Genomic DNA, 72,089 nt, shown 5'->3' with positions numbered 1-72,089 from the left:
GCTTGGGCTAGCCTGCTAAAATAGCACTGCGGCGATGGCAGCATGGGCAGCAACGTGGGCTAGCCTGTGGAGGACAAGCTCGCTTGATCCTCTCAGTTCATGCTCAAATGGCAAGCCATTGTCACTGTCGCTGTGGCCAAGCAGCTATTTTTAGCTCACTAGCTCAAGCAGAGCTAGCGAGAGCCTGTCTGCCTATGCTGGAAAAAACATTCCCATTATAGTTGCAATTGTGGGAGGGATAGCTCAGTGGTTTAAACATTGGCCTGCTAAACCCAGGGTTGTGAGGTCAATCCTTGAGGGGGCCATTTAGGGATCTGGGGCAAAAATTGGGGATTGGTCCTGCTTTGAGCAGGGGGTTGGACTAGATGATCTCCTGAGATCCCTTCCAACCCTGATATTCTATGATTCTTATGACATACCTTCAGGGTATTTCTGCAGGGTGTACCTGTGTCCTGGCTTATGCACATTCATGTGTTAGCCAAACCCACCTTAGAGGGTCCATTTGGCAGAGCTGCACATGCCTTATGCCCAGTGTACCTGGCACTGCAATTACATGTCTTTGGCACCAGGAAGTTTTGGGGGTGGTGGAGGTGTAAGGCCCAGGAAAACCTAAATGTTCTAGGGAACAGGGGAGAGAATTCAATAAATATCACTGGGTTGCCTTGGGTTGTGGTCTGGCTTGCATAAAATTGGAAATCAGATGGGCTATTCTGTCTCTCTCATGGGAGAGAGAGCAGTTTTGTTTGTCTCTCCCTGCCCCCCACCCCACAGTTAGGACTGGACATGTTCCAAGACATTCTAAACTCCAAAGTTACAATTCAAGTTCACCCAGCATTCAGGACCAGCGACCTGAAGCTTCCAGCATTTTCAGCTGGCCCTGCTCAACTTCAGGAGCTATTTCTCTCTGGGCTTGGACTGTTCTGGTTGGTCTTAGACTCTGCTTCCTCCAATCAGTTTCACCTGACCTGCCAGGATTAAAGTAAAGCAATTATCCCTTGTCTTTTCTGCCTAATGCGTGGTTAGGGTAACCCCACAGAGCACCAGACCACCCTGCTGCAATAAGCTCTCTTCTGAGTCACTGACCCAAATGAGCTATGGATTAAACCTTGAGAGCCTGATTTTCAGAGATGTGAGGCAGCTGTGACTCTCATTGATTTCATACTAGCGCTTTGGGTGTCTAGCACCTCTGCAAATCAGGCCTCTAATGCCCAAATATGGTGTTAAGCCGATTTGTGTGACTGGAAGATGTGTATAATGTAAAATTCAAGTCCTGACCATCTGTGGTCATTACAAATGCTAAGGTGCTGTTTGCAGTTAATTACATTGTCCTGGACAAATTTCAGTTGAAGATATGCCCTGAGGAGTGGGCCATGGTCTGCTGATGACCTGTTACATGAGGCCAAGAAGGCCCAAGCTGAATAAAGGAAAGACAGAGTGGTCTGGTTCTGCAGCTGAAACAGTTATGAACTTGTAACCATGGGGAAAACACAGTTGTGGCTTTTGAAGGACTGACACCTACCTGAGCCCAAGGTTGCTGTTGGGTGACCTCAGATAAGCTTTTTAGCATGTGTGTGGGTTATTGTTTTTAATATGTTTTCTCTGTAATGTTTTTACCTTAAGAATAAATGTGCTTCCTTAGAAAGACCTGTGTAGTAACTTATAACTGCAGACCATTAAGGCCTGTTCATGGCCTCTGGAGAGAAAGTAAAGTGCAGATGCTGGCCAGCTTAGGCAGTCTGGCTTGCTGGGAATATCACAGTGTAGACAGGAAACTGCACAGCTTGGAAAACTGCAGGGTCAGGAAGGAGAGAGACACAGGTTTCTTCCCAACAAAGGTGACGCCTGAGGAGTGAGGACCTTAGAGTGGGGTGCCCTGGAAGGAGCACAGCATACAGGTGCAATTGTCCTGAACTCTAAGACCTTGTCTGGTGACACAAAGGTCTTCTGTAAAATCTTCTTGATCCAAATTGCTCTAACCCTGAACTGAGATGCAAAAATATTTTGATTAACTCACTTTGAGGTTAGCAGGCTAGAGAGTCACCTGAGAAAATTTAAATGGAATTGGACACTTTGCCAGACAATTGCAATACTAGCCCTCTCACCTCTCCACACCATCAGATATACACAAACCCACATTTGAATGGGTATTTATATTTGCTTTTTTAATTTGCCTCTTTTTGCACCCACAGTGTTTGGGTTTTCTGTTAGTTTTTTGGTATGACATTACTCAAAACTGGGTAATTTTTCAAGGCAAATAATGTAAGCTCTTTGGGATAGGGCCTGCCATTATTAAGTTTGTGCAGTCTCTATTAACATAGTGCCCTACCTGCTTGTGGTCTCCAGGCACTACTGCAGTATAAATATTTATCAATTATTATTATTATTATCCTAAATGTGAAAAAAGATCTGGATATAAATGTTGTGGGGAAAAAATGAACAGTTACTAATCCCACCTAAAGTCCACACAAAGATCTCTTACACTGGGATCCCTGAACAGTCAACTTTTGGCACCATAATTCCCATCTACAGCCTGAGCACCTAACGTCATTATGTTTTCTGGCCAAGGGACAATGGATCCGTTCTTTACTCACACTGGTTTCCCACTGAAAAGCTGATATCTCACTATTTAAAGGCTACAGTATTTAGTACATTTCTCAGGACACCTGGCCTTTAGGCATTATGGGTATTGGCCGGCCTTCATCCAATCCGAACATAGCGGTCTATTTATTTCAGGTTATCCCATTATGCGTGCTGGTCCTGTAATATTATCAGGGTCAGAGAAACCTGTGACATGGTTTGGGATTCACACACATTATGACGGTGCTGCTCTGCAGCACTGTGAATTCACAGCGATATGATCAACTAAGAGAAAAGAAGCCATGATGGAACAGTCTCTTATTTAAACGCAATTAGCATTGCAACTAGCAAACGGTGATAATATTTACAACAAAGCGTGTAGAAAATAGTATAATGAACCTCTCATCTCCGGATTTCAAAGCATTTTACATATTTCAGTTACAGATGAGCAACAAACCTTTGAGGTTGAGCTCAGCGTGAGTTTTGCCTAATAAGAAAGTCAGGAGTGGACCCTGAGATCATTAATAACTGCAAATGAAACACTATTAAGTGCACACAACTCTGATCAAGCTTGTCCCACCGTGAAAGTCTCCTGTATAAAATGCAATTAAAACTATGGGAAACAACCCATGTCTCTTAAGACAAGGCACATGTCCGCACTACTCAATGGGGCTGAGTACAATAGATTCACTGATGGATAGCCCAGTCGACAAATGGTGATTCCTCACAAATCATGATGAGGAATAGACTTTCAGTACTAGTTCATAAATTCAAGGCAAGCACCCTTTTTGTTATAAGGCCCAAGCAGACAGACAGCATTAGGCATGCAAACATGCAACCATCCACATGCAGTAGTTAATGTGTTAGCATTTTAACAAATTGAGCCACTTCACTGCCTATTTATCAGTTCTAGCTTGTCATAAATATAAACGGAAGGGTAAACACCTTTAAAATCCCTCCTGGCCAGAGAAAAAATCCTTTCACCTGAAAAGGGTTAAGAAGCTAGGATAACCTCGCTGCCACTTGACCACAATGACAAATGAGGAGACAAGATACTTTCAAAGCTAGAGGGAGGGAGAAACAAAGTGTCTGTCTGTGTGATGCTTTTGCCGGGGACAGAACAGGAATGGAATCTTAGAACTTAGTAAGTAATCTAGCTAGATATGCGTTAGATTATGATTTCTTTAAATGGCTGAGAAATTAGACTGTGCTGAATAGAATGAATATTCTTGTCTTTGTGTCTTTCTTGTAACTTAAGGTTTTGCCTAGAGGGATTCTCTATGTTTTCGCAAAAAGAAAAGGAGTACTTGTGGCACCTTAGAGACTAACAAATTTATTAGAGCATAAGCTTTCGTGAGCTACAGCTCACTTCATCGGATGCATTTGGTGGAAAAAACAGAGGGGAGATTTATATACATACATAGAGAACATGAAACAATGGATTTATCATACACACTGTAAGGAGGGTGATCACTTAAGATAAGCCATCACCAGCAGCGGGGGGGGGAAAGGAGGAAAACCTTTCATGGTAACAAGCAAGGTAGGCTAATTCCAGCAGTTAGCAAGAATATTTGAGGAACAGTGGGAGGTGGGGTGGGGGGAGAAATAACATGGGGAAATAGTTTTACTTTGTGTAATGACTCATCCATTCCCAGTCTCTATTCAAGCCTAAGTTAATTGTATCCAGTTTGCAAATTAATTCCAATTCAGCAGTCTCTCTTTGGAGTCTGTTTTTGAAGCTTTTTTGAAGGATAGCTACTCTTAGGTCTGTAATCAAGTGACCAGAGAGATTGAAGTGTTCTCCAACTGGTTTTTGAATGTTATAATTCTTGACGTCTGATTTGTGTCCATTCATTCTTTTATGTAGAGACTGTCCAGTTTGGCCAATGTACATGGCAGAAGGGCATTGCTGGCAGATGATGGCATATATCACATTGGTAGATGCGCAGGTGAACGAGCCTCTGATAGTGTGGCTGATGTGATTAGGCCCTATGATGGTATCCCCTGAATAGATATGTGGACAGAGTTGGCAACGGGCTTTGTTGCAAGGATAGGTTCCTGGCTTAGTGGTTCTGTTGTGTGGTGTGTGGTTGCTGGTGAGTATTTGCTTCAGATTGGGGGGCTGTCTGTAAGCAAGGACTGGCCTGTCTCCCAAGATCTGTGAGAGTCATGGGTCGTCCTTCAGGATAGGTTGTAGATCCTTGATGATGCGTTGGAGAGGTTTTAGTTGGGGGCTGAAGGTGATGGCTAGTGGCGTTCTGTTCTTTTCTTTGTTGGGCCTATCCTGTAGTAGGTGACTTCTGGGTACTCTTCTGGCTCTGTCAATCTGTTTCTTCACTTCAGCAGGTGGGTATTGTAGTTGTAAAATGCATGATAGAGATCTTGTAGGTGTTTGTCTCTGTCTGAGGGGTTGGAGCAAATGCGGTTATATCGAAGAGCTTGGCTGTAGACAATGGATCGTGTGGTGTGATCTGGATGAAAGCTAGAGGCATGTAGGTAGGAAAAGCGGACAGTAGGTTTCCGATATAGGGTGGTGTTTATGTGACCATCGCTTATTAGGACCGTAGTGTCCAGGAAGTGGATCTCTTGTGTGGACTGGTCCAGGCTGAGGTTGATGGTGGGATGAACATTGTTGAAATCATGGTGAAATTCCTCAAGAGCTTCTTTTCCATTGGTCCAGATGATGAAGATGTCATCAATGTAGCGCAAGTAGAGTAGGGGCATTAGGGGACGAGAGCTGAGGAAGCGTTGTTCTAAGTCAGCCATAAAAATGTTGGCATACTGTGGGGCCATGCGGGTACCCATCGCAGTGCCGCTGATTTGAAGGTATACATTGTCCCCAAATGTGAAATAGTTATGGGTGAGGACAAAGTCACAAAGTTCAGCCACCAGGTTAGTCGTGACAGTATCGGGGATACTGTTCCTGACGGCTTGTAGTCCATCTTTGTGTGGAATGTTGGTGTAGAGGCTTCTACATCCATAGTGGCTAGGATGGTGTTTTTAGGAAGATCACCAATGGACTGTAGTTTCCTCAGGAAGTCAGTGGTGTCTCGAAGATAGCTGGGAGTGCTGGTAACGAAGGGTCTGAGGAGAGAATCTACATAGCCAGACAATCCTGCTGTCAGGGTGCCAGTGCCTGAGATGATGGGGCGTCCAGGATTTCCAGTTTTATGGATCTTGGGTAGCAGATAGAATACCCCAGGTCGGGGTTCTAGGGGTGTGTCTGTGCGGATTTGTTCTTGTGCTTTTTCAGGGAGTTTCTTGAGCAAATGCTGTAGTTTCTTTTGGTAACTCTCAGTGGGATCAGAGGGTAATAGCTTGTAGAAAGTGGTGTTGGAGAGCTGCCTAATAGCCTCCTTTTCATACTCCGACCTATTCATGATGACGACAGCACCTCCTTTGTCAGCCTTTTTGATTATGATGTCAGAGTTGTTTCTGAGGCTGTGGATGTCATTGTGTTCTGCACGGCTGAGGTTATGGGGCAAGTGATGTTGTTTTTCCACAATTTCAGCCCGTGCACGTCGGCGGAAGCACTCTGTGTAGAAGTCCAGTCTGTTGTTTTGACCTTCAGGAGGAGTCCACCCAGAATCCTTCTTTTTGTAGTGTTGGTAGGAAGGTCTCTGTGGGTTAATATGTTGGTCAGAGGTGTGTTGGAAATATTCCTTGAGTCGGAGACGTCGAAAATAGGATTCTAGGTCACCACAGAACTATATCATGTTCGTGGGGGTGGAGGGGCAAAAGGAGAGGCCCCGAGATAGGACAGATTCTTCTGCTGGGCTAAGAGTATAGTTGGATAGATTAACAATATTGCTGGGTGGGTTACGGGAACCATTGTTGTGGCCCCTTGTGGCATGTAGTAGTTTATATAGCTTAGTGTCCTTTTTCTTTTGATGTTTTGAATCTAATTACCCTGTAAGGTATTTACCATCCTGATTTTACAGAGGTGATTCTTTTTACCTTTTCTTATATTAAAATTCTGCTTGTAAGAAATTAAATGCTTTTTTCATTGTTCTTAAGATCCAAGGGTTTGGGTCTGTGGTCACCTATGCAGATTGGTGAGAATTTTTATCAAGCCTTCCCCACGCAGGAGGGTGCAAGGTTTTGGTGAGGATTTTGGGGGGAAAGACGTTTCCAAACAACACTTTCTCAAAAATAAACCCAGACGTTTGGTGGCGGTAGTGGAAGTCCAAGGGCAAAGGGTAAAATAGTTTGTACCTTGGGGAAGTTTTAACCTAAGCTGATAAAAGTAAGCTTAGGAGGTTTTCATGCAGGTCCCCACATCTGTACCTTAGAGTTCAGAGTGGGGAAGGAACCCTGACATAGCTATTTAGAAATGTTGCTACCATATGTTGTCCATTGAAATGAATGCTAAACACAGCATTTATAAATGGTAATTTATGACTCATAAACGTCCCTGCTATTAGAGTCATTTTGACACTGTGAAGGGAGTTGACAACAGTTTCTGCACTCCATGTTTTGTTTTTTCACTCCCTTCATTTTAGGGATATTGTTGATAGTAAAGCTTTCACGTCCCATAGATGATGTTATTTAGAAGGCTGCGTGTACCAGAGAGAGATTTATTTTTGTACTTTCTCCACAGTGCAAGTTGCTTTCAGTGTGTGTGAGGGTGACTTGAAGGACTAGATTTTCAAAGAGTACGCAAAACCTTAGAATTGTTTTCAGTTTCACCAGGAATTTCTGAAAACTTTTATGCATCTAAGGATGAAATTCACTCCCGCATAGAGGGCCAACAATGGCATATGTACCACTTATGTCCCATGCAAGCCAAGGTTTGAAGTCTTCAGTGAGATTTAAATGATTTATGGGCCTTACACTAGTCCTCTGCACAAGGATTAATTTAATCAGTAACTGTATCGTTCAAACATACACTTTGGAAATTTAGCCCAGATGCTTTTCAGTAAATGACATTTAGTAAGGATCAGGCTTTCAAAGTGTTGGAAGATGCTCACATCTCATGCATATGTACACATACTCTGAGACCCCAAACATTAGGTATTTGTTCAGCAAAAGTAGTATGCATACTACATGCTACATACCTAACTGTCCACATGCAGAACACAGACACAGTGATTATTTGCACACATAAGTCTGACACATAGATTTGTAGATTCCAAGGCCAGAAAGATTGTGATTCTCTAGTCTGAGATTCTGTATAACATGGGCCATAGAACTACCCTAAAATAATTCCTAGAGCAGATCTTTTAGAAACAAAACATCCAATCTCGATTTAAACATGGCCAATGATGGATAATCCACCATGACTCTTGGTAAAGTGTTACAATTGTTAATTACCCTCACTGTTAAAAGCGGAACCTTATTGCCAGTCTGATTTTGTCTAGCTTCTACTGCCAGCCCTTGGATCGTGTTCTACCTTTTTCTGCTAGATTGAAGGTCCCATTATCAAATATTTGTTCCCCAAATAAATGTGCACAGTTGCATCTCCTACCTTTGAAAATCCCTCCATAAATGAGTAAGTGGCCCATCTTGATTATCACTACAAAAGGTTCCCCCCACCCCCGCTCTCCTGCTGGTAATAGCTCACCTTAAGTGATCACTCTTGTTACAGTGTGTACGGTAACACCTATGTTTCATGTTCTCTATGTATATAAATCTCCCCACTGTATTTTCCACTGAATGCATCCGATGAAGTGAGCTGTAGCTCACGAAAGCTTATACTCACATAAATTTGTTAATCTCTAAGGTGCCACAAGTACTCCTTTTCTTTTTGCGGATACAGACTAACACGGCTGCTACTCTGAAATATATCCCTGGAGTTACATTAGGGCAAGTCCCTAACGTAGCCACTATGCAGTGGTGTAAACTAGGGTAAATCAGAGGGGTAAGTGACAATGTTACAAGACTCATCTTACACTGATGCAGCACATCTACACTGAGGGTATGAACCACATTCAGTCCAGAAACATCCAAACAGGGTGTAATTAGGAACATTACTTCTGCCTTAACACTTTTGAAACTACTGCTTGGTGCTTAGATATAAAACCGTATCCTAAGAGCAATCCATTTAATCTTGGTTTATCATTTTGGTTCACAATACATTTTGCTTCCTCTCCCTGTAAGGATGCAAGGTGGGGAGGATGGTCTCATGGGGAAAGCACTGCTCAGGTGGTGTGATGGGGACAGAATCTGGCCAGAAGTGGAGATCCAACATGTCTCTCCTCACTACTGTAGGACACATTAGTGATCCTACACCTAAAGCGACTCCAATTCTTCAGGGGCTGGGGACAATGTAGACAAGCCATCAAGATCAGGCAGTCAAAACTGGCTCCCAAATGCCCCCTTCTCTCCTGTACTTACCACAACTCAACTATAGCTCAACCACAAAGGAGTATCTTTGGATATTGTGATGTGAGTCTAAGATGCTACAATAACGAAAGTTGAACAGATGTCACCATCACAGAGGCAGATTGAGGCAGAGGCAATGATGTTTCATAGTCTCATAGACTTTAAGGTCAGAAGGGACCAGCGTTATCATCTAATCTAACCTCCTGCATGTTACAGGCCACAGAACCTCACCAACTCCTGTCATAGATGCCTAACCTTCTGGTTGAGTTACTGAAGTCCTCAAATCATGGTTTAAAGACTTCAAGTTAAAGAGAATTCATCATTTACTTTAGTTTAAACCTGAAAGTGACCCAGGCCACATCCTGCAGAGGAAGGTGAACCCCCCGCCCCGGGGCTCAGCCAATCTGACCTGGGGGGAAATTCCTTCCTGACCCCAAATATAGCAATCAGTTAGACCCTGGGTATGTGGGCAAGACCCACCAGGTAGATACCTGGGAAAGAATTCTCTGTTCCAACTCAGAGCCCTCCCCATCTAGTGTTCTGTCTCCAGCATCTGGGGATCTTTGCTACTGGCAGTTGCCAATGGGCCACATGCCATTGTAGGCAATCTCATATATCCCCTGAATAAATTTATCAAGCTAATTCTTGAAGACAGTTAGGTTTTTTGTGCCCACTGCTCCCCTTGGAAGGCTGTTCCAGAAATTTGCTCCGCTGATAGTTAGAAACCTTTGTCTAATTTTGAGCCTAAACTTGTTGATGGCCAGTTTATAGCCATTTGTTCTTGTGTCCACATTTGTGCTTAACTTAAATGACTCCTCTCCCTTCCTGGTATTTATCCCTCTGATGTATTTATGGAGAGTAATCATATCTTCTTTTGATTAGGCTTCATTATAAACCTTAACATTGTAAAATGCTTAGATAACACTGACAACTGATGGCACAGAGAAATAGACAAGGAACTAAACCAAAATTGGAAGATACGTTATTGTTATTGCAGGTGTCACAGGCTCACGCACTTAGAAAATCCTACTAGGTACCTATCTGCATTTTTAGGCACTTAAATACCTTTGGAATGATGTCCCTCCGCACTGTGCTGAATCACAGCCTATAACTCATGACAAGTTTCTGACTATCAATCCGGCATGCAAGCTATACCATATCTTTCTGGTTCAAGCAGAGATTTCTTTCCCCCCTAGTCTATGAGAAGAATATATTTGTGGTAGAGATTCTAGAATATCTGCCCCTCTAGTGTCTTAACTCTTTTCTTTCTGAGTGGTCTACTGATCATTCTCTCTTTGCAATTCTCTTGCTTCCTTATACAGCTTTTTACCTTTTAGCTCTGTATTGTATTCTCCAGTTTCCTACCCTTCTGGTAAACCATGCACAATCTCTAATCTCATTTTGTATTCATCTCCTTTTATAATAAACCACCCACACTCACAGGCAAATTTTGGCTTGAGTTAGGGCCAGCTTTCTGATGTCTCCAGCTTTGCTTTCTAGGTTCTTTCTACAAAAAGAAAAGGAGTACTTGTGGCACCTTAGAGACTAACAAATTTATTTGAGCATAAGCTTTTGTGAGCTGTCTCACGAAAGCTTATGCTCAAATAAATGTGTTAGTCTCTAAGGTGCCACAAGTACTTCTTTTCTTTTTGTGGATACAGACTAACATGGCTGCTACTCTGAAATTTGTCATTATGCTAGTTGCTTTCTGGCTGTGTACATGTGAGCACCTACTAAGTGGTCCTGTAAAACATATTTAAACAGCAAATGTAATGCAGCTGGTATCCAGCACCCTTTTCTAGATTTCATTGTTGAGTGGATTGTTAATTAAAATATTATACAGCCTATAGGCCAGTAAATCATATGATCCGTTACAAAGCATTACCTGGCCCATGGGCAATATAACATCATCACTGTTGCAAGGTGCAGAATAATAAAGCCAGGGACATACACTAACAGTTTGGAATAGCTAAACTCATCTGATTCATTTTAAGGAATAGCAAGGGCAGACAAGTAAACCCAACCATCTGTGTTGCAAAGACACAGAACACTGGAATATTTTTCCCTAATCATCACATTGCTATATCAACACCTGTGTTAACTTCAAACTCTCCCCATAACAAATGTGCTCCAATTGCATTCCTTCTTAGACAGTGTGGCTTATGCTTTCATTCTCCCCTGTTGATATGAGCTGGGTGGTTGTTGTTGTTGTTGGAAATGCTTTGACATCTAATTCTCCATTTCTTAACATTCTTCACAGTGACCTTATCCAATCAAAAATAACAGGTACTGGCACACACTCTTATGATTTGGTCTGGAAACATGCACAATTATGTGCTTGTCATTTGTGATTTGTAATTGATGGTGCTTAAATACATGCATATAGTTTCCTAATACAGTAAACAAACTGTTCTAACTGTCAATGCCCTATTACAGAATATGCAGAGCGCATGAAAGAGTATTTTAAGTGTCTTTTGGCTGAATATTAAACCATGGTACTTGATTTTGTGCCAGGCTAACTCCTCCCCTCCAAAATAAAAAACTCACACAACAGCCACATATAGTAAGTACAAACTGTCATAAAGCAGGGTTGGACATTTTTCTACTCATTTTATTTCTCCTAGTTTTATGCTCTGGAAATGACATTTAGTCACTAATGAAACTAAGTATTGAAATGAAAATTACTGTGGCTGCCACTGAAAGGTCAACATTTGCCAACACCAGTAGTATCTTAGCAACAACACACATTTTCTACTATTCTAATGATGGAGGGAAATTGATCTTTCACATACCTCTGTCTAGTGGCTTTTGACTTTTTAACAGAATCCACTGTACAAGGTTATGTTTTTGTTCCAAATTAGTCCTGTTGTTACCACAGTCCACCATAAGTAAATTTTTCCTTTATCCTCCTCTTCCTCCTCCTCCTCAATAAATCGACTCCTCATGGACAGATCCTCCACTGGTGTGAATTGTCATGGCTCCATTGAAGCCAGTGGAGCTATACTGATTCAAACCAGCTGAGGATCTGGTCTCCAATTTGTATATTTCCAACCTATGACTTTAATAATATAATGAAAAGAGCTGTTTTATAGAGCTGTGCAAAAAAATTTCAATAAAACACAAAATCACATATAACTCACTTATTTCTCTTTTCATTACCATCTTGGTCCGAGTTCAACAAATCATTCATAAGGACCTGTAGCTATACAGATACAAAAAAAAAGATATCCAATATCATGGTATCTGAGCATGATGGATTTATCCTGACAACCCTCTCAGGAAGGAAAGTATTTTCCTTAGAGCTGGTCAAAATTTTTCAAATTAAACTTTTTTTTTCTTCTTCAGAATATGTGATTTTATCAAAATGGACATTTTTGGCAGGAAAAAATTCATTTTGATGCATTTTTTTTACTTTTCAAAGCAATAATTTGAAGCAAAATTGAAACATTTTGTTTCAAACTGTCAGTTTAAATGTTTTGTTTCGAAATGTTCATCTGAAACTAAGCATTTAGTTTCTAATTGATAATTCAATTTAAAATAGCGCTGTAATATCATTTTATGTCAAAATGTCAATTCAAAGTGCATTTTTTCAGATCAACTTTTTGTTTCTACATTAACAAAATATTGAAATCTTTTATTTCAATTAAGAGTGTTAAAATTCTTTGTTTTCCAAATGAAATTTTAATGAACGTTGTGTTCCATAGAAATTTCCAATATTTCAATATTTCTTTCTGATTCAAGGTGAAAATGAATGGTACAATATTGGAGTTTCCCCCGGGATGGAAATTCCATTCTCCAAACAGCTCTAAATATTATTATTTTTAATCATCTCAATTTAGCAGATGATGAATTGGACAAAAAGAGGTATCGGAGCCTTACTTTCTGAAGTGTCAGCAAACAGATCTATAATTATAGCCATCAGGAGCTGTCCGTGCTCAGACTATCAGGCTCTAAAATTCTCAGATTCAGAAGGATTCCCTCAAGCTCTCTGTTGAGGGATTTTTTGCTTTGTTTTGTTTTCTGTTTTTTGCAAGAGGTGACAAACCATATCTAGATTACAATCTTCTGCTTCAGGCATTATCCTGGTAAAATCCTGTAACCAAATAACTACACATTTGGCTACACAATGCATCTAATAAGCATAACAGCTGGGCAGAAAATGAGTTTTCTAGGCTGCGTTTAAAAAAAAAAAGATATATTGAAAAAATTTCCTTCCAGAATCAGGATGAGAAGTTGAAATCTCAACATTTGTCATGAATTCAAAAACTGGGGAAAAAAAATCAAAACTCAGTTTAGCTCAACCAGATGTTTGGGTTTAATAATTTGAAATGTTTCATTTAGATTCCAACCACTTTTTAAAGATAGTTTAAAGTTTGAAACAAAAAGTCATTTGTAACCAAAAAATGCTGACATTTATCATTTCAGTAAAATATGTATTTGGACAATTTCAACCTTCTTTGAGTTGAAAAATTGGTTGAAGCCAATCTTTTCCTGAAAATAGTTGGGTTTAGATAAATCAACATTTTTCAATGAAAAAATGTTTCATCAAAAAATTCCCAACCAGCTCTAATATGTCACTTAAGTGGTTCCTTGTGAATATAACCCTGCACATGCACAGAGCTGTGTGATCTCAATGGTGCCCTGCATAGACTCAAAAGTCTGCTCACATGGAAATGCTGGCTGGTTCGGAACCTAAATAGAACTGTGGGTGATGCATGCTCAGCCCTGCATTTTAAGACATTCAGATGCTTGTAATCTAGTTTTGCAATTTTGATTTAGTCAAAACTAATTGTAGAGGGGAAAATGAGCATGAGATATCACAGCCCAGGATGTACAATGCCGTGTAAACCAGAGGGGACAAGAATTCTGCTAATTCTATGGGCTTTGTAAAAATTACACACACAAGCACCCACACCTTTTAAAATATTTGTGACAGAAATGACTATTTTATGGGAACAGAAATCAGTTATTTAGCTGATTATGGGCTGATAAAAAGATCATGAAAACATCCAAATAATGACTTAGATGGTTATAATATTATTAAAAGTTTATAACCCACTTGCTAATTAGCATCAGTAATGAAAATTAATGTGACTACATGAACTTAAAATTTTTACCCTTTAATGAGGAAATGAACAGTGGCATGAAATAATAATAATAATAATTAGTGTCATGTATATTTTAGTAGACAAATAGCAAATCCATGGCTGTTGCAAGAGAAGGAAGTACCATTAATCAACCTATGTTTAGCATGCAGTGGTGCTGAGTTAACTTTCAAGTTACATACATCACGATGAATAATGCTTGGTGACATTAACAAGTCACACAGACATGGAATGTGGTCTGGAGATAGGGAAAAGGTGTGTGTGGGGGGAAGTGAGACATTGACTGATGGTTCAGTGATTAGGGCACTAGCTTGAAATCTGGGCTCAATTCTGTGCTCCACCTCCGACTACCTATGTCACCTGAAGCAAACTACTTAGTGTCTCTCTGTGCCTCAACTCTTCATCTATAAAACGGAGATGACAGCACTTCCCTACCTCACAAGGGTGTTATGAAGATAAATACATTAATGACTACAAGAGGTGCTAAGATGCTACTGTAATGGAGCCATATGAATATATACACTGGAGAGGCTAAAGTAGTTAACTTATTTTTTCACTCTGTATGTTACACACTGCTATGTTTGTGTAACTTGCATACTCCTTACAAATCATTCCTAAATGCACTCCTGGTAGTCAGGATTACTCAGTTCTATTCTTGACTCTTCCCTCGTGTGATGTGCAAATCACTTAACCTCCTCTACCTCAGTTTAGTCACAAGTACAATGAGTTTTATAATCTCTCTCGGGGGAAATGGTGAGGATTAAATAATTCAGGAATGGTTGTTTGAAAAGCACTTTTCACTCCTTGGCATACTGGTGCCATGCATATGCCAGGTCTAATTATTACGTAACCTGTCCTACTGTTTCCATATTTCTTACTAGATAACTTGGAATTTACCTCTGTTAAGTGTTAACTTGGCCTTACACAGTCCAACAAAATCTGAATTCAAACAAGTATCTTTCAGAATTGTTTCATGTGGATTCTGTGCTCTGATTTACTGCGGTTCTTTCAGTTCTACATGCTGTATACAATTGTTCCGGTCCCCTTATCACAGATGACAGCTCTTCAGAGAGTGCAGCATATAGCAAACAAGTTCTAAACTATTTCAGTGTCTCTTCATTTTCTCCCCATCTTCTCTACATGCTGACACATTTAAAGATAAGATTTAAAATATTGATCGTTGACATTTATGACACTGCACACCTCGACTTCATCATATTTTGGTGACTTACTACAAGTAAAATAAATATGCCAATGTGACCCTAGGCACCCCTGCATTCACACCCTTCACACTACTGCAAAGCTATTGGTACAAAATATGCCTTGTGAGCTATCATTTGAAAACTAACAACACTCTGGTCAATAATATTGTGAAATGTAGGTGACAATGCTGGGTGGGTGTAATGGGGTCTACAAATCCCATACTGAACATAGTTGTGGAGGGATAGTATTTCCTGTTTACAAGCAAGCAGCTTGATCCTAACCCCACATAGCTGCCACTCATGGAGGCAGGCACCCACAACTACAATCAACAGAGGAAATAAGACCGGCTGTAAAGGGGAGAGTACAGAGAAGGAAAGGGAGGCAAAAAGGCCTGGAATAGCAAAGGGGTAACAGCCCCGCACCAGACTGCCTGGAAGAAAACAGCCCGGAGACTAAAAGAGACTGCAAAACTAAAAGTAAAGGGCTGACTGATTTAATTGGAAATGGGTGTTCAGGAACTGACTTCACTAAGAGCAAGCTAAGCAGGGTTGGTCAGGAGAAGCTGAGAGTGTGCATATTAAGAGATGGTGATAGTGTGGAATTATGAAAAAAGAAAAGGAGTACTAGTGGCACCTTGGAGACTAACAAATTTATTTGAGCATAAGCTTTCGTGAGTTACAGCTCACTTCATTGAATGCATTTTAAAGTGAGCTGTAGCTCACGAAAGCTTATGCTCAAATAAATTTGTTAGTCTCTAAGGTGCCACAAGTACTCTTTTTCTTTTTGCGAATACAGACTAACACGGCTGCTACTCTGAAACCTGTCATTGTGGAATTATGGATGCTCACAGATATTATGCTTTAAAGTCTGACTAAAACGTGTTTAAACCAGGCATGTCGGGGAGAGTTGATAAACAGGTTTTCTCAAGACAAAGGAAAGAGACCAGCACCTCAAACCAAGTATGGACAAATTCAGTGGACTATTCATCTGTATCAGATGTTGCAGAAACAGAACATTTACTTTGTAAAATTCCAGCAGAAAGCACCATATTGGAACAAAACCAGGAACACCTTAATCAAGATGGAGTTGGACCCTGGAAGAGATGGGAGACTGAACCCTCCTTGAAACAAAGGCAGACGTTAAGGTATAAGGACACAGAAAGACTTCAGACCATCCTTCACCCGAGGAGACAAGTAAAACCAGCAGCGTGGACACTATGGGGATCCTGGTGAAAAGTTAGCCAGCTATTGATTGGCAAGGCAGATTGGTGAGGAAACTATCCTGAAAAAAAGACAATAGTTTGTTAAGTTAGGTCTTAGCCACTAGAAAGCATATTTTTGGTTTTTGTTTGTAACCACTTCTATCTTTATTCCTTCTGCTAAGCATCATTTAACTTACATCCTTTTGTTCATAAACTTGTTTTATGGTTTACTATAAACCAAACAGTGCTGTGTTTGAAGGGATGGGTGTGTTTACCACAGTTAAGTTAATTAGCTGTGATGTACTGACTCTTTAATGGAGCAGAAAGAAAAGAAGTACTTGTGGCAGCTTAGAGACTAACAAATTTATTTGAGCATAAGCTTTCATGAGTTACAGCTCACTTCATTGGATGAAGTGTATCTTCATCTTTTTGCGGATACAGACTAACATGGCTGCTACTCTGAAACCTGTCATTTAACGGAGCAGCTAACTTAATACCCTCTGTGAAGGAACAGTGATAGGGGCTGTAAGAGCCTTGGGGTCAGGATTTCATCAATTGTTACTTGCTAGGCAAGGTTTGGGTTGGGAGATCCTGGAGGAGTTTGCTGGTGAGGAAGACAGATTGGTGTGGCAGGGAGCTGACATGCAGTCTAAACTGAGGCAGAGAGGTAACATAGTGGCTCACAGCTTCTGGTGTCTGCTGTGTGCATTGCACTATTACAAAGGGCACATCATGTGGGAATGGACTTCTATGATACAAGAAGGCCCTCTGTTCCTTCTTCCACACCAACTCCTACACACTAAGTGTCCTTCCTGAGTTAGTTTGCAAGGCCACCGTCCTGCTTGTATTCAAATACTTTTCTGAAGACCCATTTCTACAATGAGGCTTACAGAAAGTAGCTACTGATAAGGGCAAAGATGAGAAGTCACTAGGGATAGTCTAGACCAGGCGTGAGCAAACTTTTTGGCCCGGGGGCCACATTGGAGTGCAAAACTGTATGGAGGACTGGGTAGGGAAGGCTGTGCCCCCCAAACAGCCTGGCCCCTGCCCCCTCCCACTTCCCGCCCCCTGACTGCCCCCCCTCAAAACCTCTGACTCATCCAACCCCCCCTTCTCCTTGTCCCCTGACCACCCCCTCCCACGATCCCCCTCCCCAAACCAACTCCCCCGGGATCCCACCCCCTATCTAATCCCCCCTTCTCCCTGTCCCCTCACTGCCCCCGGCCCCTATCCACTCCCCTGCCCCCCAACAGGCCTCCCCGGGACTCTAACACCGTACCCAACCCCCCCCATTCCCCAACCCCTAACTGTCCATCCCATCCAACTGCTCCCTGCATGTTTGTAAAGCTCCCTGCTCCCTATCTCCTGGCTGCCCCTGGGGACCCCCTACCCAACCCCCACACCACCGCGCACACATATGCCTCACTGCCACCCTCTTACCATGCCACTCAGAACAGCAGGAGCTCACAACCCCACTGCCCACGAGGTGCGCTGAGGCTGCGGGGGAGGAGGGACAGCGGGGGAGGGTCCGGGGGCTAGCCTCCCCGGCCAGGAGCTCAAGGGCCGGGCAGGATGGTCCCACGGGCCCGATGTGGCCCACGGGCTGTAGTTTACCCACCTATGATCTAGCCTATGCTTCCTTTCTCAGTTTTTCTTATGGAAGAGTTCACCCTATGTTTTTAAGGTGTTATTCATCCAATCAGAGAGCACTACAATGGGACTTAAATGATTGACCACGCACCACAAATAAATGATGCAAAGGGCAGAGCTGAAGCAACTAGTGTATGATCAGCCCATATGTGGACCCACATAAAGCACTTGACAATTCTGAATTCATTGAATTTCATCCCTGTGGAGAAGGGGGGCCGGGGAGAACACCATATCAGCCCCCCCACCCCTCTGCGGTAGTATTTAATTTCAGAAAGGGTAACTACAGAAAAATGAAAAAGTTAGTTAATCAGAAATGAAAAGGTACAGTGCCAAAAATGAAATCCCTGCAAGCTGCATAGAAACTTTTTAAAGACATAGAAGCTCAACTTAAATGTATACCTCAAATTAAAAAGAAACACAGTAAGAGGACCAAACAAGTGTCACCATGTCTAAACAACAAAGTAAAAAGCATTAGAGGCAAAAAGGCATCCTTTAAAAAGTGGAAGTTAAATCCTATTGAGGAACATAGAAAAGAGGATGAACTTTGGCAAGTGGTGTGTAAAAATATAATTAGGAAGGCCAAAAAAGAATTTGAAGAAGTTAGCCAAAGATTCCTAAAGTAACAGCAACATTTTTTTTAAAGTACATCCAAAACAGGAAGCCTTCTACACAACCAGTAGGGCCACTGGATGATTGAGATGCTAAAGGAACACTCAAGGAAGATAAGGTCATTGCAGAGAAACTAACAGAATTCTTTGCATTATTCTTCACAGTTGAGGATGTGAGGCAGATTCCCAGACCTGAGCTATTCTTTTTAGGTGACAAATCAGAGGAAATATCTCAGATCGAGGTATCAGTAGAAGAGGTTGTGAAACAAATTCAGAAATTAAACAGCAATAAGTCACCAGGGTCAGATGATATTCACCTAAGATTTCTGAAGGAACTTAAATGTGAAATTGCAGAACTACTAACTGTGGTATGAACTTGTGATTTAAATCAGCTTCTGTGCCAAATGACTGGAGGATAGCTAATGTGATGACAATTTTTAAAAAAAGGCTCCAGAGTTGATCCCCGCAATTACAGGCTGGTATGCCTAACTTCAGTACCAAGCAAATTGATAGAAACTATACTAAAGAGTAGAGTTATCAGACATAGATACACACAATGCATTGGGGCATAGTCAACATGTTTTTTGTAAAGGGAAATCATGCCTCACCAATCTACTATAACTCTTTGAGGGGGTCAACAAGTATGTAGACAAGGGTGATCCAGTGGATATGATGCACTTAGATTTTCAGAAAGTCTTTGACAAGGTCCCTCAGCAAAGGCTCTTAAGCAAAGTAAGCTGTCACAAGATAACAGCGAAGGTCCTCTCATGGATCAGTATCAGGTTAAATGATAGGAAACAAAAGGTAGAAATAAATGGTCAGATTTCAGAAATGAGAGAGGTAAATAGTGGTGTCCCCCAGGGATCTGTACTGGGACCAGTCCTAGTCAACATATTCATAAATGATCTGGGAAAAAGAGGTAAACTGTGGGGTGGCAAAATTTGCAGATGATACAAAACTACTCAAGATTGTTATGTCTCAGGCAGACTGCGAACAGCTACAAAAGTATCTCTCCAAACTGGGTGACCGGGAAACAAAATGGCAGCTGAAATTTAATGTTGATAAATGCAAAGTAATGCATATTCGAAAACATAATCACAACTATACATATAAAATGACGGGCTCTAAATTAAGATCAAGAGAGAGATCTAGGAGTCATTGTGGATAGTTCTCTGAAAACATCCACTCAATGTGCAGCGGCAGTCAAAAGTGAACAGAATGTTGGGAATCATTAAGAAAGGGATAGATAATAAAGAAAATAGCATATTGCCTCTGAATAAATCCATGGTCTGCCCATATTTTGAATAATGCGTGCAGATCTGGTCGACCCATCTCAAAAAAATATATTGGAATTGGAAAAGGTACAGAAAAGGGCAACAAAAATGAATAGGGGTATGAAACAGCTTCCATATGAGGAGAGATGAAGAAGACTTGGACTTTTCATCTTCTAAAAGAGATGACTAAGGGGGGGATATGATAGAGGTCCATAAAATCATGACTGGTGTGGAGAAAGTAAGAAAGTGTTATTTACTTCTTTTCATAACACAAGAACTAGGGGCCCCCAAATGAAATTAATAGGTAGCAGGTTTAAAACATACAAAAGGAAAAATTTCTTCACGCAACTCACAGTCATCCTGTGGAACTCCTTGCCAGAGGATGTTGTGAAGGCCAAGACTATAACAGGTTTCAAAAAAGAAGTAGGTAAGTTTATGGAGGATAGGTCCATCAATGGCTGTTAGCCAGGATGGACAGGGATACAAAACCATGGTCTGAAGTGTCTCTAGCCTCTGTGTGCCAGAAGCAACAGGGTATGGGTCACTTGATGATTACCTCTTTTGCTGATTCCCTATGAAGCACCTGGCATTGGTCACTGTCTGAAGACAGGTTTCAGAGTAGCAGCCGTGTTAGTCTGTATTCGCAAAAAGAAAAGGAGTACTTGTGGCACCTTAGAGACTAACAAATTTATTTGAGCATAAGCTTTCGTGAGCTACAGCTCACTTCATCAGATGCATTTGGTGGAAAATACAGAGGGGAAATTTATATACACACACACAGAACATGAAACAATGGGTTTTATCATACACACAGTAAGGGGAGTGATCACTTAAGATGAGCCATCACCAACAGCGAGGGGGGGAAAGGAGGAAAACCTTTCATGGTGACAAGCAAGGTATGCCATTTCCAGCAGTTAACAAGAACATCTGAAGAACAGTGCGGGGTGGGGTGGGGGGGAGAAGTAACATGGGGAAATAGTTTTACTTTGTGTAATGACTCATCCATTCCCAGTCTCTATTCAAGCCTAAGTTAATTGTATCCAGTTTGCAAATTAATTCTAATTCAGCAGTTTCTCGTTGGAGTCTGTTTTTGAAGTTTTTTTGTTGAAGGATAGCCACCCTCAGGTCTGTAATCGAGTGACCAGAGAGATTGAAGTGTTCTCCAACTGGTTTTTAAATGTTATAATTCTTGATGTCTGATTTGTGTCCATTCATTCTTTTACGTAGAGACTGTCCAGTTTGACCAATGTATATGGCAGAGGGGCATTGCTGGCACATGATGGCATATATCACACTGGTAGATGTGCAGGTGAACGAGCCTCTGATAGTGTGGCTGATGTGATTAGGCCCTATGATTGTATCCCCTGAATAGATATGTGGACAGAGTTGGCAACGGGCTTTGTTGCAAGGATAGGTTCCTGGCTTAGTGGTTCTGTTGTGTGGTGTGTGGTTGCTGGTGAGTATTTGCTTCAGATTGGGGGGCTGTCTGTAAGCAAGGACTGGCCTGTCTTCCAAGATCTGTGAGAGTGATGGGTCGTCCTTCAGGATAGGTTGTAGATCCTTGATGATGCGTTGGAGAGGTTTTAGTTGGGGGCTGAAGGTGATGGCTAGTGGCGTTCTGTTCTTTTCTTTGTTGGGCCTGTCCTGTAGTAGATGACTTCTGGGTACTCTTCTGGCTCTGTCAATCTGTTTCTTCACTTCAGCAGGTGGGTATTGTAGTTGTAGGAATGCATGATAGAGATCTTGTAGGTGTTTGTCTCTGTCTGAGGGGTTGAAGCAAATGCGCTTATATCGTAGAGCTTGGCTGTAGATAATGGATCGTGTGGTATGATCTGGATGAAAGCTAGAGGCATGTAGGTAGGAATAGCGGTCAGTAGATTTCCGATATACGGTGGTGTTTATGTGACCATCGCTTATTAGCACCGTAATGTCCAGGAAGTGGATCTCTTGTGTGGACTGGTCCAGGCTGAGGTTGATGGTGGGATGGAAATTGTTGAAATCATGGTGGAATTCCTCAAGGGCTTACAGTGTGTATGATAAAACCCATTGTTTCATGTTCTCTGTGTGTGTATATAAATCTCCCCTCTGTATTTTCCACCAAATGCATCCGATGAAGTGAGCTGTAGCTCATGAAAGCTTATGCTCAAATAAATTTGTTAGTCTCTAAGGTGCCACAAGTACTCCTTTTCTTTTTGTCTGAAGACAGAACACTGGGCTAGATGTGCCATTGGTCTGACCCAGAATGGCTGTTCTTATGTTCTTTTGTTCATAAAAAAATCCTCAAAAAAAAATTCTGTTCATGGACAGTTTCTGAACAGAAAAAAAAAAGAATGCCATTCACCAGGAAAACTGCTCATTATAAAGGCAAGAGTTATCCCAATTATAAAACTAGTGGTTTTTAAACATCCACTTGTACTTAGCACAGCCATAGGGGTTTTCATCAGCAATCACACCAAAGTGCAATATGGTTTGTTTTCTATTCTACCCTACCTACCTTCCCTATTTCTATTTTACCTGCCTGAATTTTTTTTAAATGGTTACAGCACTCTCAATTTCTTCTCCTAAATTTGTTGTGCAGAGCTGTTATGGACCATTAAACTACTATTCCCTTCCACCCCTGAGCTGCATCTGTGTGGCAAATCAACTGATCCTTTCATACAGTTTGCTTCAGCATGGTAGGCACTATATTGTTGTAAATTATTAAGTCATCTGCACTCTCCTGAAATTATTCCATGTGGAGTATATCCAGGATATGATATGATGAAATCACAATTCACATGTAAATTGGATTTCTGCTGATGTAAATCCAAGATCCACAGCAAATTCAGGAAGAGAAAAAGAGCCATGGGCTTTATTCTTTGGCTAAATTCTTCATTAATGAATAGTCCCAGCTCAAGTGCTGGTCACTAGTGGTTTATAAAGCTCCAGAGATAATGTTTTGCTTTAGTAGGAGTCATAACCAAGTATTCTAGACAAATTGCATCATTTATATTCTACATATGTAAATCTCGCCCTGCAATATATATGTCTCAGTCACCTATAGCTATACGGGGCCTGGTTCTCAGCTGGTGTAAATCAGTGTAGCTTTATTGACTTGAATGGAATTCCTCCCATTGACAGCAGCTGAGACTCTAGCCCCTAGATTACTGTACAGACAGCTGTATGGATATATTCATGCTTTATTTTTGTTCCTTGTAAAAACCTGTTTGTGCAAGTTGCCTTTAACTTCCTCTGAGTTATTTTAAAAGCGCAACATTAATTTAAAATGCAAATTGTGATAATTAAATTTGACCTTATACACTATCAGATGTGATGGGAATTTCCCTTCTTGATTTTCTTTCTTAAATTGGAAATGAACCAGATCAAAAATGAGGGGAATTTCAAAGTCAAAACAAATACCACTCATAGCTAAGACTTTTTCTATAGCAGCAAGCGGGGGAATATACATAGATGTTAACTGCAAACTATACAACATCTTTAAATTTGTATGTAAAACTGGCAATAGTTCATCTTTGCTTTAAGAAAAAAAACCAAATCAAAGTCACCCCCACAGATTTTATTTTCTTTCTTTAATAATGGATACTTTCAGATACCTCCTAAGGTCCTATTCCCCCTGTCATGTTTAAAGGGTTTATTGTTTCCAGAAAAGCTTTTGCTGCTCCCTCTGGAGACTGAGCTGATCTAAGGTAATATTAATTCTGTGCCTCTCTCTTGTCGGAACTCAACTTCAAACGGAATAAATTAGATGAAAGCTGAAAGAGAGGTTATGCAAGCTGTCATCCTCCATTGTGTTGGAGGCATCAACGATGCTCAGAACAAATTAGGTGTCACTCTACTAAATCGCAGTCAAGAAAGGCAAATCAGTTTATAGAAGACTTATTTGGGCTCCTGGAAAGCTCTTGCATTCAGATCACAGTTAATCTTCCTTTTCTTTCTGTAATTTTAAAAACCCTCATTTTTTTTAAACAAAGATGAATCAGAATTTCCTGTCGATGACTCATAACATTCCCCATACAATTCACACTGATTAGTTCAGTCTAATTTCTTTAAAAAACACCAGAGGTCTGGCTCATTCCGAAAAGACAAAAGAAAAATGAATACATCTGTGTTACTCGCGTTTGTAATTTTGTGATCGTGGAACGGAGAGGTGGGGGTGGAGTGCAATGGAAACAGCACATCTCAGGAATAAAAGAATATCTCTAGAGGATGTCAAGTGTGAATCTTTTCAAGTTTCCAAATCTTTATTGATTTCACTAGTTCTTCATTAAGTCACTCTCTCCCTTAAGAATAGGAATTGCCATTAATTTGGTTGATGTTTCACCTCTGGGATTTGATTTGGAATTTTTCTCCAGTAAAGGGAGAGAAGGATGGATAGATTTTTACATTTTAGGCTGCAAAAGTAGATTTTCATTTTAATCTAAAGAGAAACATGATCAGACCTTCATGGATGAAGTTTCCTTCATCCATAGACTCTTCCAAGAAGAAATTGACCTGCTATTTCAAAGAACCCAAAGTAAAAGGCTTTAGTATGATTAATACACAGAAGTAACTAATGAGAATTATGGAACAGTATAGTGAGAATGTGCACATCAGAAGCAAGTAATCAGAAATATTTTGGCCTGAATTTTTGGTGATGCTGAGCGCCCAAATGAGTCAATTGTTTTCTCTTGCCACAGAGGGCAGGACGAGAGGCAATGGGTTCAAACTACAGATTTAGATTAAATCTCAGAAAAAGCTTCCTAACTGCAGGAACAGTAGGACAATGGAACAAACTGCCCAGAGAAATTGAGGAAGCTCCTTCACTTGAGGTTTACAAAAAGAGGCTGGAGAGTCATTTGTCTTGGATGCTTTAGACAAAACAAATCCTGAATCTTTTCAGGGGGGTGGACTAGATGACCCTTGGGGTCCTTTCTAAACCTTGATTCTATGATTCTAAGGTTTATGGAGATATGAGTGCCCAGCATGTCTGAAATCCAGCCCATAGCTGTCTCAAGCACCCCAATTTGGAACCACTTCAGAATTAGAAAATTTATGTCATAAGAATAAAATGTTGAAATGTGTGTAAGTGACTTATGGATCTAGTCCCATTTTCAAAAGTAGCATAGACACTTAGGAGGAGAAGTATGAGAACAACAGGTTTTTCAGTTCACAGACAGTTCTGAAAAATAAAATTAACCTAAACCTAATCAACCTAAAACCAAACATTTTTGAAATTTCTGACAAACTGAAAGTGGTAAAAATTGTTTCAGGTCAAGTTTCATATAGATTTCAGGATCTTTTAAAAATGCATTTTTTAAAATGAAAACTGAAGCAAATTTTGAAACAAGAAGCCATTTTGATCCCAAAAATAAAGGTGTCATTTTGAAGATGTCAAAACAAAAATGTTTAGACTTCTGTGGATTTTTTTTTCAAAATGAACAAGTCAGTGAAATAGACATGCATTTGTGTAAAATTTGGGTGGAAAGTCCCACTGAATGGCAGTGAAACTTAGTGTTCTTACTGTCAATGAAACTTCAAATATTACCCTAATTAAGTTGTGTGAGATTAGAGGAGGAATCTATATTAGACCTAGGGTTAGAATTCTATAATTCTTGGCTCCTGCTCTAATACTCAGACCACAAGAACTTATCACACTCTCCCATCAGAATGTAATGGATCAGAGCTAGATGAGTTGTGATTATTGCTATTGATTGTCTTACTACACCTATGAATTATACCCATTTGATGCATTCTTGGATTAAAAACTGGCTAAAGGTGGGCAAGAGGTAAGAAACAAAGAGAAGAAATAAATAGTTATCATGGCAAAAGGTAAATAACAGGCTGACTCACTTCATGGTTTTGTATTAGTGTTTAATGTTAATGGTCTAGAAAGAAAGATGAACACTGAGGTAGCAAAATCACACATAACAAAAAGTTATTTAGGTTAATCAAGACCAGAGAGGACTGTGAGAAATTATACAGAAACCTAAACAAGTTAATTGAATGAGCAACATTTTGGCAAATGAAGTTCAGTGTTGATAAATGCAAAGTAAGGAACTTTGGGGGAAAAAAGAATATGCATCTGGGGCCCCCCAATACTGGGACCTTAAACTGATCAAACTGAAGACCATGCATACATTGCCTGGAATCTCCCTAAAACTAGGGTGGTAAATATGGAAACGGCATCTCCAACAGATTCCGCTCACCACTTCCCAGATGTCCCCTCCCATACACTACCTTCCCACTCCCTACCAGGCAAGGGAAAAATATTTTCAGAACCATGAGTGTAATGAATAAATACTTGAACCATCAATAACTGTGCTTACTTTGCCCTGGCAGAATGAAAGCCTTCTTTGTGAGTGTAGGAACAAATGATACTCAGTTAAGTAGAATAGAGCCACTTGAATGTACTTATTTCTGCTAACTATTTCTATATTATGATAGCCTGTTTCCACTAGATCAAAGAAACCTGGCACTGAAGTGTTGTTTTTTCTCATTGTGAGAAGCACAAACGCCATTTAAATGCCACCTCAATATACGCATGCATCAAAAACCCGTCGGAGCCTCTGTTTGTTCTGAAAGCTGGCTTCCAGCCAACATTGTTATATTCTTGCCACATCATGACTGAAACAACATGCGGAATAGAGACATTAAATAAGGGGGAAATGGAGTACTTAAAAAAAAACAATAACCTCTTAAAGCTCATTATTAATAAATGTTTTGGATGGTCTCTACACAGAACATTAGTTATACTTCTCTAAATGCAGACTACAGGGATGCTGTTTACTGGTTCTCTTCAACACTGAGATTTATAGGTTTTATTTGATTCTTTAATATTTATGTAAAATGTGACTATGGGCCAGATCCTCACCTGTTGTAAATGGCATAACTCTACGGCAGATAATTATCTAAGGGGTAGCTGTGCTAGTCTGTATCCACAAAAACAACGAGGAGTTTGGTGGCACCTTAAAGGCTAACAGATGTGTTAGTCTTTAAGGTGCCACTGGACTCCTCATTGTTTTACTGCAGTTAATGTAACTACACCTATTTATATCAGCTGAAGATCTGTCCCAGAAGATGTACAGATTTTAAGGCCAAAGGGGACCATAATAAAGCTCTTGTCTCACCTCCTGTATAACACAGGCCATAGATCCTCACCCAGTAATTCCTGCATCAGGCCCATACCTCCTGCATGATATATATCACACCTTTTAGAAAGATATCCAGTCTTGACTTAAAGACTTTGAACATGGAGAAAAATCTACCACATCTTTAGGTAAGTTGTTCCATTGGTTAATTATCTTCACATTTAAAAATTAGTGTGAAAGACACTTTACAGAAGGAATATGATTGCATATTGATTGCAGTCACACAACTGGAAATCTGGAATAACTATATTCAATGGAGCTCCTCCAGATTTACACCAATATGCAGAAGGCTAGTGGAGAGAGGTAAACAGCAGGCTACTCCAGGAAACTGTAGAGAGAACTGTGCTGTTCAACAGATTCATAGATGATGTGGAAAATGGGGTGAACAGTGAAAAGGCAAAGTTTACAGATGATACAAAAGGTTTCAGAGTAGCAGCCGTGTTAGTCTGTATTCGCAAAAAGAAAAGGAGTACTTGTGGCACCTTAGAGACTAACAAATTTATTAGAGCATAAGCTTTCGTGAGCTACAGCTCACTTCATCGGATGCATTACAAAATGATTACAAGATGATACAAAACTATTCAAGATAGTGAAGTCCAAAGCAGACTGAGAGAAGTTGCAAAGGGATCTCACAAAGCTGGATGACTGGGCAACAAAGTGTCAGGTGAAATTCAACACTCATAAATGCAAAGTAAAATCAGAAAAAATAAATTAGCACTTACCACTTAAGAAAGAGATCTTAGAGTCACCATAGATATTTGTCTGACAACATCTGCTCAATGCGTAGCAGTGATCAAAAAGACTAACAGAATGTTAGGAACTATTAGGAAAGGGATAGAAAATAAGACAGAAAATGTCATGTTAATATATAAATCTATAGTATGCCCACATCTTGGATAATACATCCAGTTCTGGTCGCATCATCTCAAAAAGGATATAGCAGAACTGGAAATGGTTCAGCAAAGAGCAACAAAGATGATCAAGGATCTAGAATGTGACTTTCAGACAAGGAGAGACTAAAAACAAAATTAGAGCTGGTCAGCTTAGAAAAGAGATGACTGAGGGGGTGATATGATAGAGGTCTATAAAATCATTAATGGTGTGGAAAATGTGGCTAGAGAAGTGTTACTTACCCTTTCCACAGTACAAAAGCAAGGGTCACCTGATTAAATTAATAGGCAGCAGGTCTCATACAAACAAGAGGAAGTACTCTTTCATATAAGTAACCCATGTAACTCATTTCCATAGGATGTTATAATGGACAAATTTCAACTGGGTTCAAAAAAGAACTGGATACATTCATGGAGGATAGCTCCAATTAATGGCTATAAGTCAAGATGGTTACAGATGTAACCCCATACGCTCAGGTGACCCTAAACTTCTCACTACCTGAATCCAGGAGTGAAGAAAGAGATGGATCACTCCATAATTGTCATGTTCTCTTCATTCCCCCTGAAGCTTTGGTATGGACCACTGACAGAGACAGGATGCTGGCCAAGATGGAACATTGTCTGACCCAGTATGGCAGCTCTTATGTTCTTATGACAGAATTGGTACCAAGGTCCCATCCTTTAGGGCCTATAATCTAGACTTCTTTCTAAACCTTTTTTAGAGGATGATGCTCAAATTCTTCACAAATGGGAGGGGGGCACTTAGTTGACTTGACATGAGGGCAAAGGCCCCATTTAATCTGCCTATAAATTTACATTTTTTTTCAAATTCAAAAATAAATGCACCAAGTAATACTGCATAGTTGAATATAAACGGCTTATTGGCTGAGTTAACAGTCAATGGGAACAGTCACAAGGAAGTCACAGGACAAGAGAAGGCTCCAACTTTCACCTGTTAGAGTTAGCTTTTATATGCATTTCCACATGAAAACCATTGCTTTGATATCTGCACACCTCCCATTAAATACATGCAGTTAATATCTGCCCATATCCTGAGAAGTAATGAGCACTGGTGCTCAGCTGAAGTCGTCAATGGGATTAGAGGGAGCTCACACAACTTCAGCGGAGGAACTCAACCTACAGAATCAGGTCTCTGCATCTCTCATTGCATAGAAGGTGCTCAGTATCTCTTGGAATTGATCCTCAGGGCCTTGGCATCTTTCAGGATAGGTGGAGCTGCCGTTTGAGCCCATTGGCTACCTTTGCTGGCTGGTAGGTGTCTCCACATCGCCAAGTGAAAATCATCCAAAAGTCAGTTGTAACAGATGTGCCTTATAACTACATGGTGCACTGAGGAATATCAAACTTCAGCTCTAGTGATCACAAGAAACTATTTCCTCATAGTTGAGACATGTCTACTGGAAAATTCCCTGCCTGTTTTCCTAGAAAATTCTTTCCCAGGAACAAATAGAAGAAGTACCTCAGACAATTCAATCATAATGGAAACTACGTCCAGGCGGTTTCTTACATCATCAAGTCCCAGGGCATGCGGAGCAGCACCAATGGTTTCATAGGCTGCACTTCCATATCACTAACATAAATCAAATAGAAGGGTGGCTGTCAGTCAACACTTTTGTATTTGGTGGGCTGTGTTTTGGGCACTCCTGAGTTAAAAACAATAGCTGAGTGGTCCAATAGATTGGGGTCATAGATCAGGCTGGGTGCTCCCTTCTGGTAACCCACCAGCCTGCTGCAAGAGGAATCCAAGTGTTTGTGTCTCTGGATCCCTGGATGTTTTAAACCTCCCTAGGTCTCAGCAGACTGCAACACTGTATCCTGCCTGGTCTTTTGGGCCTCTCTGGTACATTTCAGGGGCACTGACTCTCAGTCTGATACCCTTTCATGGAAATGGAACTCCCCAGCCCACCTGCCCTAGGCCCTCAGGGCCAGTGCTGATCCCTCAAATACCCTAGTTACTTAAATTACCAGTGTGAACCTTCTGGTTTGCAGTTACATATCTCTGGAGACATGCAGTAGCTGTGAAGCATTTAACACAGAGAGAGAGACACTTAACAGAGTCTAGTACATGACTACTCTTTTATACATAAAGCACATGATAGTACAGATCATACAAAACAATAAACATAGTAAGCTGCAATGTCCCTCACTAGCTCACCCTTCCCTTGTAAGTCTTGGGGTGCATTTATACAGCAGATGGGAGGGATAATTCCCAGCTCAACTAGATGTACATGTGCAAGCTCTGTGCAAACTAGCCCCTAAAAATAGAAGTATGGCTTCTGTGGAAGGGATGATGCTCAGGCTAGCCACCCAAGAGTGTACCCAGATGGTCAGGTTGGATTGTATTTGGGGGACTAGTCCAATATGCCACCCGTGCTACTGTGGCCATATTGCTAATTTTAGCATGCTCCTCTAGAAAAACTAGTATATGTACATCTACCCAAGCTGGAAATCGCCTGCTGTATAGACATAACCCATGGAGTACCCATCTGGGTCCAGGCAGAAAGGCAGGCTCCCGTACTACATTCTGGATTGTTTCTCTTCATCGACTGGAGAAAATGGCTCCTGGGCAGAATAAAAACCTTAAGAACTCTTAAAAACCTCAGCACTCTTAAAAACCTCAGCACTGTGTCAGATAACTACTTGTTCAGCCTCCTGCCAGGTCACAGGCCCCAACCAGGGGCCCTCATTACTAAGGTGACCTCCCACTATTAAGCCAATTCTTATGGGTAGGAACCAGCCTTTTGACTAGAGTGAATAGATTTCCAGTGGTTGGGTACTTAGAATCAGCTACCCTGTATTGTCAGCCCTGTATCTCTATGTGTTGGGATCTCAGCCCAATGTGGAGGTACAGGACTACAGATAAGGCTACCAAGAAGCACTCAAAATGGAGTTTGCAGCTTGGTAAACAGATGTACATATACAGAGTCCATAATCTCACAAAGTATTAATAAACTGCACAGACATATTCCTAAATCATCAGAGTAGGGCACAGTTTTAGGACTCAGTAAATCCGGGTTTGATTCCCAATTCTGCTACTAGCTTGCTGTGTGGCTTCAGATAAGTCACTTCATCACTCCGTGCTTCTCTTCCCCTTACCACCGGTTATCTGTTTGGTCCATTATTGAATGCCTTGGCAAATTTTTAGTACTGAAGTAGAAGGCAGCAAATCCTTCAAGTGCTGTTATTCTGTTGTCACTCTCAGCACTTCAGATGTCAGAGGAGCAGCCGTGTTAGTCTGTATTCAAAAAAAGAAAAGGAGGACTTGTGGCACTTTAGAGACTAACAAATTTATTTGAGCATAAGCTTTCGTGAGCTACAGAAACTTCATTGGATGCATTCAGTGGAAAATATAAAAAGTGGGGAGATTTATATATACAGAGAACATGAAACAATGGGTGTTATCTACACACTGTAAAGAGAGTGATCACTTAAGATAAGATTACCAGCAGGAGGGGGTGGGGGGAGGAAGAAAAACTTTTGTAGTGATAATCAAGGTGGGCCATTTCCAGCAGTTGACAAGAACGTCTGAGGAACAGTGTGTGTGTGTGTGGGGGGGGGGAATAACATGGGGAAATAGTTTTACTCTATAGTTTTACTTTTTTTTAATAGTTTTACTTTTTACCCCTACTCTACTTGCACTACATAGATGACATCTTCATCATCTGGACCCATGCAAAAGAAGCCCTTTAAACACCACCCTATACCGGAAACCTATTGACCGCTATTCCTACCTACATGCCTCCAGCTTTCACCCAGATCACACCACACGATCCATTGTCTACAGCCAAGCTCTACGATACAACCGCATTTGCTTCAACCCCTCAGAAAGAGGCAAACACCTACAAGATCTCTATCAAGCATTCTTACAACTACAATACCCACCTGCTGAAATGAAGAAACAGATTGACAGAGCCAGAAGAGTACCCAGAAGTCACCTACTACAGGACAGGCCCAACAAAGAAAAGAACAGAACGCTACTAGCCATCACCTTCAGCCCCCAACTAAACCCTCTCCAACGCATCATCAAGGATCTACAACCTATCCTGAAGCACGACCCATCACTCTCACAGATCTTGGGAGACAGGCCAATCCTTGCTTACAGACAGCCTCCCAACCTGAAGCAAATACTCACCAGCAGCCACACACCACACAACAGAACCACTAACCCAAGAACCTATCCTTGCAACAAAGCCCGTTGCCAACTCTGTCCATATATCTATTCAGGGGACACCATCATAGGGCCTACTCATATCAGCCACACTATCAGAGGCTCGTTCACCTGCGCATCTACCAATGTGGTATATGCCATCATGTGCCAGCAATGCCTCTCTGCCATGTACATTGGTCAAACTGGACAGTCTCTACGTAAAAGAATGAATGGACACAAATCACACGTCAAGAATTATAACATTCAAAAACCAATTGGATAACACTTCAATCTCTCCGGTCACTCGATTACAGACCTGAGGGTGGCTATCCTTCAACAAAAAAACTTCAAAAATAGACTCCAACGAGAAACTGCTGAATTGAAATTAATTTGCAAACTGGATACAATTAACTTAGGCTTGAATAGAGACTGGGAGTGGATGGGTCATTACACAGAGTAAAACTATTTCCCCATGTTATTTCCCCCCTACCCACCCCACACTGTTCCTCAGACGTTCTTGTGAACTGCTGGAAATGGACCACCTTGATTATCACTACAAAAGGTTTTCTTCCTTGCTCTCCCCTTCCTGCTGGTAATAGCTCATCTTAAGTGATCACTCTCCTTACAGTGTGTATGATAACACTAATTGTTTCATGTTCTCTGTTTATATAAATCTTCCCACTGTATTTTCCACTGAATGCATCCAATGAAGAGAGCTATAGCTCACGAAAGCTTATGCTCAAATAAATTTGTTAGTCTCTAAGGTGCCACAAGTCCTCCTTTTCTTTTCACTTCAGATGTCACATTCCATATATGCTATACAGGTGTCAGGTCCTCTCACGTGGAGTCCTCCTCAGCCATCTTCTTCCCCTACACTAAACAGCTACCATATTCACAGCCCAGAGGTTGAGGCATTTCAGTGGGGAACTGATTTTGTTCTAGAAGTGTGAGTTTCTGAATATGCTCGATTTCCTCACGTGAATTAGCATTTGGCGGCATGTCCTTTCACTTTATTTGCAACGCTCACCAAGAAAAGATATTAGTGCAACAGAATCTGTGAGACAGAGTACAGCTTTAGTAACAGAGTCACATTTTACTACCAACAACAAGTAAAGGCAGGTGGAAAGACATACTCTATCAGGCCTTTCTGAACTCAGCCTTTGGTTTATTACCATTCAACACAGACAGCTACCCTGAGAGATGTTGTGATCTAAGTTGGGTGCATTACCTACCCAGATAGAGGTTCAGACTGATTGGCAGATGAACTAAGATTTTGAGTTGGATTCTAATACTCTTTGGCTTCATGGCTGGTTTCTGCATCACATTCTGCTGCAGCTGCCACTTTGGAGAATGGGGTGAGAGTAATTGTATTGGCTTATGTCCAATGCCCTGAGGAGCAGTCTCTTACTACTCTTCCAGGCAAACAGAAAGGTTAATGATGTACAGCTTGATTGCTCTGCTAGAAAGAAAGTAGTCAGTTTGATCCAAGAATCTTTACTGTGTGTGTAGGGGAGTATGTTAAAAGGATTCAGGACTGGAATATATCTGCTGGACTGTCTCTGAACATGTGAGACCTTGATGTCTGGCAGGTATGTTAACGTAAGTAATAGTTTTCTTTGAGGGTCATTCTGTAATTTGAAGTCATTTAGAGTGGGTTTGTTACTTAGAGAACCACTTTTTTTGGGTAGCATCTCATCAGGGAAAGCATTTGAATTTGTCCGTGGCTGGAGCAAAGTACAATAATATTGGCTGATTACGTTATTCAATAAATATTGGCATTGCCTTTTCTTTGAGGAATATTTTAACTCCTATTTATATATCTCCATTTGTATCCCTGGGATAAGCATGAATTCAGGCCAAAAAATGGAGCTAGCAAGGGAAGGAATAAGTGCAAATACACTTCCTCGAGAGGTAAAGAGAGCGGACTAATTATAAGCTGCCAAGCTTTTCACCAGGCTTTGTCAAAAATTGGGTTTTCACTCAAACTTTTCTTTTCTTTCAAAAAAAGTGTGTTTCTGAAGAAATTTTCAATATTTTATTTTAAGACCCCCTGAACAGCTGAAAAATGAAAAGTTTTTGGCTGAAAACCAAAATATTGCCTCCAAAACACAAACGTGATGCTGCGGTGGCTCCTTGGAGTTGTCGTTCAGGTGCCTTATGCTGCTCTTCTCATCTGCGGGCCAGGCTCTCTGGCTGGATTAAATTTCTCATGATGTACCATGACCAGGAATTCCCATGATGCCCCCTTCCCTCTCACCAAGAGTGTGGCATCATTTGAATCAAAATATTTTGACTGTCAGCTAAAATATTTCATTGAAAAGTCAAAATTTTCCATGGGAAATAAACCAATTTTCTGACCAGTTTTACTTTTAATCTATTTTATGGTAATAAAAGTTGAAGAGAAACACTCCATTAGGTAACCTTTTCTATTTTCCTGTTAATGCTCTATTGTTCATGCTTCATTATTTTGGCTGTCTAATTTTAAACGACCCCAGCAATAAGGTTTCCATCACCTGTTCTTTGGAGATTGTTCCACCAATTAACTGATTTAAGTGAAACAGAAAACATTTCTAATATTCAGTTTAATTATTTTTTGTATATCAATTTCACTCCATTACTCCTGACTGTTGTCCCACTGGAGTGACTATGTTAAATAATTCCTCTCCATCTTTCAGTTTAATTTCTCTGCCATGGGTATAAATTTGGCCCAGGGCAATTGTGATATCTATTACTTAGTGTTCACTGATTTAAATCCAGTCTCAATTCTGTTCCTAGTAGATACACAGGCTCATCAGAGCTGGCAATGATTTGTTCACTTAGTAGAGACTTAGGCCTGATTCTTATTTTAGGTGGCTGAATATGTAGGGTAAGATGCATTCAGAACCCCTCTAGGAACAAGCACCTGTTCTGTACTATAGAAAGTTTGAAAGCTGATTTGATATTAGTACTGTATACAACATAGTCCAGTTCCAAACCTCTTTCTCTTGTGACTGGATGGAGCACACCCCAATTACATTCAATTAAGAATACTCTTCAGCAGTGGGTTTCAACCTTTTTTCATTTTCAGACCCCTACAAATTTTGAATAGAGGTGTGGATCCCTTTGGAAATCTTAGCTATAGTCTGTGGACCCCTAGGAGTCCATGGACCACAGGTTGACACCCACTGTTCTATGGTAACAACAACCTTTCACAGACCCCTTAGATATAGTTTGCGGACCCCTTAGGGTCTGAGGACCACAGGTTGAAAACCACTGTGCTACCAGATGGACCTTCTTGGATACTTGTGAATGGACATACCATGAAATCCATTCAATAATACAGCTTTTAGTTGGCACAGTGAATGAATAATTCATGCCTCCTATCGGAGGGATTCATCCATATGAAGACTGAGGCATGCTTGCAGGCCAGAATGGGATACTTTTTTGCTGTTGCCAATATTATCATGTTTTGTGACTTGACTTGTTCCTGTCTCCATGCTGCCTGATATTTTTATGCACCCGTCTATTCATAATCCACGTGCCTAAGAGGGAGATATCTCTTTAAGATATCTCAAGAGGAAAAGCAGGGAGGGAATCAGTTGAATCTGGAATCAGGGGGTAGCCATGTTAGTCTGTAGCCACAAAAACAACAAGGAGTCTGGTGGCACCTTAAAGACTAACAGATTTATTTGGGCATAAGCTTTTATGGGTAAAACAACACTTCTTTATGCACCTGAAGAAGTGGTGTTTTACCCACGAAAGCTTATGCCTAGTTGAATCTGGGTCACTATTGCTGGGCAAATGCACAATTAACATACCACATCCAAGGTTTCTGAAATTGGGTGTGGTCCTTTAAGATATGCCCATTAAGGTCCCAGTAACTGGACTCAGACTCCATTGAGGACAAATAGTCAGGGCAGCTGCTTTACAAAAGGAAATGTGATTGGTCTGGGTTGGGAGAAGCTCAGCCACAGGAGGAGACAACAAGCTGTTTTCCCCTAATGCTGAACCATGTTGCAGGAGGTTAGTGCTATTGTTAACTTTCCAGAAGGAGAGCCCTGGTAGTGTGATAGTTATAGAAAGGGGAAATTGGGAGAGAAAACTAACTTCATTCATTTTAGTTTTATATTTTGAATGTTACTTGATTTTAGCCAAATTGTTTTAGTTAAATTCTCTTAACCGATGAGGGTTGCTTTTCTTATTTAAATTTAGTGATGGGGAAAGTTGTCTATATTTAACTATTCTCTATGTGGTATTTTTCTTGCAACAGGATTTTTCATTTATATATGTCATAGTAATTGGTTGGTTAATTAATTAGCTGACGAGCTGAGTGATTCCATAGTCCAGCAGAGGAGAAGAATCAGTGTGGGTTCCAGCTGGAGATTTCTGCAAGCAAGAGGAGGGAAGATATTATTGCAGTGCTTCTGACTCAGACTATCTATAGCTGACGAACAAAGATGGAGACTCATGTGAACTCGACCTAAGACATTCAGATCCTGAGTTACGTCTCACTGTGTTTCTAGGGGGACTGATCTGTTTAGATTTAATTTGTTTCTTTTGCTTATATTTATGTATAACTGAAAATAATGCATGTGGATTATGAAGTAGCCTTGTTATGTATAGTCAGAAACTAAGCTATTGGTTTTGATCGTTACAAAACTGTATAAATTTAATTCACGACTTTTGTTCTCTTTGGAACAAAATATTGTGGGGAGGTTGACACTGTACAACCCTTGCTGAAAATCTTCATTGACCAAACTCTGGGTCTCCACATGTTTTGGAGTTGTGTCTAAGCACTAGGACCAGAGTGGTGAAGTAAACCCTCGCCCACCCAAAAGGTTAGATATGCACAAAGTTTATCCAAGAGACCATCCAATACTGGGTAGGGAGAAATCAAGATAAGCTCTTATAGAACAGAGAATCCAAAGATCAGAGGAAGAGTACCATGGTGTAGCATAGAAATGCAAGTGGAAGAACAGGGAATGAGGAAATATTTTTTAGGATGAACTTTGAGAAAAGTCTCTTAAAGCAGCAAAGGGGGAGGCTACTGGTACAGAAACAGAAAGAATGCTGAAAAACAGAAGAGATTAGAAAGATGCCACCAGAGCTGCCTAGAGGTCAAGAGCTGTCAAGTCAATGCAAGCTGCAAAAAAAGAAAAAAGAAGGAAAAAAAGAAAGGAAACCGGCAATGTCATTCTTCCCAAACATCCAACAGAGCCCAGGGGCATAACAAAGAAAACCCACTGTGGTGATTGGCAAATTCTTGTCCTCATGTTAGATGCCAAACTCTTTGCTCTTTAGTGCAAATGTCATTGGAGGGAGGTAAATTATACACCTGGGGGGGACTAAACTTCCAGTTGAAACCATCAACTTTAGGTAGAAGGGTGGGTAGATACGAAACTTAAGATCTGAGGCTAGAGGATGATGGAACTGGGGGTCTGGGATGGGATGGGATGGGCAGGAGAGATAGAAATATACCAGTTTTCTGTAAATCTAGAAGTACAGTAATTATCTCCAGAGCTACATTTTGAAAGTAGATTAAAATATAGAAATATCCCTTCTGCCATCTCAAATTGGTGTAAACATTACATTTTGAATAAATAAAGTCAAGGTTTTACAACAACAAAAATCAGTGAAAAAAGTCCATGATTTTAATCTTTGATCAAACAAATTAGGAGTCAGGCTTCAAAACTCATGATATAAAAAACAATAATAAAATGTGGGGTTCTTTTTAATTTGTCTCCTGGATTTTGAGCCTTTAGGGTGAACTTGTGCCACATTTTCAATCCTCCCTTCGCAACCATGAGGGCTAGAAACTCACTTTAATAAAAGACAATTTCTTCTTTTAGAGATTGTCCGTATGTATATTATCTTCTCGAGCACATGGGGACCAAGTGCACCAGATTGGAATCTTTTGGACAGCAGTGTCCACTGGGGATGCATATTCATCCTGAATGCTCCACGCTCCTGCACTGAGGGCATAAAAAGCAGAGTGTGCCCAACCACCGCTGATTTCCTTTTCACCATCCATGGCTGCGAAAGAGAATCCCAGCAGTGTTCAGGGCTCAATTCACCTTCCAAAAGCTTTTAAAATATATAGTATTTTAAATATACAGTAATAGGGCGAGTCATATTCAATAGTATATATAGAATAGTTTGCCATTAGCATTTAGAGGTGAGGAAAAAATAAAGTATACTTTATGAGTCATGATCATGCCAAAGTCTCCCGGCTCTAAGAGTTGTCTTTCATGTGAGCAGCTAGATTGTTTCATGATGGACACATGAGGTGTATCTTTCACCTTGGGGAAAGACATTCTTGAAAAATGTTCATTCTGTAGATCCTTTTAGAGAAGGATGCCGCAGGCTTTGAGAGGCTATTCTCAAACTTCTTCTACCTAACCACAATACGAGACCTGCCTTATATCCAGATGAGACAGGCTCTCTTGAACTCTCTGTGTCCAAAAGTGCTCTGGGGAGAGCTGACTCAGCTTACACCTCTTGAGCTTTGACAAGGCTGCAAAGTCCTCTTCTAAATCATCAAACTAGAGCAAGAGAGGAGAATTGATCCTCTAGGGAGCACCGGGGTGAGCATTAAGAAGCTAAGACCACCTCACTTCACCCACTCTTATAGGACTTCATGGCCCAGAGTAGGTGCTGTTTAAGCCCTGCATGAGACCGATAAAGTTTTGGCACCATCTCAGGAAAAGACGAACTGCCACTGATACCGACTGTAGCGCCAATGACTGACTTGCTACTGATCACTTTGGCACCATCAACTCAGGTGCCTTCAACCAACACTCTGCTTCTCATAAAAAGAAAAGGAGTACTTGTGGCACCTTAGAGACTAACAAATTTATTAGAGCATAAGCTTTCGTGAGCTACAGCTCACTTCATTGGATGCATTTGGTGGAAAAAACAGAGGGGAGATTGATATACACACACAGAGAACATGAAACAATGGGTTTTATCATACACACTGTAAGGAGAGTGATCACTTAAGATAAGCCATCACCAGCAGCGGGGGGGGGGGAGGAGGAAAATCTTTCATGGTGACAAGCAAGGTAGGCTATTTCCAGCAGTTAACAAGAATATCTGAAGAATATCCTCAGGAATATCCTCTGTATTTTCCACCAAATGCATCCGATGAAGTGAGCTGTAGCTCACGAAAGCTTATGCTCAGATAAATTTGTTAGTCTCTAAGGTGCCACAAGTACTCCTTTTCTTTTTGCGAATACAGACTAACACGGCTGCTATTCTGAAATCTGCTTCGCATGACATTGTCTTTCTTTGTACAAACAATTTGTGGCACCAGAGATGTTTTGAGAGCTACCACCCTTGTCTGATGAACCAGCCACTCAGTGCTGAATGTCTCTACTATGGTGCTGGCTACTGCCATACCTACAGGACTAAGTACCTCATCTGCACTGGCAGCCTTGGACCCTGCTTAGAGTAGCTCCTCCCCTGAATGAAGAGAGCTCCATCTGACTGACTCAGAACACAGCAGGGAGGCATCTCCTGTGTACTCCCCAAGGTCCCACCATATGAACCTTGAGAGTCAAGAACTTCCTATGTATCTCACAGATCTAGAGGACCCAGAGATAGACATCTCTCATGATACCAATCTCCATGGCCTTTAGCCCCTGTCCCTTATAAAATGCTCTCATATCCCTACTAGACCCACTGGACATGCAGCCAACCAGACAGCCTTCATCTGCACCACCTTCCAGGGTTAGGAACACCTGTCCTCCACCATCTTGAGGAGTTTTTCTCTCTTAGATGGGACTCCAAAAATACTGATTAAGACAAGATATCTGAGGAAGAGCGTCCCACTAGAGAACAAAAGATGATGACAACTGCTATTTCTCATCCCCTCCTGTTTAGTTGAAAAATTCCCAAATAGCTCTACTCATAAATCCCTGGATATGATCTATACCTGCATACCTGGTCACCTGCCTTTGCAAGTTAATGAAACTTTATTGGAGGTGGCAAAGAACATCTGGAAAATATTCACTTCTATTGCCCTGACCTCAAGGAAGGCTGACAAAAGATACCAGGTGCCATCTGTCAGTTCTGAGTACTTCTCTACTCATTCCATACTTGGCTCTTTATTGGTTGTGATATCCCATCAACTTGGCTAAGACAGGTTTGGTATCCAGAGCTAATGACAGTCTCCACATAGACTCCAATATTCACATTCTACATCAGAACCCAGCCTCTTTATATCTCCGATCTTCAATGCTGGGCTGGATAATTCACAAGGAAAGGTCCTGCTCTGTAGAAATCAGAAATATATTAGTTCAAAGTAGGAAAGACTCAACCAGACTACTACTACTACACGCTGCCAAGTGGAAGATATTTGTTATCTGGCCTGAGTAATGCCACTTATATTGTCCCCCAAATTCCAGCTATCCTGGACTACTTGTTGACTATAAAGAGCTCAGAACAATCTATTAGCTCTATTCAAGTTCACTTGGCAGTGATATCACTACCCTGCATCCAGGGCTTCACAGTTTTCTCCTACCCTAAGACACTTAGGTTCCTAAGGGGTCTGATTCACATGTTCCCCCCAGCCAGAGAACCTCCTCCTGGGCGATCTCAATGTAGTCCTAAATGGGTCAATGGGACTCCTCTGTGACCTCCTAGAAAAATGCTCTTTTCATCATTTGTCCATGAAAATTTGCCTTTTTGGTAGCAATCACATCAGCCCAGAGAACAGGAGAAATTCAAGGATTTCTGGCTGGAACCTCCATAAGGATAAGGTCACCCTTTGGTCCCCTCCAAAATTTGTACTTAAGATAGGTAAATGAATCATCTGATTCATGTGGAAGTGAGACTCTTTTTTCCTAAACCACACTCCAATCAAGGAAAAGCAAAACTACACACTTTAGGTTTCCTTAGAGCTTTAGCTACATAGAACCACACCATTTAGAATCTCTCCTTAACTTTTTGTAGCATTTGCAGACTGGTTAAAGGCCCTGGCTATATCAACCAAGAAACTAAGTGGGGGTATAATTGCATTAAGATCTCCCTCAGTTACAATCTCCCATCACAGACAAGGAACCACTCCATTAGGTCTCAAGCAGCTTCTGCAATTTCCTTGAGAAGCATTCCTGTTTTTGAGATCTCTAAAGCAGTTATGTAGGTGTGATGCTGGCTGACCAGGTACCAGTTTATGCCAAGGACCTTAGGTCTCAATTGGACACCGACAAATAGATAGCTGGAGACCAGTCTGGCTCACCTGTGTGTTAGCATTGTTGAAATAGACATTATGTTTATAAGAAAGTATTTAGACTTTATGAAATGCTTGCTAATCTTGGTCTGAGTGATCTGGTTTGGCTATTTTTTAAATCTTTCAGGTTACTTAAAGTTACAGTTTTAGCTGGGATTTTGTGTTTGGGAACTGTCTGAACCTTTGTTCCCTTGATCATCTTTGATCAGCCTCAACCAGCCTTGTGATCCCCTCCTTTTATGTGATTAGCAAGGGTGTAGGGATGACCTAGGAGAGAAGATGTGATGGTCTGTGTACCCTTATGTTCCCCCCTTTTACAGGACTATGATAAATGGACAAAATATGCCTTGTGAGATATCATTTGAAAAAAAAAAACCCTCATAATTTGCTGATCATTATTGTCATGGTAAAATAAGTGTGGCAACATTGTATGTAAAGTTATAAGATTCTACTGTATGATATTACTAGGACCTGTTTCATGTCTGGAGAGCAGTCACAAACTAGTTCCCCAGAGACAAAAGGCTAGCTGACACTTCAGCCAGGTGTCAACAAAATCAAATGAACCATCATCTGGTTAAGTGCCATTCTCTGGCAGGAAAGAGGATGTGGGTGAGAATCTACATCTTGACAAAGAAACACTGGGGGTTTCCATCCACACAGACTTTCCATCTCCTGAACCTCAACTGAAGATGATTCTCAAAGAAGAGAAGAGCTATAAGAAAGGAAAACATATGTTCCACATTTTCTCTCCCTTTCTCTCTACCCACATCATCCACAACACCTAAAAAACAAAGAAAACAGCTTTGGACTGGGGAAGGGATCCTGACGGAAAGAAATTCAAGCCAGTAAGATGGATGAAACCCATGGTGAGAAAGATCTTTGCTTTGAATTCACTTAACTTGTTAAATTAGGTATTAGTTGCATTTTACTTTTAGTTTCTTGTAACCAATTCTGACTATTATGCCTTGTAATGGTCCTCACTCAAGGTCTGATTGTGGAGTATGGCCTACTGGTCACAGCCACAACCCCTGACTGCTCTCCGACTCCACTGGGCCCCAACCCAGGGCCCTTTGGGCTACCAATAGTCTGACAAACAAGGCCACTTAAGGCTGTCCTCATTGGGCTTCTTCCTCTCATCCCCTTCACTCCCCCTTGGGTCAGCTTAGTCCAAGGCCTTCCCCTGGTGGGGAAATCCAAACCAAAAGAAGTAAGAGGGAGTTACCAATATCCAAGGTCCACAGGATACTTCCCTCTCTGGTTGTCTCTGGAGTGGGTCTTCCCTTCCCTTAGGGAGGGCCTCTTTGGGCAGCTGTGTCAGAGCCTTTAGGCTTGCCTCTGCTCTGTGGGGGTTGTGGGCTACAGGTCTGCTCACCTCCAGCTCTATCACCCAAATGAGCTAATTCCCTGCCTTTTAATTCCTGCAGCAGATGAACCATTTGCTGCAGTTGTGGCAAGGTGGGGCTGGCTGAGCCCGAAATAATCTCTTAACCCCTTTGTTGCCCACTGTGGGGTTTGTATACTCCATCACTTGCCTCATTGCAGATAATCATTTAAAATCTATCTTTCTGTAGTTAATACACTTGTTTGCTGATTTTTTTCTAAACCAGTGTGTTTGAAGTGTTAGGGAAGCTACACTTGGGATAACAGGATTTGAGCATATAATTTTCAATTAATAAAATGATGGACTCTATCTGAGTTTGTATTGTCCAGTAGAGAGCTGGGAAGTCAAAGACATACATTTCTAGAGAATGTCTGGGAGTGGGAATTTGCTGGTGTTTCTCTCCAGTGTAATTCATGAGTGGCTGGCTATAATACTCATACAATAAAAGTGGGAGTAACTTACACACTGGAGGCTATGTGTGAGCAGACCAGGAGTGGTAGCTCTCACAGCAAATAAGTGTAAAAGGCACCCTAGGTTGGAGAACCAAGGGGACACAGCTCTTCATCAGTCCAGATTGTGGCTTAGGTAATGTCACAGAAGCGCTTAAAAGCCAGAGGATAAGTGACAAGGGACAGCGAACAGCGGAGTTTGTAGGAGGGAGACATAATATAATCATTATAATTAGGAAAGGCCACATCACCAATGCTGCTCCTGTCTCCTCCACTTGTACCTGTATCCAGATGCAGAACCTAACCATGGATACCTCTACTCAGATTCTGGAGTGGATTTGCATGGGCTGTGGCCTGCATTTCCCACCCTCAGAAAGCCAGGCTGGAGGACCGTCCAGTGCGAAAGGTGTCTGCTGGTGGAATCTCTCAGGAAGCAGGTGGGAGAACTACAGGAGGAGGTGGCTAGCTCACAAGCATCTGTGCACTTGAGGAATGCATTGAGAGTGTTCATATGGAGATCTCCAAGGTTGAGAAAGCTATCCAGCTAGAAAGGACAGCTGTCATGCCACTGGGGGAGGAGAATATGGCTCAGTCACAGGGAGGACACTGGCTGCTGGTTACTTCTGGCAGCAGGCAGTGCTCCACCCCTACTCCCAATCCACCCACCATAGTGATGAAGAATTGCTATTCTGCCCTGGCAACGAGAGATGAGGAATCACCCCCAAAGGTGGAGGAGGGGAAGCCATGTGCCCCCAAGGCTGAGAGGATTGCAGTCACAACTCCCAAGTGGAAACATAGGGTAGTGGTGGTTGGTGACTCCCTTCTGTGGGGGACAGTGCTCCCATCTGTCAACCTGGCATGGCATCCCAGGAGGCATGTTGCCTGTCAAAGGCCTGTATCCAAGATGTTATGGAGGGACTGTTGAGGATCATCCAGCCATCTGACTACTACCCCATGCTCAGAATATCTCCATGCTGGAGAAGGGAAGGCCCCTCAGTACAGTGCCACGTGGGGGGGGCACCCCTCAGTCCAGTTCTGTGTAGGGTGGGGGCCCCTCAGTCCAGTGCAGCATGATGGGAATGGGACTCAGGCCAGTTCTGCTTGTGGGTGGGGGGAATATGCATTCTTGCTCACCACCCTTCCACAGGCTTCTGGCTGGGCTGGAGATGGGTCCTCAGGGAGAAGAGGAGGAGCAGGGTGGGGGGGTAGAGGGGAATCTGGGGACATGGCCAGAGTTCTGGCCACTCCTGCGGGGCCCAAAAATTGGCAGGGGTCCCTAGGCACTAGCCCGTGCAGTAATCTGCTACTGCCCACAGAAGGAAATTTACAAGTTTTTACCAGCTCTATTAATGACTATAGGGGACTGTGAGATTTAACTCCAACTGTTTTGTCTTCACTAGTATTTTAACTCAAGTAAACTAGATCCAGCTAAGAGACCACTGTTTATTTGTTTGTTTTTTTGGCTAGGAAGACAAGGCCAACCTGGGTTGAATCTACAGGATGTACAAGATCCTTCCCTTCCCCTAGAACAACATAAGAACGACCATACTGGGTCAGACCAAAGGTCCATCTAGCCCAGTATCCTGTATTCCGATAGCATCTAATGTCAAGTTCCCTAGCGGGAGTGAACAGAAGAGGCAATCACCAAGTGATCCATCCCCTGCTGCCCACTCCCAGCCTCTGGCAAACAACCTACAGCAGCCCAAGACCCTCCAGAACTGAGCAGTAATGAATGAGATCAACACAACAGTTCAGCCAGCAGGCACCCTCTGCCTTGGTTTAGATCTTTTACTCTCATAACACAGTCAAACAATTAACAGACAACTTCTGTTAATGAGATAATTGTATTTGATATAACTTGGACTTGACATAACTGTAGTAAGATGAGTCCCTGAAACATAAACCCTTAGTATCAGAGGCCCGGTATGAGGCCTGAGGCCTGAACTGAAGTAATGGTCAAGACTTTACTAACATAAAGTAAAGTTCAGCTGTGAGCCAGAGGCAGGCCCTACCCACAGAAGTTGGCAAGAAGAAGGCTGCTAAAAGCATGTATACATATACACTAATAAGACCAACGTGTGCCAGGATGGCACCAGAACATCCCGGTAAGAACACATTCCACAGAGATAACAAGGAACAGGCAGACCCATCCTAAAGACAGGGTCAGAACGACAATATGATGGATAGACTTGTTTGTTGGAACCAACCTGTACTAGGGGAGAGGCAGCACCCTAATGCATAGAGGGTGTGCCTCAATACGTCAGGAGTGATGTGTAACCTGTTTGTACCTGTGTAAAAGATGCATCCCTGAGTGGATGTCTTTGTCTGGCCTATGGGGCAGTGAAGAGTCCCACCACTGACTGAGCTGGTCCATTGTCAGGGGGCACTATTTGTAGTATGTCCTGTAGAGTCTGGGGGGAACTATTACTGTGCTTTGTTTGACAATAAACCTGGCCGAGTGCCTTTGTATCTTAGCAGAGTCTGTGACCATTGGGGGTTCTCTTGGGGTCTGCCGTGTCAGCTATCTGCGCAGAGCCAGGGCAGCACAGAGAGGGAACACATGCATGCAGCTGACTGTTATCAACATTGAACAGAGCAGAGCACTACACAAGTGACATCTGACAAGATTAACCATAGCCACTTTTATGTACTCAGCCATCCTTATCTGTAAGCAAGGACACCAGGTAGTCAGGAATAATTTGGCCTTTGCTTAGGCTGACAAAAACAGCTGCACAGCTTCAGTTGCTAACAAGGATAGATACAGTGACAGATTCATGAGAAAGGGAGAGAATGTGGATAGCTGACCTTGGTCTGGTTGTCTTTGTCTGTAAATGTGTTGCTGGGAGTTGCACTGCTGATAAATAGAAATTATGAGTTCTTTGCTATTGCTAGGGAAATTGTTAGCCCATTAGAGGTTATTATGAGTTATGAGTATGTGCTTTGTTTTGAACAACCTATAAAAAAATTAGTTAGAGTGTGCATTTTGGAGAGGATTTCAGCAAGCAAGGAACTGATATCTAACTCCCCAGCTGCTAGGAGAAAGGCTGGCCACTGGAAAACTGCTTCTGACCATTCAACACCGTCTCAGATTTTGGATAACTATATCTGGAGCACTCTAGACTATTACTATTTTAGCTGTGTGCATTTTTACTCAAAAAAGGATTTTGAGTGAAAGCACTCTTGTGTGTACCAATAATTTATCAAACGGAGGAGCTGTGTCCCCATTGATTTATGTCCTGACACTGCCTGGAGAACACAGACTAGTTACCACAGTTTTGGGTTCAGGAAACCCCAGGTAACAACATCCAGTAGGGGAGACTTTCCCCTGCATTCATCAATGGAGGAGGCAGCAAAGCCAAATCCATAATATCCCTAGAGGCAGCACTGGAGAACACAAGCACTGCGTTCAATGGTTTGTTCTCAGGAGGATCACTTAGTTGTCAGAGTGAGAACAAGTGCCTGTGCTACAAAACTCTAATGAGGCCTAGAAGCAGCTGGGACATTCAATACGATTTTTCTGGAGAGGTTTATGAAGAGATTGAAACCAAATCTCAAGGGAACAATCATAAAAGCCTATCCTGAATTCCACAGAATGAGCAAGCACCAAGGTGGACCTCATGCAGTGAAGCCCAGGGCTTACTATGCCAGGCACTGGTGGCAGAGACAAGTGCATCACAAATGACAGGCAGGTCACAATTGTTGTGGCAACCAGGGAAACACTTCCCCTCACCAAGGGTCACTCACAAGGGGATATAATTGGATTTATCTCACCCTGACCCCCCTAGCAGTTAAAGGATCTGTTATGCTCTGCGTGGAACTCCTGAATGACTGAATGATCCTGGAACTCTCCCAGATCTCTTGGTATTATCAGCAATGATGCTAAACTCTTGGAAGTGTCTCCTGGTCTTTTACGACTAATATTTTTTGCTCAGAGTTGGCTGAGGAGGTCTCTGACCCCTTGATGTTAATATTAGTAACTCTTGGAATTCTAGGAAAATCTCAGAAGACTGGAAAAGTGCGAATGTTGTACCAATATTCAAAAGGGCAACCAGAATGACCCAGAACTTTTCAGGCCAGTTAGGCTGACATCAGTTCCAGGCAAGAAAAGAGAAAAGCTTATATGGGAATCATAGAGATAGATATCTAAGCTTGCTGATTTCCTGATTTTTTTAATTCCCCCAAGGTCTGGGCTTGTTCTAGGTAGCCCTTACTGTAGTGGAGAGCTCTCTCTCCCTTTCTCGTTGTTGGATGCTGGTCACTGACATGCCAGAGCTGCCAGATCCATGCAACTAAAGTCTCAGAGCAGTGCAAGAACTGCACTGGGGGAGTAGGAGATTAGTAGGGTCTCCCTGAGCTTTGCTATGTTGTTTCCAGTTTCCAAACCAAAAACTGAATTGATGCTTTCCCTCTCTGTATAAAGCCAGGCTGTCCCCTTGATGGGGGCTGTGCAGTCCTTCCTTGTCATTGGTCCAGTGGACAGCTTATCCAGATCATGCCATACAGAAGCCTCCCTACTGGCCTCAACCGGAGTTTCTAATTCCTTCTGTCTGCATCCCTGACTCCAACCATCCTGGGAAATGGTGTCAGAGGTCTTTGGCAGCTATCACAGTTGTAGTCCTTTCGCGAGAGCCCCCAAGAGGCTCACTCTGGAGTTCCAGGAGTTGGCAACTCCAGCCGGGCGTTTTGTTGTGATGGCACAAGACTGCTGCCCTTTATGGATGTTGATTTTTGAGGAACATTTGTCAACTTGCTGAAGGTAAAAGGAAAAAAACTTTTAAATTTAAAAGAAATCTCAGTATGTTAAGATAACAAATACACAGTTAAGGAACCAAAGCAACCTTAAATGAGTCCGGCTATGATGCTCTGCAATAACCGTAAGATTATCATAAAGGTATTTTAGTGTTTGCGGTCCCAGGTTTATCCAATATTTAGAAACACACTAGATGTGTTTTCCTCCCCATGGCATTTCTACAGTGTAGAGTTAGTGTTGTTCTGGTGCTTGAACTTTCCTTTTCTTACTTTTCATGTTAGGATTTCTTTCAAGTTTAACCTTAACTTTCAATATCCTGGGTTTAACATTTGGTCTGGTATAATAATATTGTGTGATTTATTCTGTTATGTATTTGAAGCTAAATTACTGATATTTGCTGTCAATGCCATCTCAGCATAGATTTTGTCCGGGAATTTCCTGGTTTTTTTTAAATTAAGATTTTCCTGTATTCAGCAAGAACCCTGGAGGGCATGTGGCCATGCAATATTCCTAATGATTTGCAGAGATGAAGTCCCACATTTTTATTTTTTTTTTACTTTTAGGGTCATTTGCTGGGTTGCTCTGGGTGTTTTACCCCACCCTGAAGCAGTGCAAAGTGGCCAGAAAGTATGGGCCAGAGAAGCAGGGTTTAGAACAGCTTTGTGCACCCGCTTCCTCCTCCCTTTGGTCCTAAAAATTCGCCTGCCTCTTGCATCTGTTCACTTCCCCTATACACAACCTTTGCCCTCTGCATTCCCTACACTCCACAGAACATGCACACTGCAGCTTTCCCTTTTCTACATCCCCTACATTCCGACCACGTTTCCTCTTCCACCTGCACCCACTCTCACTCCCTACCCCCCCCGCCCCCCGTTGAGTAGATCTGGTGCATCAGGTAGCTGGACTTTCTCTTTTGCCAGAGCAACACATCCTGTACATCCTGTACATCCAGGTTCCCCTCCCTTATGTCTTCCGAATTCCCCCTACCTCTTACACTGCCCTGAACCCACATCAAATTTCCCCTCCCTCCTATCCTATGTGCACGGACACACAAATGCACCACTTCCTCATGCCTTCTCTGCTGTGTAGATCTGAAGCAACGAGTAGCTTTGAAAGAAAGTCTAGTATTAAAGGCAAAAGATAAGCACTATTTTTCCATCTAAAAGCAAGACAGTCATAATTAAACCATTTATAAAGAGGAGTGGGTTGAGCTACAGAGCGAAATTGACTTGCCCAGAGTCACAGAACAAGCCAATGGTAGAATTGGAAAAGTACCTAATTGAGTCCCAAGTTCCTGTCTTCTTATTTAACTGCTAGACAACAAAATGTGGTTGCATCTGATTTGCAGGAGCCAAAGAATATTTATTCATGTGCTCCTATACCTGACTCATTAGATATTACTAAAGGAGTAGGAGGAAGCAGTAAAAATGGAAGTAGACTTAACTGTGCAACAAGAGAGAATCCTTAACTCTATCTGCTTATTTATCTACATGCTTTCCTGATCCTGGGGCTAGTCTGGCCTTGGCATAAGTTAGAGCAACCTTCTGGATGCTCTGATTTACAAGCAGCTGCTCGCAACCTCTGGCAGCCAGGGATCACGAGGGTATATGAATGCCCAGACATATACCATTTTCTCTGGCCACACTCCTGCACTGGGGAAGAGGAGGCTGGGAACAGAAGGCATAGAAGTCACTGCCATCACTTTTTGCTGCTTAAGGCTTCCCCTCTGCAGGGGAGATCCACAGGGGGTTGGATTCAGCAGTTTTACAGTTGCTTTGTGCCTCCAGTGCAACAAATCACCTGGAATGGTGCTCAGGATCTGGCCCCATGTGCTTTAAAATGAGATACAACGACTGTCTATGAATATAGCTTCTTTAAAGAGGGGCGGTACTCAGTGATACTTTTCATCCATTCTCTGTTTTACTCCAGCTGAAACTGTTCTGGAACCAAAACTGAACAGAACTTTATGGCCAGTTGTCTTTATGGAGGAAATTATCAGAGTGAATGGACCTTCCATAGAGAGCTCAGGAAGTTCCCTTTCCCTTATCTCATCTCTTCTGTTCCTTTGAATGAAAGGGTGTACAGAAGTTCATCAAAGTAAATGCTTTTCTGACTTCAATTTCTATTTCTAGTATTTAAACAGACACTGTCAGGTTAATTTATGGTGGAAATTCACATCTTATACAAACAACCTTTTACAAAATCTGACATTTCGGGAAACATTTCTATTAACTTTCATCTCAGGGGACACTGTTCTTTGAATACTATTTGACTGTAACTCCAATTGTCCCATCTCAAAAAGGATATACTAGAACTGGAAAAGGTGTAGAAAAGGGCAAAAACGTTGATCAAGGGGATGGAGTGGCTTCCATACAATGCGAGACCAAAAAGAATTGGGCTGCTCAGCTTAGAACAGAGGCAGCTAAGGAAGGGAGAAGAGAGGGGGTCTATAAAACCCTGAAGTGGTGTGGGAAAGGGGAATAGAGAAGTGTTATTTTTCCCTTTCCCACAATACAAAAGCAAGAGGGTTACCTGATGAAATTTATAGGCGGTGAGCTGTTTGTTTTAATACAAACAAGAGGAAGTACTTTTTTATACAATGCACTATTAACCTGTGGACTTCATTGCCATGAAATTTGTGATGGCCAAAAGTATAACTGGTTCAAAAACATTCTGTAAGTTCATGGAGGCTAGGCCCATCAATGGCTATTAGCCAAGACAGTCAGGGATGCAACCTCATGATCAGGGCGACCCTAAACCTCTGACTGCCAGAAGCCAGGAGGGGAATCCAGGGGTGGATCACTAGAAAATTGACCTGTTCTGTACATTCTCCTGGAGCTCTGGTATTGAGCATTGTTGAAGATAGGATCCTGGGCTATACAGACCATTGGTCCCACCCAGTATGTCAGTTCTTATCTACAACCCCAAATTGCAGCATCCCACAACCTACAGCATTATATGAGAAATGCAGAATGAAACTGAAAACAAAGTGTCTATATGGGCAATCTTCAGTGACGCCGAGTGTACAGGGCACTGGACTTGGATTCAGTAGACTTGTGCTCTATTCCTAGCTCAGACACTGACTTGCTATGTGATCTTTGGCAAGTCATTTCACCTCTGTTTCTCCTCCCACCCTTTGTCAGTCTTGTCTATTTACACTGTAAGTTCATCCAGGTAGAGACTGTGTCTTACTCTCTGTTTGCACAATTCATAGTGCTGTTGAGCCTTGAATTTGGTCAGGTCTTTAGCAGCTACTGCGGTACTGTTAATAATATGAAGGTAAATATATTGTGTAACTGGTACAAAGTAAATCAGAGCTGATACCTTGGCTCCATTTCAATCAATGTGAGAAAATACTATTAACTTTAATGGAGCTGAGATTTTCACCCTTCTTTCAGTCATACTAGTGTTATTAGTAATGTTTGTAAAATTCATACATTATATATTTATTCTATGAGACATTGTTCACATTGTTGTTTACAGATAACAGAATAATAATGATGCCAAGCTTTATGTGGTGCTTTTCATCAGTAGAGCACAATGCACTGTTAAAGGGGGGTCAGTTTCATTAACCTCATTTAACATATGGGGAAACTGAGGCACAGGACAGTGAATTGACTCATCCAATGTTACCCAGCAGGCCACTCACAGATCCAGGAATAGACCCCAAGTCTCCTACACACCTGTTCATGGTTCTATCCAGTAGGGCGCATGAATTTAAACACAGTGGGGCCAAATATATCTCCAGTGTAAGACTATTGACTTGAATGAAGTTACATCAAGGATTAAGTTGATCTGTCCTTAGGCTTAAATATTTGACACTAACATATATTGTGCAGTACTTAGTACTCAGCACTTACAGAACTACAACAAAGCAGAAGTAGGATCTCTGAAGTCTGAGAGCATGCGAGTCATCATAATGGTTTCAGGTTGTAAGTAACATCGACACAGAAATGATTAAAACACAAAACAAGTTAGCCTTATGGTGGTTCATTTACCCTGGAGCATCATACAGGAAGAAATTATATCACTTGATGAAATCTCTTTTAATAAGTGGGAAGGATTATCATGGACAATTCATTGCAATTGGCTGACATTTGTGGACGATCACATAGAGAATGATTAGGCCTACATCCTAAAGAGCAGCCATATATTATTGTTTTATGTACAGGCATGCCCACAATGTGCTAAGCGCTTTCCTAATGTTCATGGAAGAGTGGTCTGTGGTCCAAGCAGTTCAACATTTAAGGACAGTCAAGGAGACAGAGGTTCAGGGAAGGGACAGTTTGTACACATGTGAACTTAGTGCACTGTAAGCAGCATGGCAGCAATAGGTCTTTAAGAGGGAAAATTAACTTTTTATCAGGAATTTAGGCTCTATGGCTAACTGAACCATGAAAGTTTTGTGATCCTCTCTTGTAATCTAGATATATGTGCCCAAAGAATTACTAAGGCAATAGAAGCAATAACAACAAACTCCTTGAGCAGCTCACCCTTGGCTGACTGACATTCGGCACCTTAGACATCAGCTAGGAAGGTATAGAATTATTGTAAAGGTGACTATTATGAACCCAATAATAGCTACACATTGCAAAGTCATATGTGTCTGGGCTGGAGGAATGTGTCCAGAGTCTGACTATCATGCAAGCTGGTGACGTCTCATAATTGGCCAGTGGAGAAGGGGAACTCATCTCACAGGAGGCTGGTGACTTATCTTAAGAATTCTCAGAGCTGATACGTAGCAGAGGTAAAATCAATGTTGCCAATTTCAAGTGCTCAGAAGACATCAATCAGGCTTTAGAAATCATGATGGGCTTGAAAATCATGAGACTTCTAAAACTGATAATTTTTTTTGTTTCTCTTGTATCTGCTTCCTGGTTTTTGACTCTCTAGGGTGCACTCTGGTCACATTTTAAAACTTTTGTCTGCAACCATAAGGGTTACAGATTGTGTGTGTGTGTATCTGTGGGTGACAGGGAAGGTGAGAAAGTGTGTATTACCATGGAATAATCACATGCTTACAGGAGGCTGGTGTTTTTCATAAAGCTCTAACATGAGACGAGTGGCAAAATCACCAGAGTTGGCAACAGTAGTATCAAAACAGGATCAGACTTTGCCTACATTTATGATTGGAAGGAGGCTCTTTATTTTGTACAGGCTTTCTCCAAGTGCCTGTCAGGTGCGGGCTGGCCTTCACAAAGTACAGATCCACACCACTGATCCATTCATGTTAGGAAATTCTTCCATTGTCTTAACTTCACTTGGTCTTCTATTCATGCACATTGGCTAGCATGTTGACATGCTGGGAGATCAATCTGTCCAGTGGCAGTTCTGAATTAGTATTGCTACTCCCGTTAATCATAGAATCATAGAATATCAGGGTTGGAAGGGACCTCAAGAGGTCATCTAGTCCAACCCCCTGCTCAAAGCAGGACCAATCCCCAACTAAATCATCCCAGCCAGGGCTTTGTCAAGCCTGACCTTCAAAACTTCTTCGGAAGGACATTCCACCACCTCCCTAGGTAACGCATTCCAGTGTTTCACCACCCTCCTAGTGAAAAAGTTTTTGCTAATATCCAACTTAAACCTCCCCCTCTGCAACGTAAGTCCATTACTCCTTGGTCTGTCATCTGCTACCATTGAGAACAGTCTAGATCCATCCTCTTTGGAACCCCCTCATTCTTTGAAAGCAGCTATCAAATCCACCCTCATTCTTCTCTTCCGCAGACTAAACAATCCCAGTTCCCTCAGCCTCTCCTCATAAGTCATGTGTTCCAGTCCCCAAATCATTTTTGTTGACCTCCGCTGGACGTTTTCCAATTTTTCCACATCCTTCTTGTAGTGTGGGGCCCAAAACTGGACACAGTACTCCAAATGAGGCCTCACCAATGTCGAATAGAGGGGAATGATCACGTCCCTCGAACTGCTGGCAATGCCCCTACTTATACATCCCCAAATGCCATTGGCCTTCTTGGCAACAAGGGCACACTGTAGAATCATATCCAGCTTCTCGTCCACTGTAACCCCTAGGTCCTTTTCTGCAGAACTGCTTCCTAGCCATTCGGTCCCTAGTCTGTAGCGGTGCATGGGATTCTTCCGTCCTAAGTGCAGGACTCTGCAGTTGTCCTTGTTGAACTTCATCAGATTTCTTTTGGCCCAATCCTCTAATTTGTCTAGGTCCCTCTGTATCCTATCCCTACCCTCCAGCATATCTACCTCTCCTCTCAGTTTAGTGTCATCTGCAAACTTGCTGAGGGTACAATCCATACCATCCTCCAGATCATTTATGAAGATATTGAACAAAACCGGCCCGAGGACCGAGCCTTGGGGCACTCCACTTGATACCAGCTGCCAGCTAGACATGGAGACATTGATCACTACCCGTTGAGCCCGACAATCTAGCCAACTTTCTATCCACCTTATAGTCCATTCATCCAGCCCATACTTTAACTTGCTGGCAAGAATACTGTGGGAAATGGTATCAAAAGCTTTGCTAAAGTCAAGGAACAACATGTCCACTGCTTTCCCCTCATCCACAGAACCAGTTATCTCATCATAGAAGGCAATTAGATTAGTCAGACATGACTTGCCCTTGGTTACTCCATGCTGACTGTTCCTGATCACTTTCCTCTCCTCTAAGTGCTTCAGAATTGATTCCTTGAGGACCTGCTCCATGATTTTTCCAGAGACTGAGGTGAGTCTGACTGGTCTGTAGTTCCCAGGATCCTCCTTCTTCCCTTTTTTAAAGATAGGCACTACATTAGCCTTTTTCCAGTTGTCCGGGACTTCCCCAATCGCCATGAGTTTTCAAAGATAATGGCCAATGGCTCTGCAATCACATCCGCCAATACCTTTAGCACTCTTGGATGCAGCGCATCTGGCCCCATGGACTTGTGCTTGTCCAGCTTTTCTAAATAGTCCCAAACCACTTCTTTCTCCACAGAGGGCTGGTCATCTCCTCCCCATGCTGTGCTGCCCAGTGCAGTAGTCTGGGAGTTGACCTTGTTCGTGAAGACAGAGGCAAAAAAAACCCCATTGAGTACATTAGCTTTTTCCACATCCCCTGTCACTAGATTGCCTCCCTCATTCAGTAAGGGGCCCACACTTTCCTTGACTTTCTTCTTGTTGCTAACATACCTGAAGAAACCCTTCTTGTTACTCTTAACATCTCTTGCTAGCTGCAACTCCAGGTGTGATTTGGCCTTCCTGATTTCACTCCTGCTTGCCCGAGCAATATTTTTGTACTCGTCTCTGGTCATTTGTCCAATCTTCCACTTCTTGTAAACTTCTTTTTTGTATTTAAGATCAGCAAGGATTTCACTGTTAAGCCAAGCTGGTTGCTGGCCATATTTACTATTTTTTCTATACATTGGGATGGTTTGTCCCTGTAACCTCAATAAGGATTCTTTAAAATACAGCCAGCTCTCCTGGACTCCTTTCCCCCTCATGTTATTCTCCCAGGGGATCCTGCCCATCAGTTCCCTGAGGGAGTCAAAGTCTGCTTTTCTGAAGTCCAGGGTCCATATCCTGCTGCTCTCCTTTCTCCCCTGTATCAGGATCCTGAACTCGACCATCTCATGGTCACTGCCTCCCAGGTTCCCATCCACTTTTGCTACCCTACTAATTCTTCCCGGTTTGTGAGCCATAGGTCAAGAAGAGCTCTGCCCCTAGTTGGTTCCTCCAGCACTTGCACCAGGAAATTGTCCCCTACACTTTCCAAAAACTTCCTGGATTGTCTGTGCTCTCCCAGCAGATATCAGGGTGATTGAAGTCTCCCATGAGAACCAGGGCCTGCAATCTAGTAACTTCCATGAGTTGCCGGAAGAAAGCCTCGTCCACCTCATCCCCCTGGTCCGGTGGTCTATAGCAGACTCCCACCACAACATCACCCTTGTTGCTCACACTTCTAAACTTAATCCAGAGACTCTTAGGTTTTTCTGCAGTTTTATACTTGAGCTCTGAGTTAAGTCTTGGTTCAAAGTTCTAAGAAAGAGTCAGTGTTGAAGTTGCTTCTTTAGATTAGTTACATGAATCCTCCAGCAGATGTGTGTGCTATAGCCATGTTGGAAGTACATCTCTTCTTGCGCAAGTGCTACGGGAGAGGTTCATTATCTTTTTAGGGTGAGATTTTCTAGGGTACTCAGTCTTTGACTTCAGTGGCTGGAGAGTTAGGCTACAGGAGTTTTGCTCTTGACTTCAATGGGAGCAGAGAAATCCTGCCACAGCACAGGGGGATGGACGAGGTGACCATTGGAGGTCCCTCCAGCTCTATCAGTTTCTCTGATTCCATGAATCCTGAGCCCCTTGGAAAATCTCATTGTCACAGAGTGGTACCCTGAGAGTCTTTTCCAGCCTCACTAACTAACCACCACAACTCCAGGTGTTCATAACCACCATTGTGCTTTATTATATCCCTTCAGCAGGATACAGCCTGGAATATTATTTCCATACTATGTACAGTCAATGGTCAGCTTCCCCCACTTGCTTCTGGGGAAGGATACATTAATTGTTATTAATTATTATTAATTATTATTATCAGCAGCAGTTCCTGCCTTCCTTCAGGCTCCCTGCCTTCCTGTCTACTTATATAGTCCCAGCCACTGGTGTTCTTTTCACCCAATTAGCCCCTCAGAGGTATCTCTACTCCGTTAATTGGCAACCTCTGCCAATTGCCTGTCTTTCAATTAGGCCCCAGTTTGGGATGGGGATTTGAATGGCAGGGTGTTGAGTCACTCACTCTTTATGCTTTGAATCTGAGCCATTGAACCTGGATGAGGATCTGAAGCCATGTGGGGAATATAATCCAGATATGGACTGGATAAACTCCTGATCCCTGAAGTATCGTCTATGGATGCAGATTGATTCCACAGCCTCCATCTTAATCAGATACAAAGCTCTCTTTAACACAAATCCCTCTCATTCAGAGTCCGCATCCCTCTGTTGAGCTATGATGTTCAGAGGTCTCTTTTTACAGGGTTTGGCCTGAGGTTTGAGGAACAGTTTTGTTGTTCCCTTCTGAACTGGGTTTAGAACTGCTAGGTGGCTAGTTAGTTGCTTCATTACTCTCTCCATACTCATCCTATGCTGTTATCAGGCCCAGCTGTGTCTATGCTAGGCCTGAATGCTCTACCTCTTTAACTGCTGGGTATTTCTTCACTGAATGGGGTCTACCTACGAAACTGTGGATTATGATGCATACCATAATACATTGCATAGGAGTGCAGCAAATTCATTATGGAAGAAGTGGATGGCAGACAGATCCTCTATTTCAGGCCCAGCACAAGGCTTGCCAATTTTGGTTGGACGGATTCCTGGAGGTTTCATCACATGACAATCTTTAATTGAAGATTAATCTTTAATTCCTGGAGGCTCCAGAACAATCCTGGAGATCTTGGCAACTCTAGGCAACACAGGCTCAAGTAGGCCAAACAGCACCAGTGAGTGCAAGCAAGGTTGTGTTGGCATCACAACCAGCATTTATTTGGTGGTGGTCCTGCTTTGAGCATGGGGTTGGACTAGATGACCTCCTTAGCTCTCTTCCAACCCTAATCTTCTATGATTCTAGGACTAACATTATGGCCCAATATGTTCAATTGGGTCCACAGAAATTTTAAAATAGAGGTCTGGGAACAAATAAGGTGCGCTAGGAGGGAATGGAAGAAAGAGAGAGGGTAATAGGTGTCTTACTCTATATTCCTGTGGATCTTTGTATCAGAAACAAAATTCAACCCAAATAAAGTAATCTGAGCCACTTACCTGAGTATGGGCTAGGGAGCAGATGCTCAAGATCTTTTGAACCTTATGTGGTCCCTACATGCGAAAGAAGATCAGTGTATGTTAATTAGCAACATTAGTTAATTAGTAAGTTAGTGATCATTTAGCAGCAAGCATTGCATCAGTGAAAGGAATGGGTTTTCTTCGCATGACAGGAAAGCCAAGACACAGAAACAAGAATACTTTGTTGTCTTGTCAACAGTGGAAAAAATATCATTTGAAGTGCAATGAGTTATAGCATAAACACATTCCAATTTGTATGCTGCACTGTAAGATGAAAGTCAATTTAGTTGTTTACTAATCTCATTTTAAAGATCCATGGTAAGAGATGGGTGACTACCGGTCTTTTAAACAAAAACTGAAAACTTTTAGTGTTTCCATTATAGGTCCAGCTGTCTTCTGCAGGAACCAAATTCCATATGAACCCTGGCCTCACGTCACTGGGATATTTGCTATGCCTCCTACAAATGTGATACATATTATTAGATAAAACAACAAAAGGCTGCTGTATGGATACTGATCATTAGCAAGTATCAATTATTTACATCTGCCCCCTAAGCTATTATTAATTGATTGATTTCTTATAGGCCTCCTATCAGAGGTAGGTCTTGAGGGGAGATTTGAAGGAGGATTGTGGACTTATGGATCAGTTCAGAAAGGGTGTTCTGTGAATACCAGCATCACTGAATAAGACATAAAGATATTTGTGTTAGTCAATGATGAATGTACAGAGGAGTCATGAACAGATGAGGAACGTGAGGTGAGACTATAAATTAAGAGTCAAGAAAGGGCAAGTATGGAAGAGCAAAGATGAAGCTTGAACTTGTGGTAAAAGAGAGGGCACCAATGGAGGGATTCAGAGGGTGATGATGTTGTTACATCCAGAGCAAGGATGATGAGCTTAGCTGCTGCTTCTTGTATAAAATGGAAGACACAATGTGGGTGAGGAGGAGACTATAATAATCAAGATAGAAGAGGGTAAGGACCTGGACATGAGTTTTGGCTGTCTGGACAGAGAAGTAAAAAGGAGAGATCTTAGAAATGTTACAGAGGAAAAAGCAAGCAGGATTTGTGCAGGAGGACAAGAAGGGGGAGGAACCAAAGATGATGCTCAGGTTATGGGCTTAGGGACAGAGAGGATAGTGGTGATGTCAGCAGTGACATAGAAAAAGGGAGCGGGGAGAGTATGGGTGGAAAGAGGCCAGGATTCATATGGAATTCAGTTCCTGCAGAGGATAGCTGGACTTATAATGGAAACACTGAAGTTTTCAGTTTTTGTTTACAAGACCTGTAGTTACCTGTCTCTTATCCTGGAGCCCCGGAGCCAGTGGTTAGACAGTGAGGCAGGACATGGCTACTGGGAGATCTCCTGTAGGCATGTGGGTAGAAGGCTGAGCCCAGCAGGGCCAAAGTTTCTTGTTTTGATGTTGTTTTCAGTGTTAGCCAGTCTGTTACCCTGAAAGGAGTTGAACTTTTTAGAGGGCCCTGTCATCTCTACAGCAGGAGTAGGCTGAAGATTGTTGTGAGGAAGCTGAGGTAGAAGTGTCACAATTCTGGATTATGCCATGAAGTGATGCTGGGAGTCTTGTAACACCAAACTTTTCCTGTGAAGTTTCGATTTCAATGAATCAGCATTTCTGATGAAAAAACCTTCTGTTGAAAAATTCCTCACCAGCTCTAACTATACCTTCCTCACTCCTGGAAAAGCCAGAGTAGATTCTAGCTTATAACTTCTTGTACGTTACCTGCTGGAGACATCCCCAGCCTTGGAAGAGCCCACAGCAGGCACAGACTGATCAGAGACAGCTCTTACGCTTCCCAACCTGCGTTCCTTGATGCAAGGACCCTATAAATTGAGGAGGAGAAGGGCGAGTGGCCACAGCATGATGCAACCTGGCAATTCCTAGTTGGTGTATGGCCCATAGGGACCATAGACAGCTGGTGGAAGTTGGAGCAGCCTCCAGACTGCATTAAACCTCACTGGAGATGGGACAGAAAATAAAGGCCTTGGAAAAGGCTTCCTGATGGCTTCTCCCGTACCCAGTGTAAGCTGGACACAGCAGAGAATCTGCTCCATTGTCTCATACTGTCTTGCCTGAAAAGCATGTAATCCATTTTCAACAGCTAAAGATCCTGTTAAATTAGGGTGAACTTCTGTGCTGCTAGAAATGCCAAGGACAATGTCAAAAAGTCTTATTTTTTTTTAAAAAAAGGAATAAAACTTCAAGCCTCATTTATGTAAAACTTCATGCATTAGCTGTGCTGCCTTTGGAATTATTAGCATTGCAAGTTAAATAGCATTGATGCAGGGTCATTGTCTTTGTCCTCATCTGAATAAAAACTCTTCCGTGCAGAGTCAGATTGAATTGGCACAGGAACGTTAGCCTGAGTGAGGACACTGAGGAATTCAATCAACCAAAAAATTAACACAGCTTTCACTTCTTACATTTACAGGCAAGCCTGAAACTCGCCATTATTGCTATTTATCCTACCATCAAAGGCATTTCGTTTACAGGTGCAATATATACTGGAGGACCTGTGACAATACAGACCATTATAGCCACAGGGTGAGCTATGCCTTAGGTCCGTTTTAGTCCCTCTCAAATGTACCTGGTAGGTGACAGGCCTGGCTTCCCAAACCTCATCCTGGGTGGAACCACAGGGCCCAGCCCCACTTAGAGTAGATCTCTGGGCTGCAAGCCCCTCACTCCCAGCTATGTTCACGACACAGGTTCAGCTCAGTTTGGTACCTGTCAGCCCTTTCACTTTGCAGATCTGTGACCAGTGAGCTGATTAAAGTGACTCAAAAACCAGTGTCTTAAAAACAAGCATGATTCACTCATTCTCCAAAGGTGCAAACCAAGTAGAGCAAAGGATAAAACAATAAGCGGCCTATATCGCTGGGTCTGACTTACACCTTACTATATTTTTGCCAGCTTTTGTAAGTCTGCCTCTGCCCTGCTAACTCCATCTATGGCAGGGAGAAGCAGACTGTCCTGCTTGCAGCAGGGTCTCTATTTCTTTGTGCATTCCCTGGCCAGACTGTCAATTTTTGTGCATCTCCTTGGGCACTGCTCCTAGCTCATCCTAGCTCTAGGATCTTTGAGGCTTAGGATCCCCTTTTATACCAGGCTTTAGCCTTGGGAAAAGTAAACCATTGGAGCCTGGATGGAACCAGACAGTTTCTTCCCCATTGATGGCTCAGCCTTTATCTGAAATGCTTGGAAGTTGTTTACCCCAGGTGTCTTGTCTTATCTTGTTTTATTTCCTATGGGTTTCCCTCTTAAAGCTTCCTTAGAGATAACTGTATGCATCCAGATGGAATATCACCATGTTAAACTGAGGTGCATATTATATTTATTTTTAAAAATATAGCTATTTCCCAGTTCTCCACACAGAGAAACAGTCAGGAGGCAGATTTTGACCTTGGGTAAATCAGTAAGTTGAAAGGACCTAGATCTGTTTCCAATAGCAACGCTGGCCTAGGGTCTGTAATTTATTCTCTAATTTAGAAGCCAGGATTTTTTATTTTTTTTTACTGATACATGAGATTCTCCTGCCTTGATTTTTGTTTTCCTTTTCTAACAAAAGTGACACAATACAATCCATGTTTTTTTATTCACATTGGAGGATTGTTTCTGTGTGTGGCTAGTGAATCTGGTTGCCAGAGTGACAGCCCTAATAAACATAGTTCTTCATTCACACAACAAGTACATAGCATCTACCTGTTATGGGCTTTCTCTTAGACCTTCCCCTGGTTCATGTCATACAGACAGAAAGCAGAAGACCAGAAGTCTGAAGTGGCATTTAGTGTTTCTTATACCTTCCTCTTCCATCCCCCTCACTCTCCCGACTGGTTGCTTGACCTTATCTCAAGAGAGGAGTTGAGGCAGGACTGTCCTTCAAGTGTATGCTCATATATTAAACTCCCACTCTACCCAGCTACCCTTTAGCTCTATGTCTTCTCTCTTTTCACCCCCATTTGCTGGTGGGCAGATGTAGCACACAGTGTCTTTGTTCTTTGTTCACACACATTAGTAAGAATATAAAAATATCAAAAGTCAAATGGGCCAACAAGACCCAAAATTCAATCTCAGGCAAATATACAGGCCTGAATACTACATTATCATCACTAACACTCCTAACACTACCTATCACCGAGATGAAGAGAGCAGATGACTCAGTGTCCACATTAAGTATGTTGCCACACAGACCTAATTCTGGGAAGCCCATAGATACGATGCTGATGGTTGCCTCTTAAAACCCCAAGACGCTAGGAACTATTCCCTTTCTCATCCTGCTTTGAAAAAACACAGACCCCTTCCACTCTCAGAAGTCTTCTCTAGGGTCTTGGTTAGCATGTGTAGGGCCTGTGATAGATAGTTGAACAATTCCGATCCCATCCAGTAGAGGGCAGTGTGCTCATACATGTTGGCCAGTTCATGAATTATTTATATAGTATATTAACCCCACAGGAAAAGCAGATTTCCATGTTGCCATGTTAAACTGTATGTGTTTGGGATTTATTTATTTATACTTAGTAAAAACAGAACTGTTGAGTTTTGCCAATAACAATCTACCAGGTTTTATTTTCATTCTCCCGAAAACTGACATACCCAACTTCCTCTTAAGCTTTCTGGTTAGAGGGCATCCCAAAACATCATGTGCACTCTTATAACTGCATTTTGTTAGGATTGCTACCTACAGCCAGAATGAACTCCAGATTTGTCGCCAGATTTCAAACTGGAACAAATACATTGTTCCGAATTGTGTTTGCCATACATCTGTGATGTGCGGGTTTAGGTGTTTTGAATTTTTTTTTATTTATTTGAATAGTGAGGGAACATTTCCTAGAAAAAAATATCTCAGCATGGTCATTGCACTCACGAGAGGGGGGTATTAGGTTCCAATAAGAATGCAACAAATGCTTCTGCCTTTGTAATTCCTTCTTCACCTTCTTGGCTTGATGATGCTTGTCCAAATGCCAGCCGACATGGAGAGGTATCACTTTTGATTTGCAAGCTGAAATATGCTTTGATGTCCTTACATGTTTTGTACAGTCTCCAAGTCCTTTGTGCCTTGCAGCAAAATCACAACAGTGCACTGTTCAGAATGCAAATTCACATCCTTTTCTTCCTGATGGCTTCATAACATGATATTTTCTTGGCGTATAACTATGTTTCTGGCAATTTCCAAGAGAATGTCTCTCATCTATTTTAGTTTAGTTTTTTGCTTGACTTCTTTCAGGATCTTCTTTACCAACTGTATACATAACATGTTAACAAGAGGATCTTCCAAAATATGTTGCTTTTTCTCTCTCAGAATGGTAAGAAACATATCTTATTGTTATAAAAGATAGAGTTTAAAAAGACCTATTTGGCAGGGATTTGAAAACCCCAATGCTTTTGGTTTTGTGGACCTAAACAAGGAGAGTTTAGGTCGCAAATGTTAAATTTTGCTTAGAGTTCCAAGTTCACCTGAACCTGAAAACTAACAGTGAAATACCCAGTGAAAATTACCTCCCCAATGGAACACAAAATTACGCATGTCGTGTATAAATTTGTTATAAAACATTTAAAGAGCACTTCTAGTAGTGCTGTGTCATCATTAGCTATAACCTTTCTGCCAGCATAGCAAAATAGTCCCAACAGTATATGTGTTTTGTGCTTTAAATGACTTAAGTGATGACACTTCTACCATGTCCTTTTCTAGACTAGTCCAAAGTCTGTTATCTATCACAAGCAGACATTTTCTCTGTGGTGACTCTTGTAGCATGCAATCCATGCTATCATGGTGACCAAGATCACACTGCAATGTACATATGACACATTTTCATGAACAGGTCAAGAACATTAAAATGTATCCTGCATCTTTTTTTTTTACGTAGGTACCTTTCAAGGTCGCTATTAAAGTAACATCTGAATGCCTCACACATATTGATGGATTTATCCTGATAAAATTCATGTCCATTAGGGAAGTGTTATCTCAATTTTTCAGATGGGAAACTGAGGCTAAGGGAGATTAAGTGACTTGCTCAAAATCACACAGGAAGCCTGTAGCAGAGGCAGGAATTGAGCAGAGGCAGACTACCATCTGAAGTCCATGTAATCCCAAGACTATTCTTCTTTCACAGATATTGCTGGTGCATGACTTTGGTGTCTGTAGTGAGGTGGGGTGGCCTCTCGAAGACCTGGAGTGGGAGGGCCCCTGTACTGAGCCCTGGTGGAGGAGACCAGGGCTAGTTGCCCCTCCCCCAGGAAGTGGGTGGGAGGGGCAGGAAGTATAAAAGGCATCCCAGAAAGCTCAGTAGGGAGGCAACCACTGGAGACACCAGACTCCTCTTGTGGCCTCCCGAGCTGGGAAGCGGTGGAGGGTGCCAAGGGAGCAGAGGACTGGCCTGGGCCACCGGGGCCACTAGCTGATTCAGACCTGGGGGAAGCAGACAATTGTCCTGGACTGCCCAGACAGCTGTCGGACCTAACCTTGGAAGGAGAGGACGACTGGCCCGGACCACCAATGGACCATATTCCCGAGGGCTTGCTCGTGGTCCTGGAAGCCGCCGTCAACCTCGACCCTCCTCACGGCAACAGGTACACCAAGAAGGGGAGCGTGGAAGTGGCCCAGGGGTAGCAGACCCCTGTGTGGCCGCAACACTGGCAGAGGGTGAGTCAGCGTGTTGCGGTGTGTATCCCTGCTGACTCAGTGAGAAAGCGCTTTGTCACTGCTAGGGCTCTGGGCCGGGACGCAGTGGAGCAGGTGGGCCTCCGTCCCCCCTGCTACCCCAACACGGGGGTGGTAGTCTCCCCTTCCTCAGGCCAGAAGCCTGAGCCTCAGACTCTTTGTTGCTCCGCCTTGATCCAGGGCCTGGGCTAATTGACTCTTTCCGGCCCAGTCTGAGCACAGGCCGGGGCCCCGGCTGCGAGCGGACACTGCTTTGTTCCCCACGGCGGCCAACATATCAGTGACGTAGTGAGGCGGGGTGGCCTCCCAAGGACCCTGAGTGGGAGGGCCCCTGCCCTGAGCCACTACAGTGTCACTGAAAAAAATGAAGTGAGCTGTAGCTCACGAAAGCTTATGCTCAAATAAATGTGTTAGTCTCTAAGGTGCCACAAGTCCTCCTATTCTTTTTGTGAATACAGACTAACACGGCTGCTACTCTGAAAGCTGAAAAAAATGTACTTCACCCTTTCCCACTGAGAAGGGTTACAGAACATATTTCATCTTCCAAGCACTTTACAAAAAACAGATCTGATTATGTAGCCATACACATAAGAAACTCCAAGTGAAGTCTATCAGATTGTGGGTCTTCAGCACCTCTGAAAAAGCAGGCACTTACTTAGCTGCCTAAATAGAGGTTTCAGTGGCTAACTGTAGACTCGGAAGTTTGGAAACTTGGCCTGAGTGGTTTGCCCAAGGTGTGAGAACTGAGCTGAGAGACCTGGAAGGTTTTAGCTCATATCATTCCTGACCCCTGGTGGCTATGACTGCCCAAGTGACTCTTTCAAAAATGTTAGATTGGATCTTACTTTATCCAGCATGGTTCTTGGACATCTAGTAAGTAAGCACTATCCTTCTTACCTGCTTTCACAACTTTCCCCTACTCTCCAGTCAAGGAGGCCTGTATGCAATCTGAAATCCTAACGTTAGCACATTGTATACAATGTGTTTGATGAGTCCATATTATCATCTTGTAGCAACTTACCTCTCTTGTCCCCTTCCAGACACCAGTGAGAATCTGATCTGCAGCTCATTGATTTGAGGGAGAAGATTGCAATAAAAAGGCAAAACAAAAACTGAAGTATTTTTCTAGCATATTCAGTGCTAGATTTTTCCTCAACTAAAGGAAAAATATGTTGCTACTGCTTTAGTGCTATTCATTTTTCATCCTTCCAGATGTATAGAGTAATAGCTGGCTCATATATAACACTTTTCATCAGGGTATCTGAAAGTGCTTTACAATGCAGGTCAGTATTATTAACCCTATGTTACAGAGAGGGAAATTAAGGCACAGAGTGGATGATATGACTTGCCCAAAGTCACCCAGCAAGCAAGGGGCCGAACTGGGACTAGAACCTAGGTCTATTATGGGACAAGCTGATAGTGCTACCCAAATACGTCAAATTAAAGATGCACAGGCAACCTTAATTCTGGTATCTCCAAATTTTTGAGTGCATGACTTTTACATCTTTGACACTCTTTTAAAGTAGTTTTTTTGTGTGTAATATATGTTCATTCTATGGAAAGTCTTTTACACACACAGTGCCAAGCAAAATACTAGTTTGCTGTAGGCATTCCCTTGGCCAGTTACTATAAATACTAGAGTACTTAAATATTTTAATAAAGAGAGTGAAAAATAAAGCCCTCTGGTCATCTGTATCCATAGAGTTAAAAATATCTTACACAGAAATTATTTGAGTGCATTTCCACTCGTTTTGTGTGTAATGAATATTTCAGTTGTTTTATGCATACAGTATTACACTGGCAAATGCCTGTTTAATGACCTGCAGCTAATGAAAATCGAAGCAATGAAGATGTCATCTCTGATTCTTTCGAGCTTACATCAACTGTGGTTCTTTAAATCCTGCACAGCTTCTCTGGAGGGCTTCTTTTGTGGTTTTCTGTGAGCCCATGTAAGAGCCAGTGGATAAGGCCTTGTGGTACACCACTGTTTCATTAAGTGGAATGGACATTATGAGTCTGATCCTTGCACTTTGCGTAGTCATTTATATTTGAGTATAAAATATTACACTGTCTAAATGGTAGAATTTTACACCCATTTTGTATTCTAGGTAAGCAGGGGTGTGTGATAACATAAGATTAAACAGAGAAGAATCAGGCCCAGTGATTGAAAAAGGCTTAGGAAAGTGAACATGGGGTGATTCTGAAGGTACTATCTAAAGTATTACCATGGTGTCTAAGCACTTCACAGCATTTATCCTCTCAACACCCTTGTAAGATAGGGAAGTGCTTTATCCACATTTTACAAATGGGGAACTGAAAAATCTGCAGACAGATTTTATAGTTGTACACTAGGTTAGTGAAGGGTGAGTTTTTTATAGCAGTACAATATCTAAAGTTGGGGCACTTATAACAGTATGAAGGTGCCTTATATGACTATAGATTATTCCCTTTTCTATACAGGAATTATCTATAATGGCATTCCTATAGCTACACTAGAGGTTTGTACTATGTTAGCTATACCAGAATTGAACCCAGGTATTCTTAGCCCAGACTGCTAGTGCCCTAATCACTGGTCTATCTTCCCTCTGATGGCCTACCTCAGCCCAGTATATAAGGACTCTTAGGTGACCAACTTCTCTTCGCACCTTTGAAAATCATAGACATGCAGGACTGGAAGGGACCTCAAGAAGTCATCTAGTCCATTCTCTGCACTATGACAGGACTAAGTATTATCACCCTAACCGGTGTTTGTCTAACCTGTTCTTAAAAACCTCCAGTGATGGAGATTCCACAGCCTCCTTAAGAAATTTGGTCAAATGCTTAATTACACCTACAGTTAGGAAGTTTTTCCTAATGCCCATTACTTCTTGTCTTGTTGTTAATGGATAAGGAGAACAATTTATCACCCTCCACTTTATAATAACTTTTTATGTACTTGAAGACTAAACAAACTCAATTTTTTTCAATCTTTCCTTGTTGCTCAAGTTTTCTAGACTTCTAATCATTTTTGTTACTTTCCTATGGATTTTCTCCAATTTGCCCACATCTTTCCCAAAGTGTGATGCCCAGAACTAGAGACAGGACTCCAGTTGAGGCCTTATCAGTGCTGACTGGAGTGGAAGTTACTTTCCATGTCTTGTTTACAACACTCATGCTATTACATCCCAGAATGATGTTTGTTTTTTTGGAAACAGTATTACATTGTTGACTCATATTTAGTTTGTGATCTACTATAACCCCCAGAGCCTTTTCTGCAGTACTCCTACTTAGCCATTTCCCATTTTGTATTTCTTCAGTTGATTATGCTTTCCTAAGTGTAGTATTTTGCATTTGTCCTCATTGAATTTCACCCTATTTATTTCAGATGTTTTAGATTTTGAATTCTAATCCTGTCCTCCAAAGCACTTGAAACCCTTTCCAGCTTTTAACATCCACAAACTTTATAAATGTACTGTCTTTGTCATTATCCAAATAATTTATGAAGATATTGAACAGAACTGGACCCAAGACAGATCCCTGCAAGACTCCACTCAATATGACCTTCCACCTTGATTATGAACCACTGATAACTACTCGCTGAGTATAGTTTTGCAACTAGTTGGGGACCCATCACATAGTAGGTTCATCTAGGCCCCTTTTTCTCAAAATTATTCATTGCACCCCCCTTCTTTATGTCTGTAGTCCTTTATGCCAGCAGCAGCACAGAAGTAACGGAGGCTATATGAAAAGTGATATTTGTCAATAGCACTTTTCACAGCAGTTTTAGTGCCCCATTGCCACCCTTACTTCTGTGCTGCTGCAGCCACCCTGGCCGCCCCGGGGCTGACAACCAGAGCCCCGCCGCTGCCTCCCAATGAGGAATTGGGGGTGGGGGAGAAGGAGAACCTGAGCCCAGGATTGTGGGGGGAGGGGGAAAGAGAGCATAAGCCTGGATGGTGGGGATCCAGCTGTGAGCCCTGGGCAAAGGTGGATCCAGCTGTTAGCCCCAGCTTAGGGGAGGGAGTCTGGCAGTCAGCCCCAGGGCAACAGGGCTCTGGTTGTCCTCTTTATCCCCTCCTCCGCCTCCCAGGTGTGCAAAGCCCCTCTGCATAGCCCCAGCGGCTGACAGCTGGAGTTTTTTTAAAAAAAAAAGCACACAGCTCGCACCTCCCTTGACGTATTCCTGCACCTCCTTTTGGAGGCCCACCCCATAGTCTGAGAACCTCTGGTCTAGGCTATTTTTATCTACGAGATGGTCATGCTAGACAGTATCAAAAGCCTTTCTAAAGTTGAAATGTATCACATTGACTGCTTCCCCCGATCCATCAGCTTGTTTCCCTGTCAGATCTCCCCCAGAATGACTACACACAATTGTCAAGGAACAATCTGTCAAGGGGAGGCAACCTAGTGACAGATGATATGGAAAAAGCTGAAGTACTCAATACTTTTTTTGCCTTGGTCTTCACAGACAATACCAGCTCCCAGACTGCTGCACTGGGCAGCACAGTATGGGGATGGGGTAGACAGCCCTCAGTGGTGAAAGAACAGGTTAAGGACTATTTAGAAAAGCTGGACATGCACAAGTCCATAGGGACAGATGCAATGCATCCAAGGGTGCTGAGGAAGTTGGCTGATGTGACTGCAGAGCCGTTGGCCATTATTGTTGAAAACTCGTGGCGATCAGGGGAGATTCTGGATGACTGGAAAAAGGCAAATATAGTGTCCATCTTTGAAAAAGGGAAGAAGGAGAACATGGGAAACTACAGACCAGTCAGCCTCACCTCAGTCCCTGGAAAAATCATGGAGCAGCTCCTCAAGGAATCCATCTTGAAGCACTTGGAGGAGAGGAAGGTGATCAGGAACAGTCAACATGGATTCACCAAGGGCAAGTCATGCCTGACCAACGTGATTGCCTTCTATGATCAGATAACTAGCTCTGTGGATATGGGGAAATTGGTGGACATGATATACCTCAACTTTAACAAAGCTTTTGATACGGTATCCCACAATATTTTTGCCAGAAAGTTAAAGTATGGTTTGGATGAATGGACTATAAGGTGGATAGAAAGCTGGCTAGATTGTTAGTCTCAATGGGTAGAGATCAATGGCTCGATGTCTACTTGGTAGCTGGTATCAAGAAGATTGCCCCAGGGGTTGATTCTGGGGCCAGTTTTGTTCAGTATCTTCTTTAATGCTCTGGATGATGGGATGGATTGCACCCTCAGCAAGTTTGTGGATGACATTAAGCTGTGGGAAGAGGTAGATTCACTGGAGAGTAGGAATAGGGTCCAGAGTGACCTCAAAAAATTGGAGGATTTGGCCAAAAGAAATCTGATGGGGTTGAACAAGGATAAGTGCAGAGTTCTGCACTTAGGACAGAAGAATCCCTTGCACTGCTTGGGGACCAACTGGAAGAGCTGCAGTTCTGTAGAAAAGGACCTGGGGATTACAGTGGATGAGAAGCTGGATATGAGTCAGCAGTGTGCCCTTGTTGCCAAGAAGGCTAACGGCATATTGGGCTGCAGTAGTCTGAGCATTGCCAGCAGATCTATGGAAGTGATTATTCCCCTCTATTCGTCACTGGTGAGGCCACATCTGGAGTATTGCATCCAGTTTTGGGCCACCCACTACTGAAAAGATGTGGACAAATTGGAGAGAGTCCAGCGGAGGGCAACAAAAAAGGTTAGGGGGCTGGGGCACATGACTTATGAGGAGAGGCTGAGGGAACTGGGCTTGTTTAGTCTGCAGAAGAGAAGAACAAGGGGGGATTTGATAGCTGCCTTCAACTACCTGAAGGGGGTTTCCAAAGAGGATGGAGTTAGGCTGTTCTCAGTGGTGGCAGATGACAAAACAAGGAGCAATGGTCTCAAGTGGCAGTGGGGAGGTCTAGGTTGGATATTGGGAAAATCTATTTCACAAGGAGGGTTGTGAAACACTGGAATGGGTTACCTAAAGAGGTGGTGGAATCTCCTTCCTTAGAGGTTTTTAAGGCCTGGCTTGACAAAGCCCTGGCTGAGATGATTTAGTTGGGGTTGGTCCTGCTTTGAGCAGGGGGTTGGACTCGATGACCTCCTAAGGTCTCTTCCAACCCTAATCTTCTGTGATTCCATAATTCTATGAAATTCAGTTTATGAATGAGTTCAAATGCTTCCTCAGTGATTTATATCCTTGTGATGTACATGGGCACTACTGCATTCCTTCTTGCTAGCACCTGTTCTACATCCTTCCTCCTCTAATTTTTTTAGAGAGGCCAAAGTATAGGCACCCTAATAAAAATGCTGGAACCACCAGGAATAGTCATATAGTAAAATAAAAGGTCTGATAGAATGTTTGATGCAGGTCCGAAAGCAGGAGTGAGAAATGCAGGCACCAGGTGGAACTTAGTTCATGAAGTCAAGCAGAAATCTTACCAGACACAGCAAGATACAGGGTAGCAGTTACACCTGCTCAGTGGGGGGATGAATAACTAGGCTTCAAACCTTCTTGAAAAGCCATTGCGGTCTGGGTATGTTCTGCTGGTCTCAGGAACATTTTCTGCTTAACTACTGGCATGGCAACAAACACAGCTGCTGGTGACGTCATGTATTAGAAATAAGGAGCTCAATCCTGAGCTCAGCTGCGCACCTGTCTACTATGGTTATGGTACCTAACATAGCCCCCTTCTCTCTTGTCTGGGCTACCTGAACTACTAGAGCCTGTGCAGGGGTGGGGAAGGAACTGATTTCACGGGGTCGTTACTTCCCCTTCTCTGCAGATGGGCAAGGAGTGGATGGAGCTTTGGCTCACTACTCAATATGTTGGCCAACAAGATTGAATTGATGTGAAGGATGAAGTAATCTAGGCCAGGGAAAGAGGTGTCAGAGTTTCTTGTCCCCTGGTACATGGGGGAAGCAAAGACTGAACTGTGAATCACACAACCCAGGGCAGCATGGCCCTTTATACCATCTGGATTGGAAGGTTCCATTCTAGTCCAATGAGAACTACAAACAGTTCTTGCAAAATTTGTGTAATACCAATGATGGGCACAATGGGAAAAATAGCCAATAGTTATTATTTTATTTGTTTGAAATATGTCTAGTCCAAGTGTTCATAAATGTGATTTTTTTTTTCTGTTGGATTTTTTATTTAGTTTGTATTTTGGATATGTCTTTGCTTTAAAATAAGTCACTGCAATACACAATTTTGCATGAAGACTTGGAGAGAAGTAGCAGCAATAAAGACAGGCATATGTTGGTGCTGCAGGTTGTTATGATGGGGTTGTTATGTCTTTTAATGTAGAGCTAATCCTTGTTTGTCTCTACTCCCAGTGCCCTTGATGAATATTACTCTTAATGTAGGACATTTAAGACCTGAGGCTCTTCAGGTTTGTTTGTTGTCTGTTCTGTTCGTTTTTGACTTTGTTTTCAATTAAGGCTTTACAGGAAAAAAAAAGTCCCTGCCTCTGGCTAGAACTCTGGAATCCCAGAAAGGGCTTCTGAAGGATCTTTTGTGAGATTGTTTGTTTGTTTATGGAACAGAATATTTGGAAATGGATATTGCTTGAACTTTAGGGGGAACATTTCCAATGGCACAGTTTGGTGCAAGTGCTTGTTGAGAGCAAGGATGGTCCAGTGGTTAGGGGGCAAGCTTGGGACTTGGAGACCCTGCTTCATTTCCCTGTTGTGCAACAGACTTCTTAGGTGACCTTGGACAAGTTACTTACCTAACAGCGGTGTTGGGAGGATACATGAAAGACTGTGA

Source organism: Dermochelys coriacea, chromosome 5 (genome assembly GCF_009764565.3).
Source record: "Dermochelys coriacea isolate rDerCor1 chromosome 5, rDerCor1.pri.v4, whole genome shotgun sequence".
NCBI classification, from domain to species: domain Eukaryota; kingdom Metazoa; phylum Chordata; order Testudines; family Dermochelyidae; genus Dermochelys; species Dermochelys coriacea.
This window is presented reverse-complemented; position numbering follows the sequence as displayed.